The sequence below is a fragment of the Rosa rugosa genome, chromosome 1, assembly GCF_958449725.1.
Source record: "Rosa rugosa chromosome 1, drRosRugo1.1, whole genome shotgun sequence".
In the NCBI taxonomy this organism is placed as follows: Eukaryota; Viridiplantae; Streptophyta; class Magnoliopsida; order Rosales; family Rosaceae; genus Rosa; species Rosa rugosa.
Genome location: NC_084820.1, coordinates 47,983,130 through 48,044,077, shown reverse-complemented (window position 1 = coordinate 48,044,077; position 60,948 = coordinate 47,983,130). Strand labels below are relative to the sequence as shown.

Genomic DNA, 60,948 nt, shown 5'->3' with positions numbered 1-60,948 from the left:
TAAAGTGATAAATTTTCTTAGTTACCACATGAGTCCTCAAAATAGTAATATTAGTCCTCAAAGTGGTAACATAAGTCCTTAAAGTGGTAAATTTTCTTAGTTTACCATATGAGTCCTCAAAATAGTAATATTAGTCCTCAAAGTGGTAACATGAGTCCTTAAAGTGGTAAAAATAGTTGATGTATGAGAAATGTTAACATACTATAGCTTTACCCTATATATCTATATATCTATTCTAAATCTTTCATTTTCTCCCTATTAATTCTTAATCTCTCAGCTAAAGATATTTTGATAAGATTCGATCAAGCTGAAAACAGCTTTATATATATATATATATATATATATATATATATATATATATATATATATATATATATATATATATATTCTAAATCTTTCATTTTCTCCCTATTCTTAATCTCTCAGCTAAAGATATTTTGATAAGATTCGATCAAGCTGAAAACAGGTTTATTCCATTTCGAAATCATATCCGAAAGTTTGATAAGATGCAACCATGACGAAAGTTTGATAAGATGCGACCATGGCAAAAGTTTGATAAGATGGGACCATGCCAAAAATTGCTTTATATCAATTTCGAAATTTCACAAACGAATCACACGAAACACATGGCCTCGAAGTCATATCCGAGAATTTAAAAATATTCCATCAATATAACCTATGCCACATATATAAAATCGTATAAGAAATCTACAACATTGTTTGTGAAGCAATACATGGAATTTGAAAAGTACAACCGGAAAAATATTTTTTATCATAAAAATGATTTCAATTACTATAAGTAAAAATCTGATAAAAAATAAGAACATATATATATATATATATATATATATATATAACATATCCAAATTTTTAAAATATATTTTAAAGCTATAATTTAGCCTTAACGGGTTGGAGACGGTTGATGTTACATCGATGAACAGTAAAGAATTCAGGGCTAAAATTTAGCCCCAGGACTATTCTTAGCCATTTCAGTTGGAGATGGCCTTAGCCCTTAAAAAAAATGGATCAGAAAATGGGGAGGCCCGGCCACGTTGGGGTCAGCTGATTTGCATGCATAACGCTAGTCGTTAGTTGCTGACGTGATCTAGCCATTGGTTTTTTTTTTTTTTTTAAGCAGTAAACCATGAGTCATATTTTCAATATTTGTTTTATTTATGACAAAAGCATTTAAAAATGAACAAAAGAAAGTAAGAAAATGGAAACACTTGTCAGTTTATAAAGATATTTTTTCTGAAGATAACGAGTGCCACGTAGACATCATATCCACTCCAAAATTTGATAATCCAATGAAGACGGAACACGGGTCATTCAAGAATCTATTTTTTGATAAGATTCGATCAAGCCAAAAACAGCTTTATATCCATTTCAAAATTTCACAAACAAATCAGGACGAAACATGTGGCCTCAAAATCATATCCGAAAGTTTGATAAGATGCAATCAAGCCAAAAATTGTTTTATATCCATTTCAAAATTTCACAAACAAATCACGACGAAACACGTGGCCTCGAAGTCATATCCGAGAATTTAAAAATATTTCATCAAGATAACCTATGCTACATATATAAAATCATATAACAAATCTACAACATTCCTTGTAAAAGCAACACATGGAATTTGAAAAGTACAACTGGAAAATATTTTTTATCACAAAAATTATTTCAATTACTATAAGTAAAATTCTGATAAAAAATAAGACCATATATATATATATATATATATATATAAAACATATTCAAAATTTTAAAATATATTTTAGGGCTATAATTTAGCCTTGACGGGTTGGAGACGGTTGATGTCACATCGATCAATAGTAAAGAAATCAGGGCCAAAATTTAGCCCAGAGTTATTTTTAGCCATTTGGGTTAGAGAAGGCCTCAGTAGAGCCTTAAATTTAAATGTTTCAATTTTTCTTTTTCTTTCAGAAGAAATTAAAATTCATTAATTCAAACTCTAGCTCAAATGAGTAGAGCCTTATTAACCTAACTAATAAACTAAAGCAGAAACAAAGACCCTGATAAAAACCAAAATAAAACCACCGAGACCGCCAGCCTTGCCCTAAAGAGCCTCCATGAAACTGCCAATTGCACTTGTCGTCTAAAAGAACTGATAAAATCAAGTTTATTTAGAGTATTTGGAGTTTGCACAACAATTGAAGTTTGGCCTGTCTCTACTCCACTTAAGAGTATTTGGATTGTTTAATGTCGTGTTGTTTCCACTTTACATTGTTGTTGGCCAAATTGAATTTGCTTGGTTAGTTGATCATGAGAACCACCATTGTAATTGTGCATCTTATGATGCTTTCGGGTATGTTTGTGATTGTTTTTTTGGAGACTCAAAAACACTTTCGTCTGTTACATTCTTCACTTCTAACCTACCGTAGTTCTAACCTAATCATCCCCACAAGTACGTGTGCTGATCACAAAGCTATAAGCTCTCAGACTCTTATTGCATCACAAACATATCAATATTGAGATCGATGTATGCTTCATTGACCTCATATATATACTTGTTTCATGGGCAGAACACAACCCTATAGTTAGTGCCACCAGGGCAAGTGCTGGTTTGATCATCGTTAGGGTAACTACGAGCATTCGGGCAGCGACTTTTAAAAAATCTAGAGTAGTTGGTAGGACCACAATTTCCAGAATTACAACAATACATATTAGTTTTGAACACAGTGCAAGGATTGTTACATCCACCCAGAGCCTTCAACTGCGCGGGGCACTGTCCGTTTATATCCGCTGTGCATCTGATATCTTTAGTGCAGCCATTGGAGGTGGGACTAAAGTCCATTGGGACATTGAACCCATCAACCAGAGAGATATCAAAAAAATCCATGTTCATGTGGTTTAGTGAATATTCGGCGAGGGTGTTTGGGGGTTGACCATAGCCTTGACATTGGAGGAGACCGCCACAGTCACCAGTCTGACATCTTCCACGTCCGGCTCCATCAAAGTTGCAATTTGTTCTGGCCCAAATGCGGGCCCCTGTAGTTCCGGCATTTACGTTGATAGACCATACTTGGCCGCTGCCAAGCGGTGTGCCGCCGCCTGGCACAGCGGCAGCCCAAACAGTGAAGGGACAGTTGTTTTGGATATTGAATGTAGCTGCATTAACGGTTGATGCAGCAAAGTAGAGGGTACTCCTCCATAGGATGTACAGACAGTAGGGAGGTGATTGAGAAGGCTCATGGCTTTGGTGGCTTATAAGAAATTTTATTGCTATATTGGTTCTGGTGTGGTTATGTGTGTTCCTTTTGAAGAGGTCCATGAGGTTTTATAGAGCTGGAGGATGGCGGTCATTGCACCAAATGACATCAGGTTCATGGAAATAAGAGGACCATTTCTTCTTCTGTTTTTCCACGTAAGAACAAGCTTGGTGGCAGATCGATATTGGTGATTCAATGGTACGAACAGTGAGCCTTATCGACCTCACAATGGCATGCAGAGGATCAGGTTAAGTAGTAGAGGCCAATAACTTTATCTAGCTAGTTGAAGAAAAGTCCGAAGAGAAAGATATTATGGCCTTTGGCATTATTGATCTATCTACACTATCGCTCACTATACGTTGTTTACAGGTCCAACTTGCTCTTGACCATAACGAAGTCTTATAGAAATGTAATGAAAAAAATAGAATACATTTTGAGGTTTAGAAACAGTTTTAAGTGGTTTTAAAAGTTTTAAATTTGTTTTTTTTATCATTAATAGAAATTCATCAATGAGAGTGATTGATTACAAGTAGGACAATACAACTTAAAGCCACACCAGCATTCTTCTAACCAAATAATTACTCTATCTAGCAAGAAATTGCTGTTAACTTAATGAGCAAACCAAGATCGTTTCACAAAATGCATAAACACAACCAAATGATCAAATACAATATGAACTAGAATATAACAAGAGGAGATGCATCAGTGCATCACCTGCTTCATGCACAACAATCATTCCTTCAAAAGCAGTAGCAGCAACACAGCTATTCAACACAAATAATCCGAGCTCCAAAACTTCAAGCAGCTATTCAACACAAACTCCAAAAAAACGAAGCAAAACCAAGACTCAATCATAGAGTGGACTAATCTCCATTAGTTGACACTCAAGAAGGGGAGAACCGGAGAACTATAACAGGCATTCTGCTGCACACATTATACACGCCTAATGTTTTTTTTTTTTCCTTCCTCGTTTAGATCTTCCTTTTCGGCTTTCCCCTTTAAAATCCGACCCGACCGGGTTGGGTAACCCGGGTATTTTTTTAGTACTGGGGTCGTACGACAGAACACCTGAGAGAGTAGAAGAACACCCAAACGCTGAACACGCTTGGAATCATTCCCAGTTTCAGAGAAGGTAACGCCAACGTTATAGTACTCTCTTCCTGCAATTTGGGTTAACCTTCCTCCCAACCTCAACAACACCCACTTCATTCTTCAAGTTCTTGTCTTTCATTGGCGGTAAGGATTCTGGGTTGCATGTTGATGATGCAAGAATTTCGTTTTCGATGATATCATCCTCTCTCTGCATTTTGAACTGGAAATCTTATTGATTTGATGCTATCTAAACGACTAAACCAATCAAGATTGTATCTTTTTTTTCTTTTTGATCTTTTTTTAGTTATGGGTGTCTGGTTTTGGATATTATTAGAATGTGTAGCAAATTTGGGTGATGATGATTCAGACGTGTTAGGATGTGTAGGTAAATGTCAAGCATCATGGTAAAGCTGGAGCAAACCATGGTGTTCTTTTCCTATTAGATCTGTGAACTTGGGCATTTTGTTTAGCTTTTGATTAGAAGCATCTGGGGAATTTGAGTGGGGTCTTTTGCCATGTCTCATTCCAAGAATGGTGCTAATAAGCCCGGCAACCGAAACCTTCCTTCATGGATGAGTTCAAGAGACAATGAGAGTGAGTCTCCTGAAAAGAAACCAAATGGGGATGGGGCTGGTGAAGGTGAGGAAAGGAAGCCCACGCAAGGGAGAGGGCGGGGAAGCAGCAAGAATTCTGGTGCATCCAGCTCGGGAACAACAAATGTGTCCAAACTTCTGGTACTAGATAGTATCGAATGTGTATTTATCAAGTTGCACTGTTCTGTTTGTCATCTGACTTGTTGGTTTTAGGCTGACATTTTAAGTGTTATTTGCAGGAAGGGGTTGTGTTTGTACTATCTGGTTTTGTTAATCCTGAGCGCAGCATTTTACGGTCACAGGCGTTGGAAATGGGAGCAGAATATCAGCCTGATTGGAGTTCAGATTGCACTCTCTTGGTTTGTGCGTTTTCAAACACCCCTAAGTTTCGACAAGTTGAGGCAGATTGTGGAACTATTGTTTCAAAGGTACTAATTTTTTGTGTCATTTTTTTTCCAAGTATAGTTGATCTGTGTATGATATTAAGTTTAGTTTTTTCTGTTTTGGTTAGATCAGATGGTTCATAATTTAACTACTTAAGGCAGCACATTATATTTGATTAAGGAACTATTTGTTAATATAACCACTTGTTCAATACTTCTGTTCCATAAAGCCAACTTTCATAGAAAGCTAGTTGCAATTTAACTGAAGTAAGACTTCTATTCTACATATGCAATCCATGCAACATAGGAACTCAAGAGTGGGTTTGGAAGTTTGTCATCAACCCCACATTTCTTATTGTTAGTATGTGCAGATATCTGTTTTCGAAGGTGTCAGTAAGTTTACTATTTTCTCATTTCTGTTACATGGGTTGATTAGCTTAAGAAGATGTCGTCTTACAATACCATAGAACAAGCCCCATTGTACTATTTTTCTTTAATCAGGCTCCATTTTTGATGCTTCAGCAATTTTCTTAAGAATGATAATTTAAACATTGTAATTATTTAATGTATCTACTTTGTTCATCAGGAATGGATATCAGAGTGTTACACGCAGAAGAAGCTTGTTGATATAGAAAGTTACCTTATGCATGCTGGGAAACCCTGGCGTAAAAGCAGTGTTTCCCAGGACAACAGGCAAGGTAAGTAATTGTCTCTCTTTGTTGACACTATTGTGGTGAGCAAGACTATATGTGAGTTACATGTGACAGTACTTCCAACAAATTTCACTCTTCTCTTAATTTTTCATTTGTTTTGATTCTTTTTTCTTTGCATACGTTACTATAGGAATTTTAGTTCTCTCAAATCCCATTAAGGATATTTAAGTTGGTCACTATTTGGTCTTAAGATTTTGTTGTTTTTGTTAGTATGCATGTATGTGTAGCTGATCCAGACTTTAATGGCTGCTTGCAGACCAGAGATTATCCCGGCCTAGTAGATCTAAAAAGCAGGATGGAGATTCTCCTTCAAAACCAACTGCCTCTGCAACTTTAAAGGTATGTTTTGACTTGTTTGATGTCCTATAAATATATTAGTATAACTTCAAAATGCTTTTTGATTCTTTAATTATTGCAGCAACATTTTTGACTAAAGTGTGATGCAATTATTTCTACATACCAATGCTTTTCTGTTTCTTGTGTTTACGTTTAGCGTGTCAAAGCTGCTGACTCTGTTAGAGAGTGCTTTTCTCCATCTGAAGTGAAGAAGTGGGCAGTCGATGATTTGAAGAAGACAATATCATGGCTGGAGAGTCAAGAAGAAAAGGTTATTGGTATTCTGCTTTTTATCTGTGTTTCGCATGCCCTGATGTATAGTCTTGTTTGGCCAAAAGTGAGCCTGCTGGAGTTCAAAACTTTCTTTTTTAGCAGCTGGAGTTTTTGTTAAATGATTTCAGTTTTAACTTTAGAATTTATGTTTCATCTCTTCCCATTGATAGTAGATGGTTGAGAGTTTTGAGATTTTATATTTTCTTTTTTTCTTTTTTTTTCTTTTTTGCTTTTCAAGTTCATACAAGAATCATCATATCTTCTGAATACATCTAATCTTTTTTCTGCTCTTTTTACCTGTTATAGCCAGACCCAGATGAGATAAAGCAGATAGCAGCTGAAGGGATTTTAACTTGTTTACAAGATGCTATAGCTTCTCTGGAACAAAAACAGGTATTTCTACTGAAACGCACTTTGGTCTTTTGAAATAGCTTTAAACTTTGTTGTTGCACGCTTGGGTCCCCTCAGCTCTTTAAAATAGAAAGCGAACAGAACCTTAATTTAAACCCTGTAGCAGGGTACACAACATTTAATTTGAGGCTTGGGTCCTCAAATTGCAGTTGGAAACATATATCAATAGTTTTCTTCACCATTTGAAGTCAGCAACATCTTTATTCCATCACATTCTCTTGGCAGTGAATTAATAGATGCAGTAAATGTTTTAGATGATTATGACATGCATAATTATAGAAGAGTGATGAATGATTGATAGATTTCTTTGTACCAAATATGAATTTTACTTTGGTCATCAGTAGCCTACATTTTTCTGAATTTTAATTAGTACGTTATGTTTGTATTTATTTTGTAAATGAGATACTGTGTCTTATAGGCTGGGCTTGCTTCACGTCTATTCATAGGTGCAGTGGAGATTATTAAAATATTTGTATAATCAATAGATGTCACTCTAGGCCACTGGTTTAGTCACTGGATCATTTAAGCTTAGTTAGCACGATACTTGCTGGCACTGGCCTTCTGCATTTCCTGAAACTAATCCTAGTTATTGTAGCCTTGTTAGATCTTTGACTTGTGAGCATCCTAGTTGCAAACTGAGCTCAGTTAGTTGCAAATTTGTTAGTGCAAACTAATCCTTGGCGCTGACTCTGTCATGCAGTTACACCAATATCTTATCTAAGATGGTGGCGAAACAAATCTTTAAAATTAGACAGAAACCCATTGATGCTTTCCAGTTTCCAGTTAAAAGTTTGACAATGACAACTTGAAGTTTTGGGAAATAACTTGACACGTTGCTTCATCCTCAAGTCCAATTATTGAATTTGTTTGTACTTTGCAGGATGTCCAGCAGATAACTGAACAATGGAATTTCATTCCTCATGTAGTTGAGGAGCTTGCAAAGCTCGAAAGCACAGGAAATAACTCTCTGGCCATATCAAAGGAAGATCTTTGCAGACAGGCTATGGACTGTAAACGAATTTATGAGGTAGAACTTCATAATTTGGATGATGATTCTTCAAGGAAGAAAAAACGAAAGACTGGAAAACAAGAGAAGGACAAAGGGGAAACTGAAGCACTATGCAGCGGTGCAGCAGGATATGACAGTGATGAAACACTTGAGATGACAGAAGAGGAAATCGATCTTGCATATAATACTATAGCTTCCAAGATCTCTAATACAGAGTGATCTCTATCTCATGTACATGTCTAGATGATTGACAGTAAAATCTTGTTTGCTTTAGAAATTTTTTTTGGGTTCTTTCCCGTATGCCCAAAAACACTCAGTAAAGGAAAAGACTAATAGGGGTAGTCTTTTTAAGAATGATGCCTAATGTATCCTATGCTGACTTTTGGGGTTTGAATTTTACTATTTCTTAAAAACCTTTTTTTCAAACTACTGAAAAAAACAAAACTAGCCTTCAACATGCCCAAGTTTTTCACCTAACGGCAGATACTTTAACAGGCGGAATCACTGCTGCTTGTTTCTTTCCTAAGTAAAGAAAAGATTATTCTGAGAAACTGAAAATTTAAACCTAAAGGTAAGATATAGGTAGAAAACAACATTACATAAATTAACATAAACTTAATATTGACGGGGTGGATGAGCAATATGAAATTATTTATATAAACATAATTACAAGTTAAAAATTCAGAGCCTCATTCTTAGCTAAACAGGAGTATGATTACAATACTTACTTGGAATGAAAGCACACCACACTATATCTTACAGGAAGGAAAGAGCACACTGCTACTATTATGGCCTTCTTACTTCTTAAGAGAGTTATTCTGCTCAATTTTCTGATGCCTTAAAAACTGAACCTAAAGCTCCTTATATAGGGAGTGGAACTCAAACTTGAATTCAAAACTCCATTATAATCTGCTCTCGTGAGTGCTCCGGATGATCGAGGTCGATTGACAAAAAACAGATTCATTTATGTGAAATGTTTTTCACCTTCGTCTTTTTGAAAAGCAAAAAGCATCTTTTTATAAAAAGCTAAAGTTGCTTTTGGTGCTTTCTACACCTGCTGCTTCACATGTTTTCATCTGTTTCAGAATTCTGGTCAAGGACAAAAGAGTTGTTTTCCATCCTGGCTTTGGTTCCATTTTCCTCTACATCTGTATCTGCATACATTTTGTAGTGGTTGTCATTTTCAAGTTTTTCGATCCACTGTAAACATGCTAACGTGGAGTCAATTTCCTTTCTCTTGAGGGATAGAAAAAGGTCACTGCTAACAACTTCAGGGTGATCATAGGCAGTGATTAAAATTTTCTCTCCTGCTGCCAGGAATGTATTTTCAGTGTCTTCTTCGATGATCTTTTTGATATATTCCAGAGACATAGCCTTCATCCAAGGAATGCTAGAATTTGGTTGGCCATTATATCCTACACATGCAGGCTGAAGATATCTTCCTTGAATAATCCTCACATAATGATATGTAGAAATATATTCAACTTCACCATTTTTCTTCTGAATCCATTCTGGTGGAGTAGATCTGAACTTCAACCTAAGAATGCAGTCATTTTTTCTAACATTCTTGACTGTGTTAACTATAATGGGTGACAGTCCTTTGAGATCATCATTGATTTTAGTCCAGAGGTTATGGACAAAACCATTTTCAACAAGCCAAAGCTTGTGTTCTTGAGGATGTTCACCCTGAACATTAACCACATATCTTCCAACATAAGGTCCAGGGACAATGAAGAGAGTTGGAGGAAGACATGAATCAGAATTATGACTTCCAATAAGATTATGAAAGTCAAACCAATCTGATTCTTTCAGTGCTAAAACATAAACTCTAGCACTTTCAGGGTCTTCAAGATATTGGATTTTCTCATTCTGAACAGCGCTCTGCTGTGTATTTTCATAAAATACTTGAAACTGTGGTCCGACATTTACATGGAGTTCTTCAGCCAGGGCAAACAAAGCTGGGAACATCAGTCCACTGTTTCTTTCCTGAAAAGCATATAAAAGGTTATCTAAAATAGCCTTCCGGTAGTATGCTAATCTCCTGCTAATTCTAAACACAGGTTCTTTGAAGGTTTTTAATTCATAATTAAAAACATTTATAACTCCAAATGGAGTTATTTTGCTTTTTGGCAAAGCAACAGCCTTAAACGGTCTTGATGAGCCTTTACAGTTTGTCGTTTGAAACGGGCTAGCCAATCCTTTACCCTGGGATTGATCAGTTGTGGCTAATCCTTTTGGTACTAGCAAAAATCTTTTGAGGATTTTTTCTTTAGATTCCTCAACATTTTCAGGTTCTTTTCCCGTTCTTCTGTTTTTGGGATTGCGACCTTCATTGCCTTTTCTTCGGCTGAACATTGCCATTTCTCTTGTTAGGGTGTTTAAAAGATAGTTCTTGTTTCCTGCAATTAATTCAACATTATAATCATATTGGTTAAGAAATAATTGCCAATTCGCTAATCTTCCTCTATCAGCAGCTTTATCAAGTTTAAAATTTTTAAAATTCTTTACTCTAGCACAATCGGTGCATACAGTAAAGGGTTTTCCTAGAAAAGCTGGAGAATTTAAAATTGTTTTCTTGACTGCCAAGATTTCTTTTTCTCCTGTAGGATAATTTTGTTCTGCAGGGCTGAACTTGCCACTACAAAATTTACAGATCTTTTCAATGTTAGTTCCAGGCGTTTTTGCTAGAACAACACCAGACCAGTAATTATCACTAGCATCAGTTTGGAGTATGATTTCATCATTCTCTTCTGGTTGTTGTAGAGGAGGGAGATTCTTGCAGAGGGATTTTATCTACTTTACAATTTTTTCATCATCTTTTGTGAAGTTCCATTTTCTTTTGGAACTCATTTTAGGGGATAACATTGCTGTTAATCTTGAGATTTTGGGAATGAAATCCCTTCTATAGTTGATGACTCCTAAGAATCTTTCTAGACTCTTAGCATTAGGAATTTTATCTGGAAATTTCCAGATTTTCTCAAGGATGTGGGGTTGAAGCTTTAGCTTTATCACTCCATTCTTGATATTTATACCAAGAAAATCTACTTCATCTAGGATAAAAAAGACTTTCTTTTTTCCTAAGATGATTCCATGCTGAATTATTAACTTAACAACCTCGTAAAAGTGTTTCATGTGTTCTTCTCTGTTTTTGGAGAAGACGAGGATGTCATCAATATAAACGACACAGAATTCAGCAACATGCTTGAAGATGTCATCCATCTTTCTCTGGAAGATTGAAGGGGCTTGTTTTAGGTCAAGGGGCATTACTAACCATTCATAATGACCTTGTGGTGTTCCAAAGGCAGTGAGAGGAACACTATCTGGATGCATCTTAACTTGCCAAAAACCAAACTTTGCATCTAATTTTGAAAAGACTTTAGCTCCCTTGAGCTGATTGATCAAGACTCTTGCTTGAGCTATTCCATAACCGTCTTTAACGGTCTTTTTATTGACATCTCTATAGTCAATCACCATTCTAGCTTTTCCTAGCTTTAACATTTTCTGCATGGTTTCTCACGTAGAAGGCTGAAGCATGATTAGGGCTAGTAGATGGTCAAATTAATCTCTTGTTCAGGAGATCTTCTATGTATTGAGGAATAGCTTTAACATGACATATAGCATTCATATCATGTAGTTTTAATTCACAGACAACTGGGTCTTTTTCCTAAAATTTCTGAGGGTCGACATCTATATTTTGTTCAAGCATTTTCTTGATTTTATCAAGAATAGGGATTTTCTGAGATTCAAGCTTATTTTGAAAGTGCTTGAGATTATGCTCATGGATGAAACTAGCTTCTTCATCTTCGCTAGTTTCTTCGTCTTCTTCAGAAGAAGAATCTTCTATAAGCAATTCTTTTTGTTGCTTAATCTGAAGCACATGTTATCTGGGATTATAGGACTTATGATCACCACTATTTCGTTGCGATCTCTGATAATGAGTAGTAATTAAAGTTTGGACCTACTACACTTTTTGCTTGGGTAAGTCGATCGGCCCAAAACATTCTATCTCCTTTTCTGAAGCCCATAGCTTCTTCATCTTGAAGCCCATAAGCTTATCGGGTTTGTTGTTGCAACCCGGTGCACTATTCAATGGTGTAGGGGTTATCCTACAAGTTAGGATGAACGTGGTTGAAGTTTGGCGGTCCCTTCCTGTTGCAGTTGTAGGTTTGGAAACTTATTTGTGTGTTCGCACTTGTTAGTCTTCCGATGTGCAGTGAGTGTGTTTACTTATTGAATTGTTTTTTCAGTTTAATTTGTAAACTTGGTATAATGTAATATGTGACTCTAAAGATTGAGTTTGTATTGACATTGTGGGTTCAGTGCATCATCTTATACATGTTTTAAAAGAAAAAAAAAATTCCCTAGTGTATGTGTTGATGTCTGAACCATCATGCCCGGAGTATTTGTATTTATTTATTTTGTTATTAATTGTGCATGAAAATTAGGGTGTGACAAATCCGGCCACCACTGAGTCTTTCCCCAAAGTATCAATTAAGACCCTTCAATCCGGTTGTCGCCTTGTCTTTCCCAAAGTGAAAGTTGTTTCACTAAGACTGTGAGTGAGTAAAACCCTACAGCTGTATATAGAAACTTTTGGGCCTTGACTTGGGTGGTTATGGTGGCTTTTGTTGTGGATGATGTTTTGGTGTAACAGCAATTTTGGTGCTTTGGTTGAGGCACATAGGTCGCGGAAAATTAAAAGGTTGCTGTTATTTAGATTTTCGGTATAATCCTGGGGGTGGTCTAGTTTGCCAGGCTCGTCTCAAATATAATAAAGTCCTATGACAACGGCCAATCATGATGCTAGTGGTGTTGATGGAGAAGAAGGTCTGCAGACAAGTCCCATCTTTAGTGCGAGGTGCATGCTACATACATGAGTGCTTACTCTAAGAGGAAACATTAACTTTAGGCTCAAGTAACTTACGAAACCAGCGATTTCTTCCTTGGATAGAAATATCGTGATAGGTCCCGAGTGCTAAGAATAAGCCCAAAGAAGAGAAGGAATGAGCTAAAAACTCTGAGATTTATTTTGCATAAAACAATGTTAGTTTGATTGTAGACTTGAGTGTAATTTCTACAGTAGAACCTCATAATTTAATAATCTCGATTAAATAATATTTTTGGCCGGTCCCGACTTGGGACAATGTGCTAAATTTAGGGGTCATCATGGGCCTTGTTAGGGGCAGCCTTACCCTAAATTTTAGGGCTTAGGGCTGGCCAAGGCTTAAATATAGGGCTGGGTTCGGTACGGTACCGGACCTTCAAGTCCAAAACCACCTACCGTACCAGAACTTATTGGTACACAAAATGAAGTACCACTACCGGCCACAAAAGTCGGTATACCGACTTCTCGGTACCGGTTGGTATCGGTTGGTTGGGCCTCCAACCGAGTTTAAGATTGGGCCAGCTTTCAGTTATAGCCCAAATGAAAATTTTAAATCCCTAACCTGTCAACAACTGAAAAACTTAAAGCAAAGGAAAAGCAATCAAATAACTTTTATGAATTTAAAGGCCCAGACCATACACAAATGTAAAACAATAAAAAAACTTATAACTCTCAATCTCTCATTCTCTCACATCAACTTCAGTTCATCACTTACAGTTCATCTCATCATCAGTTCATCACTTCATAATTCATATCATCACTTACAGTTCATCTCATCATCACTTCATATCATCACTTACGGTTCACACAAATGAATGAATCATACAATAACAAAGCGGACAATAGTTTAAAACAAAGTATTCAAAGACTCAAATTTCATCTCATTGTCACTTCATATTAGCTTGTTGTGCTCCTTGCCTCACTTAAAGACTCAAAGTTTCTGCAAATCAATTTTAGTTGAAAAGAATAAGAATGCTGGCAGTTCTGCAAATTCAATCAATGAAGAAGAAACTGACCTGTAGGTCCAAACCGACCAACTGCAATGCTCCTACGTTGCTCCAGTTCTAACTTCTAAGCCTTGATTGTAAGATTTCTTGAATTGTTGAGAACTCGAGATTGGAACACCTGAAAAAGTAAAATTGTAAATGAGTCTTGGGTTGCCATCTTCAAACAAAGTAAAAAGGAAAAAGATAATATGTTTATATCACTTTTTTGAGAAAGATACGTATAATATCACTTCTACTAATGCAATGAACTATGCATCATCATATTGCCATAATAAAAATACCAGAGGAATGGACTAATGGAAAAGAACAGAAATTCAGAATGTCTGAACCAAGTTGTGTAGATCCTCACCAGCCCAGATGGGATATATCAATATATTTACTCCCAAACCAACATCATCGAAACAGACAAAAGAAGATTGAGTATTTAACAATTCCAGGGGAATGGACTAATGGAAAAGAACAGAAATTCAAAATGTCTGAACCAAGTTGTGTAGATCCTCACCAGCCCAAATGGGATATATCAATATATTTACTCCCAAACCAACACCAGCACCTAATGCAATGAGCAAGAATCGTGACACAGCCGTATGAACAAATTCCCTCGTCCTATACAAAAGAAAAACCATTAAAAGTTTAAAACCCATAACAAATTGGTAAATCTCAAGATAATATATAACAAATTGGGTAGATCGAAGTCTCGGACCTCAACTCAACAATCCAAAACAATTGAAGCTCCGAGCTCGTACTCACCAGCAGTCTGCAACAATTGATCGACTAATGTGAATCGAATCGCTTTGACGTGAAATGAAATCGAATGGGTCGAGCGATTCGATTCTTCGAACTGAGGCTCAGAAGTCAGAACCTCGCTCGAGTTCGAGAGAGAGAGAGACTGAGGGAGTGGTCGAGAGATGGACTGAGTCACTGAGGGATTAGGACTGAGGGTTTGCCAGTTTGGAGTTTGGACCAAGAGTTTGAGAGGCAGAGGCTCAGGTCAATTTTCGATCGGGTTCGAGAGAGAGAGAGTGAGAGACTAGGTGAGTCGTCCAGACTGGAGAGAGGCAGAGACTGAGAGAGGGATTGAGGTATTTGGGATTAGGGTTTGGAAAGTTTAATCTAACGGTTGTTAGTTAATATGGAATAAAACAGAAAAAAATCAACGGCTATGATTGATTATATAATAAATATTTAAAATAATTAAATATTATATTAAATATATGGTACGGTACGGTATACCGTATTTTGTTAATATTCAATACCGATACCGTACCAATTACAGTATCTCGGTACGGTTGTACCGTACCACAATGTCGGTAACCGAATCCCTTGGTTCGGGACGGACTCGGTTGGCTGGTTTGGATCGGTTGGATTTGCCAGCCCTATTTAAATATGCTAACCCTTACTTGCCCATTAGGGCCGGGCTGACCTTCTGAATAGGGACGAATATGGCCGAAAATGGCCTTACTTTGTTTAACAAAAGGGAAAAAAATGCGAACCATACCCAACGTTTGTTTCATTAGTAACTTCGGTACCTCAACTTTAAAAAACATCACATTGGTACCTGATGTTTACTCCCCGACTCAACATAAGTACCTGGAGCCTTTAACTCCTTTACGACGTCATATAGATGGTATACATTGAAGGGTAATTTCATCATTTCATGGTTAATTCATTATTTTTTTCTTTAAGCATTTTTTCCTCTCTCTCTCTCTCTCCCTCCCCGGTTCTTTCTTATCTTCTTCTTCCCTCTTTCCAGATCTTCATTTCCTCCTCCTCCCTGCAGATTGGGGTGAATTAAGTTTTACCCAGTCTTGAGTCGATTGAAATTTACACAGAATGGGGTGGATTGTTAATAGGTATGAAGGTAGAAGTGGATCTTAGATCGAGTAGTGTAGGTGAGGAACCCCGGGTAGTGTTCATGTGCTGCGACGAGTTGGTGCTGGCATCGCCATCGGAGCTCTCCTCCTGCTCTCTTTCCCTCTCCACTGTCTTCGCAAACTCCAACAACGTACCGCATACGATTCCATCTCACTCTCCCTCTCTTCCTTCTCTCCACCGTCCTCTGCATCGTCTACCAGTTCTGGACCTGAACAATTGGCCATCATTCACCATCGTAGCTACATTCATCAACGACACTCAGCCCTCTTCCGAATCATAACAAGAAGCACTAGTGACTCAAGTTATCTCCACCATTGAAAACGCCCCTACATCTTCAGTCCACCATTGAATTTTTTATTTTTTATTTTTATAGCTTCCATGTACTTGTTGAGGAGGTTAGGGTGGTTGTGGCAGGAGGAGGCTATTGGGGAGAGAGGGGAGTAGAGCAGGAGATCGGAGGAGGGTCTGAAGGTGAAGGAGGAGGATGCAGCGCGTGAGGTGGTTGATGGTGGCACGTATGGAGTGGAGGAGGTGATCAGGGACTGGGTTTTTGGGCGGGATGGCTTGATTGGGGAATTGGATGGTGGAGGAGAGGTGATATAGAGAGAAAATGTTGGTGGTGACCATGGCCATTAAGAGAAACAAGTTGAGACCCATTGTGAAACCCATTAATTTTGAACTTTCCTTCTTCTTCAACCTCTAAAAATAGGACTTTTGAGTGCTTTGAGATTTGGGGTTTGTGATTTTGAGCTTCTTGAATCATGTGCGTGGGTTTTGCCCTTGAGTCTTTGGCTTCTCTAGAAATGTCTTCTTCAACCAATCAAAGGGCTGAACGAACCAAAGAGCCCCGGTGCCTGCGACGACGCCCCACATGGTGGTAGCCTTGAGGTCAGTGGATGGAGGCCTGAGAAGCTTCGAGAGACGGTTTCAGATGCAATTCCACCTGCCATTCTCGGATCTCAAATGACATGGTGATGCTGGTTTTGATCCCTGGGATTTGGGATGTTCGGGAAGGATGGAGAGAGTTGCAGAGAGAGAGAGGAAAAAATGCTTGAGAAAAAAAAAAAAAATTTAAACACAAATGGGCAATAATACCCTTTAATATATACCACGTCGTAGAGCTCCTAACGTCGTTAGTGACGGGAGGTACTAAAGTTTGGTCGGGGTCAAAACCTCATGTATTAATGTGATGTTTTTAAAAATTGAGGTACCGAAGTTTCAATGAAACGAACGTCGGGTACGGTTTGCATTTTTTTCCCTTAACAAAAAGAAATACATTTTTTTTTCTCGAAATTTGGCTCAATGTTTATATAGGTAAGTAGTTTGTATGGTTTTAGGCCTCGTTTGGTTTGCGGAATGGAAAGATTAGGAAGAGAAACTTTATCCTTTTATGTGTTTGGCACACCCTAGGAAAAGAACAGCTTTCTTGCATGAAGGGAAAATAGGGGGGAAATGGATCATCCCACACCGAATGAGATTCATTTTCTCTCAAACTTTCCATGCATTAATCGCACATTAATTGCTTACTCTAAAGATGATTTTAATGCTCGTTATCACCAAATTATCCACGAAACATTTTAATCTTGAATTATTTATGTTTTGATAATAAGGATATAATCGAAAAATTAATGTTACATATTTTCTTATTCATGCACAAACCAAACATCGGAAAGGAAAGTAAAATACATTTTCCTATTACTTTCCCAGTGTTTCCAAAAATTGGTAGGAAAATTAGTGCGAAATTTACTTTCTCATGTTTATGGGAAAGACCAAGGAACTAATTTCCTTTCCGGCAACTAAACGAGGCCTTAGAGTATATGCTTATTAGACACTATGTGAAATTACTTAAATACCATCGTGTTTTAATACACTATCCCTTATTAGATACTTGCCCGTGAGTTCGACCAGCTATCTCTCACTTACAAAGAAAAGACTATGCCACTAAACTATACCGTTTGTTGTATCGAGAAAAAAAAAAAAACAAAAAAAAAGAGAGAAAACCAATTTATCTTTTTTTTTTTTGTGGGTCTGGAAAAAAAAAGAAAAAAAAAAGGCTCAAGTAATAAGAGGAAAAAGAAAAAGAAAAAGGAAAATCCAAAACTTGCAAGGTCATATTATATTCTCTCTCTCGCTCTTTTGCTTCTGCCTCACAGTAGGGTTGCAGCAGATAAACGCCACCACTTTCTTTCTCTCTCTCTCTCAACACGCAGCAGCTCTTTGACGCCCCACTCACAAGACTCAGTCGGAGAACTAAGCAAGCCCTCTTCGACTTGGACCCCCTTTCTCCTCTGCAATAATGGGTGCCTCACTCCCTCCCAAAGAGGCCAACCTCTTCAAGCTCATCGTCGTAAGCTCCGATTTCCCTCCCCCTTTCTTTTTTTTACTTGTACTCAATGTGATCCAACCTCGATCACAATCTCTCACTCACGGAGAACAAACTCAGAAAAAAAAAACAAAAAAAAAAAACAGCTGAATGAGTAAAACCCTAGATTTATTGTTCGGCTCTTTGCTTTCTTCTGTCCTCGAAGGAGGTGTAGTAATTGGGGCTGTTTGTGATTGGTTGTGGGGTTTTTAAGCAAAACGAATGGTCAAGCTTAGTTGAAGTTTGTGGTTTTCGTGGTCAATGAATTGTATAAGATTGTTGTGGTGGGTTTAGGGACTGTAAAGCTTTAAATTTTGGTACTTGATTGGTTATTATTAGCATTAAGTATTTCGAGTAAACTCAGAGGTTAAAGTTTGGTACTTGGGATATAATCATACAGACCTCCTTATCTTTGGTATTCGAGGGTGTATTTTAGCTCTATTGGGACATATTTAGAATTGCCTAATGCACCGTGCAAGGTTCGGTCATGATCTTGTAGATTATGGTATAGAGTTGCAGGGGGAGAGTGTTGATCATGTATTCGTGCACCTGTGAAGTTGTTGCGTCTTTGTGGGAAAAGCTATTTACTTATATAGGGAGGCTGGAGTGATGCGGGAGAACTCAGTAGGAAGGATTGATTTGCTAAGCCACAAAGCTTCTGCTTTTGGCAAGGGAAAAACAGGCCAAGGTTAATATGGGGTGGTAGCTGTTCTTTGGGTGGTGTGGATGGAAAGAATAAAAGAATCTTTGAAGTGAAGAGGTGGGATTACTTTGGGAGAGAGTTAGGTTCCGGGCGTCTCTTTAGCTTCTGTTTGTGGGGAGTTTAGGAACTATACCTTGTAATTTGTTCAATTTGAAAGCAGCCATAGTCTAGGGCTTTATCTAGGCTGTTTGCCTCGCTTTATTTTATGTGGATTTCTTGTCCACCTTGTGGTATTATGCTTTTCTTGAGTTTTCAATAAAAGATGTTTTTTTTTTTCGAAAAAAAGAAAGAAAAAAAGAATGCCTACCCATGTGGATTAGCAAATACTTCACTCAAACCCTACTGAGATACACTACCATGACTGCATTACGCACATTTACCCTCTGGGTTTGTTTGTTCTTTTTGATAAAATCAGTTGAATTTGTAAAATGGAAAACATATGTTTGCCGTGTTAAAGGAAATATATTGGGTGGTACATTGCTGGAATTAGGTATCAAAGTCATAAGCGCAGATTAATTTTTATGAGCTATTGACTTATCTACATGCATATGATTTTGCTACCTTGTCTTGTTGATTTAGTGTAATTATGAAACATCTTTTGAATGTGTACAATTGGCAATCTAATCAAAATTATTTATAGCACAAAATAATTACCTGAAATCTTGCTGGTACTAATTGAAATTGCTTTTGCTTTCTATGTCACTTCAGAAATCATATGAAACTAAACAATATAAGAAGGGTCTGAAGGCAGCAGACGCCATATTGAAGAAGTTCCCAGACCATGGAGGTATGCTTTTTCAAATGCAATAACTGTTTATGAATATTTTTGTTTGTTATGGTGTGTTTTGTGCATCATTCCACTTATTAAGTGTAGTCTGATCTTTGAAGCTGAATATACATGAGTGTGTTTTAATTTGCCATGTTTCAGTTCTGGCTTGCTCATACTCATGGTTGTTTCTTGAGTGGTTACTTGATTATGTTAATTTGTTAATTTTCATTGTTATCGTTTTTATTTTTCATAAATTTTTTTATATGGTAGACTGCTTTTTCACATTAAGATATTGTTATGTTAATAAATATAATTTTTATATTTGTGTCCACACAAATGGAAAGACTTAATTTTTTTTGACTTGTGCTGCCTTTTCCAGAAACTTTATCAATGAAGGGGTTAACATTGAATTGCATGGACCGTAAATCTGAAGCATATGAACTTGTCCGGATAGGACTAAAGGTTAGAATGATATTTCTAACTTTTTTGATAGTGTTGGTTCCAAAATGATTGCTCGATCACTTTGTTAGCTAATCCTGGGTTACTTTTTTGTCTTCACGCAGAATGATCTCAAAAGTCATGTTTGCTGGCATGTGTATGGTCTGCTTTATCGATCTGACAGAGAGTACAGGGAGGCAATTAAATGCTATAGAAATGCGCTAAAGATAGATCCAGACAATATTGAAATACTACGTGACCTGTCCCTCTTACAGGTATGCTTTAGATGCCACTAGCTTATAACAAAAGTAAAAGTCTGTTGAATGGTATTATTACTTTGTGTTCAACCTGATGATAGTCTTGTTTGACCAAAGGAAAACAAGACACTGGTAATGTACTTGTTCTTGACATGGAATGTTCAGACTAGCAATTGCCACATGTACCTTGATGTATGCTTTGTAAATGTCCTAAAGATACTGATAAAAAAAAAGAAATCCAAATGTTGGATTTTCTTTGCTGCAAGATTTCCGACTTGTGATTTTTTTTTTTAATTACTCATTCGATGTCAATGCTCTTCTGTAAATATTGATAAGACATCATTGTTTGTTGTTAACTTTTATGTGCGTTTTTTTTCTTTCCTTTTTTCTTCCTTAACTGCGATTTTCTAGAAAAAAAAAGATAAGATTCAAAGGATTTTACCAGCATGCCTGAACCATTTCATGGTTGTTTGGAATTTGAATTCATTGTAGATGTCATTGGTCATAGTTAGTTCTGCCACATTGACGTCATTGGTCACAAAACATTTCATCTGTTTGGCTACTATTGGAGGGATGTTCACAGTTGATATCTCACGACCATCTCATTTGCCTAGTGTAGTATATATATAATTGATAACTATCTTGGGGTGCTGACTGCTGAGGTTTCACCTATATGCTATATAGCAGGAGATCATGATGGTTTGCTGAATAAAAGTACAACGCAGTGTGATTGTTTTGAAAGTTGCAAACCAAGGATAGGCGTGCTGTCATTTTAGACTGTAGGAGTCTTATAACACATCTGTGGTCCATGAAACTATGTTACTCTATCTCTATTAAAATGTCATAATTTGAAACGTTGAAATTTTTTCTTAACTACTTCTAGTATATATGTGAGTTAACTAGGTTAGCATTTTAACTCGGGGTCTCTCAAACCTGTAAGAAAGAAAAGTGACGTACAAAAGTATTTTCATTGCCAACATCAGATGACGTGAGTTGTTCATCAATATGGTGTTGATGAAATCTCTTTCACCCCCAAGCCCCCCCCCTCCCCCACAAAAAAAAAAACCACCATCCCCAGTTTTCCACCTCAATAAAATAGTTTACTTCACAGATTTACTAGAGCTGTAAACGGTTATACATGTTTCAAGTGTGTCAGGATCTTTCGCTGCTTTATGTGTATTTTGCACTGGTTTCGCATGCTGATTTTGCTACTGATATGATGTTTGTGCTACTTTTTTTTAACCGGCCTATGGGGCTTTTGAAAAATTTAGCTTTTCATATGTATGTGTAATCCTCTTAGCTTTCAATTAGCTGCTGATGCATTTTACCAATCATGGTACAGGCTCAAATGCGGGATTTGACAGGATTTGTTGAGACAAGACAGCAACTCCTGACCTTGAAACCAAATCATCGCATGAATTGGATTGGCTTTGCAGTCTCCCATCATTTAAACTCAAAGTATGATTTAGATTTGCTAAAATTCTAATGACTGCTAGTACTTTTTATTTTCATTCTAATGCCTGTCTTGGGGTGAAGGTTTGAGGCCCACCATTTAGAATGTCTTATTAATACATTTACATCAGTTTTAGAATTCAAGCTTGTAAACTATGATGTTACTAGGTTGATGTGTTGAAGTTGTAATGATATTGAGTCCCACTAGTTGGAATGTCTTCTTACTGCATTTGACATTACTTTCAGACTTAAAAGTCTGTAAATTTTGATGCTATCATGCTGATGTGTTAAAGTCACACTAATAGTATTTGTTAGTTTGATCATAGATAGTTATTTTAATCATTTAGTATAGGACACTAACTAGTTATTTGTTATATAATAGTGCCGTAAAAGCTGTTGAAATTCTGGAAGCATATGAAGGAACACTAGAAGATGATCATCCTCCGGATAATGAACGTTGTGAGCATGGGGAAATGCTTTTATATAAGGTAGTTTCATTGATGGTTTTAATCTAAAGTCCTCCACTTTTCTCTAGTTGCAGTATACTCTGGAATGTCAAGTTCATGTGGGATTTGTCCGGGATCCATAGGGGGGGGGTGGGGTCTGTACATTTAATTGTTTAGATCAAACAACCTTGCCCTCTCCATTCCTGTACAAATAGAGATGAGACTTTTCTTTAATACAAGTTATCAGAAACCCTTCCACTTATTTGACACTAGTGCAGAGTTCCTGCAATAGGTTTTACTGTTCCAAACAAGCAAAATAGTACACTTGCAAGAATTTATATGCAACATTCTTATTTCCTTTGGACTCCATAAAGAAAGAGTTACACTGATTAAATCAATTTTGGTTATGACATAAAATTAATTCTACTGAGGTGTTTAATTGTTTATATAAGCTGCATATATTGGTCATAGACATATAGGTGATGAGCACATTTAGAAGTTTGTTTATGTCATGTTAAGACAGTTAACTGCGCTTGAGAGAGAGTTGGGGACTGTGGTTGTGCTAGATCGAGTTTCAGTCATGACTGAGCTAGCTAGTATTTTGCCTTGCAAAATACTTGAAATATGATATGTGGACTTCCTTTTCATTGGTATCATTGGAATTATTATCTTTAAAGTAAAGCTTTCTGAAGGACCATAGTATAAAGAAATCTTGGAAACTTTTTTGTCATCATCATAAATTGTGCTACTGCCTGAAGGACCATAGTATAAAGAAATCTTGGAAACTTTTTTGTCATCATCATAAATTGTGCTACTGCCTGAAGTAGGAAGAATTAAAAAATTTGGCAAGTTTCTTCTTCATAAACATAGCATCCTTATTTGTTAAATAATTCTATAAACCGTGACTCTGTTATCTTGTTGTGGTCAATCTTTTTAATTTTTGCTGGAAGCACAGTGACATTTTATGATGTTCTTCAGTATAATTTTTTTTTTTCCTGGTGGTTGTGTGTCAATGTCTCCAGGTTTCATTGCTAGAGGAAAGCAGCTTAATGGAAAGAGCTCTCCAGGAATTGCATAAGAAAGAGCCGAAAATAGTAAGTGTGCATTTCACTTGTTGCTGTTTAACATGTGATGCTTAATGTTATGCTTTGAGTATGATGCGTTTCTGGTTCTTATCATCTGGTTTTGATGTTTTTAAGGTCGATAAATTGGACTATAAAGAACAAGAGGTTTCTCTTTTGGTGAAGCTTGGTCGGCTAGAAGAAGGTGCTGAACTGTATAGGGTATTGCTTTCCATGAATCCTGACAATTACAGGTATGGCCAGTTTTCGGTATCCATGTTTGCATTTGATAAAGGTTTAGAGAGATGCCAAATTCAGCCCCATATATTATTAGTATTACCCCGCCTGACCTGGGGTCCTGGGATATTCCCGGTTTGTTCCCCGATTATTATTATTATTATTTTTTGCGTAAAATTAGAAGTTAAAATTTTATTGGCAGAATGTGATGTGCTTAATTTGAGAGATTCTGGAGAAAAGTAGTTGAATTGTTTACCTACACATAATATAAAATAAAAGAAAAGAAATGACTTGCATTCTAGCTGTTGATTTCTCTGTATGTTGCTCTTATTTGCGACTGCATGTTCACATGCCACTGCTGTGCTTAAGGGTGGTGTTAAGGAAGTTACTTTTTTTAATGTTCAGATATTATCAAGGATTGCAAAAATGCCTCGGGCTGTATGCAGAAAATTCCCAGTATTCACCTGATGAAATAGAAAGGTTAGATGACTTGTACAAATCACTTGGGCAGAAATACAACTGGTCTTCAGCTGTTAAGGTAACAAGTTCCCTCACTTTATATATGTACATGTTTATTTCTTTCTTTCTTTTTGCCTTGCAAGAATTTTAAATTATCTACTGTTGTAGCTCAAGACTCTGCCTAGTATATATTAGTGTCAGTTGAGCATCTTATTCTGTTGCTCAAACAGTCGCTCTTTCTTTTGCATACTTCTTGTCCGCTTTTTTGTATTATGCTTTTTGTTTAATTAATAAAAAGCTATTTCTTTTCAAAATAAAATAAATAAAATAAAATAATATAATATTATCTACCATCTGTACATTCCCATATGATTGGTCTCTGGTTTTTATAGACATGTTCCCTCTTAGAGGCATAGCATTGCTTTTTTATCCCTTTTCGTTCTTACCAGATCATGGGTGAGATTTATGGTTAGAAAAAAGATGGCCTCAGGGCAGCTCATTGTCCTGTCTTAAGGGCATCTCTCACTTTCTCTTCTGTATAAAGACACAAAAGCAAAGTGATGCTACATGGAAATAACACTTCAATCAGAAAATTAGCATCACAACTTTGAAAGAGTTTAATACATGTGAAAGGTCCTACACTAAAATTTTCTGTCAGACAATACTTTTGGTATAGCAAAAACTTGTTGCTTATGGTGTTAATCTAAATTGCATGATGATTTCTCATAATATAACTCGGAAAAGCTTACTTGGGGTTCCCCCATTTTTCATCAGAGGATCCCACTTGATTTTCTACAAGGTGAAAAGTTCCGCGAAGCAGCAGATAATTATATCAGGCCTCTCCTGACTAAGGTATGTATCCAGTACTTTTCATAGAGTTCTTATTCGCCTGCCTATTTTCTATAAGGATCCCACTTGATTTTCTACAAAATAGATACAGTTATTCACCTTCCTAGTTATCTATTTTGACAAAGCTCTTTGATGTTCCAGGGAGTTCCTTCATTATTCTCTGATCTTTCTCCTCTGTATGATCACCCTGGAAAAGTTAGTTTTACATCCTTATTAATCTTTTGATATAATTTCTTATTGTTTGTTATTGTGAAATTGAATGGTATTTTGGTGGGATCATCAACTCTTTGGTTTGAATGTTTAACTTTAGCTAGTCTTATCCAGGCAGACATTCTTGAACAACTTATCCTTGAGTTGGAGCATTCAGTTCGGGTGACTGGTGCATACCCTGGGAGGTAACATATGATCATAGTAATTTTGTTTGATATTTCAGTACCTGCCTACACTTTGCTCTATGCCAATGATGCCTTGTTATACAAAACAGAGAATAAAAATACCTTTCTTAAAAGTCATATAATTTTAGAAAAAAGAAAATCACAAATGTTTCTTTTTCAGTTTATGTTACGGATTGGTTTTGGCACTCCACATTGGCCACATTTTGACACGCGCAGTCAACTTTTAAGTACTTAATAGTGGAGTGCAAGTGCGAAAGTGGAGTTCCAAAATGGCTCTTTTTATTTTCTTAACTCTAACAAATAGTTAACTGATAATATGGTGATTTTCCATGGATTTGATTTTTGAAAAATATTGTTGAACAGGTATGTTTAGAGTGTGTTGACTTTTTGTGATGGTGGCTTTATGACTGGTTGTAAATGTTTCTGTAGAATAGGTGTTAATCTTTAATTTACTTGCATTTGATGATTTGAAGTATTTATACTGATGTGCTGTTGCTTTTATTGAATGCAGGGTAGAGAAGGAGCCCCCTTCAACACTTTTGTGGGCCTTGTTTCTGTTGGCTCAGGTTGACTGTTTTTCCTTTAAATAATGCTTTTGTTCCATTCTAGTTTCTTGTAAGCCTTCTGTTTGTGTCTCTGAATTCGGATATGCTTATAGATTCTGTGTTGATGCAGCATTATGATAGACGAGGCCAATATGACGTGGCTTTATCTAAAATTGATGAGGCCATAGAGCACACTCCAACTGTGATTGATTTATATTCTGCCAAGGTTGGTTATCTGCTTAAGCTTTTGCTGTTTATGTTATCTTCCAATTCTACCGGTATTTGCTTTAAATCATATGTCTTCCGTGGTATTTGACAATGGGGTTTGAGTTTTGGCCTTGAGATTGGATTTGTTGATTGAAGTCATTAATGTATCTACCGAAAAGTATGAAATAACAATTGTTTCTTTTGTTCAAGTTTTCAAATAAATTATGGTATAACCGGTGAACGAATAACATTGAGATTTTAAGAATCTAGTACTAAAAAAATGCTCTCTGGGTTGTAATGCAATGCCAATTGTCTGATGCAAATTTGGAATGTCAATTTGCCATTTTCTGGTACAGTTTGTGGTTTCTTAGAATGCATATGAACCTTTTCTTTTATATTGTGGAACCACAAGTTTCAAGACCACAAGCAAAATCTCAAGTAAAATTTTCAGATTTGTTTCCGAGGGTTGATACAGTTCTGTTGTTTTTTCTTTTATATATTAATATTTGTACTAATGATAGTTCACTGTGTTTCGACTGTCTACATTATCACATATGGGTAATAGTGTTGTTCCCAGCATAATCTTATCTTTACTGTGCAGAGAGCAACAATGTATTGATACATACATATGATTTTGTACATATATTGTTGGTGAACTTTTTGGTGTCCAAAAAATATTCTCATATGTCTTTTGTTCAGAGTCGGTTTTTGAAGCATGCTGGTGATTTGGCTGCCGCTGCTGCATTGGCAGATGAAGCTAGATGTATGGATCTTGCAGATCGCTATATAAACAGTGAATGTGTTAAGCGCATGCTGCAGGCTGATCAGGTTGGCTTCACATCTCCTTTTCTTTTTCCGAAGTATTACTTTTTTTTATTTATTATTACTTATTTTTATTATTATTAATCTTTTTAAATAGCAAACTTAGGTTTTGTAGTACAGGGAAGAAATTGCAGAGTTTTGTTTGTGATTTAGGTATTTTTCTTGGAGAGGAATAATCCGATATTTGTATAGCATAGGGAGATGAGGATGGAGTTGTTGTAGGAAAAAAGAGTGTTTATTGGTCCTCTTTTTGGGCTTCTGTTTCAGCAGCTTGTAGGAGTGTAAGTCTGTCTTCCATCTTGTAGACTTGGAAGGCAGTGATGGGATAGTTTTCCAAGATGCATGCTTTGTATTGTTTCGAGTTCTTGTAAATTTTTCTTATTTGTGGACTTTTGTCCACTGCATGTACTTGTTCTAGTTATATCTTAATAACGTTATTCTCTTCTGAAAAATGAATGAAAATAAAATGTACAAAATGGATGGACAAGGAGTTGGTCTAACCAAGCCGCTTAAAGCAAAGGCATGCTTTGAGAAAAAAAGTAGATAAACGGCCACATAATATGTAATTTTACTATTAAATTTGGGTGCTGATTGCTGTTGCTTTTTTCTCTATAGAATCTCAGGAGCTGAATTGTTTGACATGCTTTTTTTAATTTTATTTCCTACTTTTTGAAGGTTCCTTTGGCAGAGAGAACTGCTGTATTGTTCACGAAAGATGGTGATCAGCACAACAACCTTCATGATATGCAGTGCATGTGGTTTGTATTGTCTGTTACCATTTTTTGCTTTCATGACTTGGCTTTTTGGTGAAGGGTGCTCATGTTTGTTCTTTGTCGTTCATAAGGTATGAGCTTGCCTCTGGTGAGAGTTATTTCCGGCAGGGTGATCTTGGACGAGCTCTGAAAAAATTTTTAGGTGTGGAGAAACACTATGCTGATATTACAGAAGACCAGTTTGACTTTCATTCTTATTGCCTAAGGAAAATGACTCTGCGTTCCTATGTGGAAATGCTTAAATTCCAAGATCGGTTGCATTCACATGCATATTTTCACAAAGCAGCAGCTGGTGCAATCAGGTGAAGCATATTCATTAGGAACCGTGAAATGGCTTTAAGATTAGTCACAAATTATTATTTTCCACTTTTGTTCGTCTCTGCCTTCCTTGATGTCGTGTTGCATCCTTTGCAATCTGGGATAATCAGGTTAGATGTAGTATGATGGTTACTTGTCTTAAGTTGTTGACTTTGAAAGTGGTTGTCCTGTTCAGAATGCTTTTCATTTTATCACTTAAGTTGCTTCAAAACAAAAATGAATGCTCTCATTGTTCAGTTAGTATTATTTTTTGGACTTTTGTTTGTCTTTCCATTTCTTGTTCTCGTATTGTTGCATTTGTCTGGGATTTTTAGATTAGATAAAAGATGATGGTTATGTGTCTTAAATTGTTATAATGGTATGTGCCCCAGAGTTTTTAGAGTTGATCCTTTACTTGCACTTGAATATGTGCAGTTGTTTATTCTTGTTGCATGTTCAAACTTACGGATTTAGTTAACATGCAGATGCTATTTGAAGTTGTATGATTCTCCTTTGAAATCAACATCTGAAGAAGATGATGATATGTCAAAGTTGCTGCCTTCTCAGAAGAAGAAAATGAGGCAAAAACAGAGAAAGGCAGAAGCACGAGCTAAGAAAGTATAGTATTTTGTAGCTTGTGATGTGAGTTTATGTTTTATTTGTATTTTCTTATTTACTAATATATACCATTATATCAGGAGGCAGAAGGTAAAAATGAAGAATCTAATGTTAGTGGTGTGTCCAAGTCTGGGAAACGACCTGTAAAGCCTGTAGATCCAGATCCTCATGGGGAGAAATTGTTGCAGGTCTGGTTTAATGTTTATACATGTATCTTTTTTGTTGCATCTAGTAAATGATATGAATCCCACTTACACTGTTACACATTTACTCAGGTCAACGATCCCATGTCAGAAGCTACAAAGTACTTGAAGCTGCTTCAGAAGAATTCTCCCGAGTCCTTGGAGACACACTTGCTTTCTTTTGAAGTAAATATGAGAAAGCAGAAGATTCTGCTAGCCTTTCAGGTAATGTTATGTTCAAATGTTGACTGAGATGCCTCTGATTAAATTTTCTCACATTAAAATTCGATCAACCAAGATTTTAAAACAAATGGACACAGTTATTAATTGGAGTTTGTATTCTGTACTTTTCCATTTATTACGAAAACAGTTGTCAGGATACAGCAACACAATCTCACATGTCTGTTGAGCAATTTACAAGATTCTCTAGGCTTGGTTTATTAAGCTCAACACACTTTTGATTTATGACATTATTTATTAATTTATTTCTCGTCTCTTTTTTTGACTCTAGGCTCTGAAGCAGCTACTGCGATTGGATGCCGAACACCCTGATTCGCATCGCTCTTTGGTAAGTTATACCTGTTTGGTCTTTGGTCTATGTGTGCTTGCTTGTTTATATGTGGGGTTGTATGCTCTGATACTTATCTAGCGGCCTTTATTGGTGACCTCAATATGGGCAGATTAAATTTTTCCATAAAGTCGACATGATGCCTGCTCCGGAGACTGATACCGAGAAACTGATTTGGAGCGTATTGGGAGCAGAGCGCCCCCTTATCAGGTATGTCCACTTTGCTCCCTCTCCCTCTCTGTGCCCACGTTGCCCACAAATTGAAGCCAATCATTTGTTTCTATTGGTTTATAGTCGATTGCAGGGAAACTCATTGGTGGAGGCAAACATGAATTTCTTGGAAAAACATCAAGGTGACTTTAAGCTTATCATTGAAAATGGAAGATGAATGATCACCTTATTGTTTTTGCCATTTATTTATTCATGTCTTTGTTCTTTATGCAGATTCCTTGATGCATAGAGCTGCAGTTGCAGAGGTTCTGTATGCTTTGGAACCTAACAGGAAAGATGAGGCTATTGCATTAATTGAAGATTCAACCAACAATATGGTTCCCAAGTAATGCCCTGTGCCATTTCGTTTATCTTGTTTATGAAAGTTACAATTTTGGGGATCTCTAGGATTGAGTATTCATTGAATTTTTCCATGTTATTTCACAGTACTAATGGAGCCCTTGGACGGGTCAGAGAGTGGAAACTCAAGGATTGCATTACTGTTGACAGACTTCTTAAGACATTCCTTGTTGATGCTGCTGCTGCTTTGAGTAAGTACCAAAACTAGATTGTACTTCTGTTTCTTTTATACAATATAATTTAAGACTAGAACCTGTATATCTAGTTGCTTGGTGAGCATGTTTTAGCCTATTCGTGTTCTATATTTAAAGTTGTGTTTCTGTTTACAAAATCTGAAAGTTTTGCGCATCAGATGTTGTCAATATTACATTTGTTATGTCAGAGATAGGATTCCTGTATTTACATGATTCTATAATCATTGTCTCCATATTCACATCTCTCTTCTTAACGACATTGTTGGGGTTTTGCATTATATCATATATGTATCTTAGAACCTTACAATGTAAAAGGTCACAAGTCGGGCAGTTCTTCTGATTCAAGATATGGACTCCTCTAATAACTCTTTCGATGTAGGATGGAAAGAGCGATGCGCTGAGTATTTCCCTTACTCAACTTACTTTGAAGGCAGTCGCAGTTCTGCTGTACCTGATTCAGCTTACAACCAAAATGGTAGTGCGAACCATGCAGACCATGGACATAATGCAGGCTCCATTGCAGTAAATGGAAATTTGGAGGCATTTAAAGACCTCACAATCCAATGATGAAGTTGAATAGAAACATTAACTAGAGGAAAATGCAAGTTCACCATGTGTGATTGGCAAATCACGAAACCAATCTGCAAGTCAGAAACATATGCCATAGAGCAGAGTAGGTTGCACCTCGTTCAGAGAAAGCTGGGGTTTTGTGCGAAGTTAATAGTATGCTTGCAAGAAGTTGACGTTTCCCAATTTTTAATCTGAAAATGTGTATAATCTACTTTTACTGTGCTTCTAGAATTTATTTTTTATTTTAGTTTTTAAATTTGGTCACATTTTTGTGTTGATCTTTAGATGAGGCTGCATCTTGGGATGTGTGCCCCCAAATTTGAGTTTATATTTGAGGGAGGAGCTACAGAATTTCGTTTTGAGTACTGTTTTTAGATCCGGTCAGAATAGATACCAGGAGTTGTTGTACCCTTTCTCATTTCATTGACTTCAATCATGTATAAACACCAAATTATTTGAAAATTTTTGCTCTATGAATCGATAGTTTCCATCAAATAATTCTGCAATTTGTGGTAATGTTAATCATGGCAATGAGATTGTGAAGTACGGCAATCATTTTTGTTTCAACATCTCGGTTCAGTTTCGAGCTGCAGTGTCACAGTTTATAAAGTAGGGTCCAAGTAATTTTTTGTCATTCACCAGTGTATAACAAAAAGATGAATTTATTGGAAAAGCTATTCTTTGAATGAGAAAAATATCAGCTGTTGTTTACAACCACTTGGATCATTACTAAGCGCAAGGCAATCTGATGAAACTAAAATGGAAATGGAGTTGGGTTCAAATTTAAGGATGCTTCAGTTCACAACATTCGATGAAGAGGTGTGTGTGTGTGTGTATTTTTCTGCCGTAGCAATGCTCTATAAATGTCCAACAGGGGAGAGGGAACTCACCTTTATATTTAAACTGTAGACGATATTTACAGATAAACCGAAGCACTTCACCCTATTACTGAACCTGAGATAGTCTCAGCAGTCTCAACAATATAGAATTCTGTCATTTTCTGTCCTTTCATATACTTAGCAATCAGCTGTGCCCAGCTCCTCACCCTATTGCTGGCTGGAGTCTCTGGCTGGCGTGGTACCGCTGCTCTCTCCAACCTCCGACTTACAGAGGGGGCATGAGGCATTGATTTTCAACCATTTGTCAACACACTCCACATGAAAGACATGTGAACATGTTAATTCTCTTACCTCATCATTATCTGAATAATTTGCCAGGCAAATACTACAAACCTGCACATGGAAGGAGAAAGCACATTAATTGAATGATAATAGCACAAGAACTTTTGGTCTTGTGATCACTCCTACCTTGTGCAATCAAGATGATTTGATTGATGTATAATAGCACTGGGTAGTTGATTCAGAAAGAATAATAATACTAAGAGAAGATTCTGTGATATGCTAAACTAGTTTCCCCTAGAGAGCTCAAGATTGAAGGTAATTAATTTAAATTTCTAGTCTAGCTAGTCAAATGATCATAGACAAATTCACCCATATACAGTAATACGATAATATTATATCTATTTTTGTTATGGTCTGAAAGAAATAAAATACAATCTTTTATTTATAGCAATGAAGCGTGATTGATCTCATGGCTACAGTCTCCTGAAACCACTTAAATGAATCTCGATAGTAATTCAGCACCTGTTGTGATAGAGAGGGATGTTCTTAATGTAAACCCAGTAGTTATATCCAACAGGCAATCAACTTTTATCAGTAAGGTATGCAGAAGGAGCATGAATTTTCAACTGTGCTAGAATTTCCTGAATTGATAAAGAAAGTTGATCGGGGATCCAATATTCCAAATTGGGTCAAGCTTTGATTAATTTCAAGGACCATGAACTCAGATGGCACTATTAGGAAGAAAAAGAAAAAGGAAAAAAAAAAAAAAACACAGAAGGCCCCGAACATACTCACCGCATCTTCTTCTGATATTGCACGCTCCTTCTCTGTCCCTGCAGCCAAGAGTCCTCCTTCACCAGAGGTGTTGCTCTCCTGATCATCATTCATACCATTTCTCTTCAGCTTGAATTTGTAGGTTGGCAGAGCATTAATTGACTCTGTGGTGGCTCCTCTAGTCTGAGCATGGTCCTCTCGGAATCCCAGGACAGAGATGATGCACGGCAGGCAGCAACAAATTGTTGCACACAGTATGAATGGCATGGCATATCCGATACAGCTAAAGGTAAGGAACACTATGCATAACCTACAAGAAACCCAGGAATCTTTAGATGACTCAATAACCTAGCGAATGTTAAAGACTCTGTCATTAAGAGGTACCTATACAATTTAGGAGCATCAGAGGGAGAAGAGTGACCTCCAAAAATCCACACATTTCCCACAACAAACCAGACTGCGAAGAAGCAATCTAATGCCATCTTGAAATGATCCACCAACCCATTAAGTCTGCAACACAGTAACTTCTTTAGTTAATGACACGATCTATATATGATGTCTGATTTGTATGGATCATTATGAAAACAGAAAAAGCGAAAGAATAAAAGATGCTTACAAATATCTTGAAAATAGTAGTTACAACATTTGATGTAGCAAATAGGACTTCAATCTACGTGTTCATCATGTTGCAATTTATTGTGTTATTTAGATATGTACATGAAAACAAATTCAACACTAAACAAATCTTCTGACTTAATTCTCAAAAGTAATTTCTAATAAGTGAGCTCACACCATACAACTTATCAAGATGCGTGTTTCTATCTTAGCATGGATAGCAACCAGAGTATAAAAGACAGCCAAGTAGCCAAAAAATAAAAACTTTTGTAAAGAACAATAAAACCTAGATGAGGTGACCACTCTATGGAATAGAGTAAGGTTTTAGAAATCTGCTGTACTTAAAATTTCAGTCATGTTCACCCGGTCACCAGGTGACCATGGATTTGTGGTCACGCACGCTTGGATTTAATTCCAGGTGAACACTACTCCTTAAAAACATATTCTCTGTGTGTGTGTGTGTGTGTGTGCACGCTGTGAGTTTTTTAACAGTATCATATACTTTTATTGATAAATTGTTCATCATAGAATTGTAATCCAGCAAAGGCGTACAAATAATAGCAAAACATTACAAAGTGTGTGTGCTCTGAGTTTTTTAACAGTATCATATACTTTTATTGGTAAATTGTTCATCATAGAATTGTAATCCAGCAAAGGCGTACAAATAATAGCAAAACATTACAAAGGAAAACAAAGCATGACTTGGTACAGAATCCTTAGAAGAGCTTTGACACAACACACACACACACACACACACACACACATAATAGGTATTTGTAAATATATGAAAGCATGTAGTTATCAGAGCAAACACAGGTATGTATATATATGAAAATACATATGTAGTTATCCAGCATGCTCACCAGGAAACCTGGCGGACGACAGTATCAACAAGTACAATGAAGGGCATCCTAGTTAATAAAATATGAAATGAAACGTAAAAGGAAAAACAAAAACCTTGCACTTGAGGGTTCTGCAACTTGAGGGTTTCTCATGACTGTTTCTGTAGTGTGATTTCTTTCTTCGTCTGAAGCTGGAGTAATTGAAATAGCTGTATAAGAAGTTGGTTCAGGAGGATTGCGTTCAGAAGACCCTTGATGAGATTGAGTGGATTCTAGCTCAGCACCCCTGTTGCGGTTACGGAATCTCCAGTAAAGAATAGGTAGTGTTGCAACACAGCCAGATGCATAACCCACAATCCATGCAAACAAAGGGGCTTGCGGATTTTCATTTGTCGACAATGACAAAACAACAATAGATGCTATTATCTGACTCATAGTGACAAGAAGTTCAACAGAAAGCCACAGCCCTGAATTCAATGGGCTTCTTCTGTGGCGACTATACCCATCACCCCGCCTCATAAATGATGAACTCCTAGCACTTAATCTGTTTGACGAAGTTGAAGCAGCCTGATAAGTGGGGGCATGTGTAATACGTGACAGTCTATCTTCATGCTGAGGTAAGTCCACTCTAGGAGGTTGATCATCATTAGATGAACTTGATGAGGTATCATCATTCCTCGTTACGTCAATTACGTGCACATGACTGTTGGGGCTTTCCATCTGCTCTAGTAGCAAAGGATATTGGTCACTTCGAGAGTCGCTATGTGGTTCTGGAGAGGGAACATCCATCTAAGTCCGCCAACCAACTTAGAGGGCGAGAATGCATAGATTGGTAAAAATGAGCTTTCTGTATTTGTGCACTCTATCTACAAATCCCCTTCTCTTTCTTAACAGATGAAAAATTCATCTGATATCCTCATTGGCTTGCATGCAGCTTGTAACATGTGGAAAATTTGAAACTACATGCTTTGAAGAATTTGTTTTTATTTCATATGTAAGCTGCGACACAATCAGAACCGTTATTAGTCCCTCTTTTATGTAATTTCTATAAAACCTTAAATGAGCAATACTACATTTTAACATGTTAATGTGAATAAGTAAAAGCTGGCAAGCAGGATTGCGATCAATGTAGTTGGTATAAGCAATGCCATCCTATCAAAAAGATCTTCTTTATCACATTGTTAAACAGTGGGGTAGCTACATGGTTTGTGAGAATAGCAGATGCACATACATTACACAATCACTCTCCAAGAACGGGGAGACAGCGAGGCGGTTACATGATTCGTGCGAACAGAAAACTATCTCTTCATAGCAAATATGCATGGAGACAAATAATAAACAAAAACCAAATTCTAACAATAGATAAAATTAGACAAGTGGAATGTAAAAGTGTAATATAATCATCTGATATCACAAAAACCTCAAAAGAATAGTTCTTAAGAGAAAACAAGCTTGCAGAATCTGAACTACCTAAGTGGGTTTAGGGTAATTACAAATTGATCGGATATGCATTGCCTTTTCACTAACTGTTAGTTCTGAAACCAGTAGTAAAACACAAGCCAATGCACAAAAGCCTCAAAACAAGAAGACCCACTTACTGTAAAAGCAAACTAGTCCAATTCTACACAAAATCCCATGTCTCAAAAACTTCATATCCACACAATCCACTGATTAAAACTTTCCCAAGTACTGCCCATCCTCCCAGAACGATCAAATTCAAGAAATGATATTAACTCCATGACAAAACTCAAAACCCACAAATAATTATCTAGATTAACCAACAGATAACAACAATATTATACAGAAATCAAAACCCTAAACCCAAAATAATGATAAAAAAAAAAAAAATGAAGGAGATAGAAAATTTTACCAGATTCAGCTAGAATATGAGATGGACTGATTATTCGGCTTTGAGATTAAAGCTCCTATCTTTGCATCCTTTATATCAGGCTTTCCGTAGACAACAAAAAACAAAACGTCAGCAAACCCATCACAGAGAGAGGCAGAGTAAACGTTGTGATCTCAGACCAAGAAAAAACGTAGTAATGAGACATTAACTGTGGCAGTGACAGAGAGTTTATGCGCCGTTGGATTGTGGGGGATGGAAATCAAGAGGTTGGTTGCCTTTGATGAACGGTTGGTATTCACTTGGTTTGGTTGGACCAAAACTAGTGTAACCGAGTGTGCTTTCGACTCGCGAGTCAAAAAAACCAAGATCGAGCTCAAGTCAACTCGTGTGTATATATATATATATATATATATATATTTTGTCAACTTATTGCATTGTTAAAGAAATTACACATAATGACTCATTCTGGTGAGACTGTTAAAAGAGTCACTATCTAAATAATTCAACATTTTTAAAGATCATTAATCACAGCAGAAAACTATCCATAAACATCCTCGAAAATCAAGGGAAAATTGGCGACATATCTCATTCCTGAGCCGAAGCTGGCTCCATTTCTAATAGGAGAGAACCCTCACTTACCTCAGTAGCCTTCACCTCAGTGACCTTCAATGAAGCCCCATCAGAAGCCACCAAAGTAGATGTCTCACCCTCCACTGGCCCAGCATCCACCATCATATTGCCTTCGTCCACCAATTTTCGGGCCACTCTCTTACTCTTCACACCAGAACCTTTCTTGTTTTTTGACCCTTTAGGTCTACCCCGTTTATTCTTCACTGGAGAAATCTTCACCACCCCATTGTGATTGGGTAAGTCAAAGCCTTCTTTAACATCCAAACAAGCTAAAGAAGACGAATCAATCTTCAGCTTAGCTTTCTTTATGGGTCAAGCTGGAACCAACCCAACATGACGCTTGACACCGCTCATCTGCTCCACCTCCATCACTGTGGTCATAACCATTTTTTCCACAGTCCTCGTCGTCGAAGCAGTCACGTTCCAGCTTGGCACAACCTTCAACAACTCTGCAGATCGGTTCACAATCTCGGCCAAGCTAGGATTTTGTCCCCCTGCTGACGTTAGCCCTACATGTTGAACACCAGAACCCATCCTCTCCACTGGGTTTGACACCAGAAGAAAACGTGTAAGGCCTAAACCACCATCAGGGCCGGTCCTGAGATTCCAACGGCCTAAGGCAAATAATTAAAATGTGGCCTCCTAAATAAAATTTGCGCCACATAACAGTACAAAATCATGTGTTTTGAATAAATGTAAATATATTTTGTCAAAAAGCCAGAGAGAATAAAAGTAAATGTAAAATTAATACACAAAAAAAAGAAGAAGACTGAAATGGGGAAGCAAGGTTCGAACTGGGCCAATGAACGGACTTAATTAATTGAAAATAAACAAAAAGAAGTGAAATTTCTAAAATACCAAAAAAAGAAGAAGCCTGAAATGGGTATGCAATGTCCGAACTGGGCCCAAGGAATTGACTTAATAAATGAAAGAAACAAACAAAAAGAAGTGAACAGGCTTACGGTTCGAACCTTGGTGGTGAGGACGCAAAATAACATCACTTCCGCTGGAGCAACACTTCATCTTACGTCGAAAATATATATATATATATATATATGCAGAATTAAATCCTCTAAGGCCCTCGGGAGCCGGTGGCCTGAGACGGCTGCCTCAGGCGGCAGCCCTCAGGGCCGGCCCTGACCACGATCCCACCCAGATCCGGCTGCCGGCTCCAGAAGTCCCACTATCACTGCACCGCTAAGTTTCTTGGTGAGAAACTAATCGCACCCATGTCCACCATGGTCAAACAGACCATAACCCCAACACCAGCCTTTCACCTTTTCATAATGAAGATCCACCTCCACCATCGTTGTCGTTGTGAAGCTGAATGTACGCCATGTCTGCAATTATAGTACCCCAGAATTTCTTTATTAATTTTCGTGTGATTTATGGAAATTATTAAGTTGTTGGTTTGTATGATTAGTTGTTTTGTAGGTGAAGTGAAAGTGTTTTGGATGAATAATTACTCGAAACGACTTATTTTCGAGAGGTCAAGAGTTGACTTTTTATTCGTTAAATTTTTCCAAAAAATTCATTCATTAAAGTCATAGAGTGTGTCGATACGAGTTTATGTACATGCTTATTCGTTGAGTTTCTCCAAAAATTCTTTCATAAAAGTCGTAAAGCACGTTGACACGAGTTCGTGGACATGCGGCACACAAAAATTGGAGAACGTATGAAGAAGTTATGGTCAGCGGAAGTTTTTACTATTTTGGAAAATTTCCTATAAATAGAAAAATTCTGAAAAAAAAAAAAAAAAAAAATCCAATTTCCATACAAGTTTCCAGAATTTTCCAGAACCAAACTCTCTAGAGAATCCAGGTGACCCGACTTGTATTAACTCGACCTGACCCGGCCAACATTTCTTTTTCTGGCGACCTCCGGCAGCTAAACCGACCCAGACCGGCTCACCTCTTCACCCTCTTCCTCCCCCAGCAGCTCACTTCCTCCGTGGAGCACCGTACTCGGAGGATTGAGGCGAGGAAACCACGGCGGCGCTGCCCCGATTGGTTCTCTATTTTCTGGCAGTGGTTTGGCTTGAAACGATTGGTTCTCTATTTTCCGGCGGTGGTTTGGCTTGAAACCACCCGGATTTTGAAGCTTTCCTCTTGCTGGTTCGATCCATGGTAACCTTGAAGGTCGATTTGAAGTGTGGAGCTCCAATTTCTGATTTGAAATTTTGATCTATCAGCGGCGATCTAGGCCGAATTGGCCTTGGTGTATGTTATGAAAGTTGGTTTTCTGACCATATCAACATTCTGGACGGTTGGATTGACCTGGTTTTGAGGTCGGAGTGGTGGCGCATCTGGCCGTGGTTGGAGCTTTTCTTGCTCTGTTATCATCTACTTATCGATGCGAGCATTTTGATATATAGGTTGTAGTATATTTCGATCGTTCGTGACATGCTAGGTGTAACATAGTTTTGGTTCATTATGTTTTCAATCCATGAGGATCCGCCCGTTGGATCGACTTGTTGTTTTGACAAATTGATCCTTGAAGTGTTCCGAAGACCTTGGGTGGTCTCGGATGAAGCTTCGTCTCAATTTACGTAGTCTTCGGCTTATCATTCGCGTGTTTTGAACTTTAAACATTTTTGTGTTTCGTTGTACTGAGTTGTGACCTTGTTGCTTAGGTGCGTGACAAGATCATTTTGAGTGGAGTTTTAGGGATATTGTGCTTAGTCTCGTTCGGTGTAAGAAGACACAGCGGGATCTTAAAGTGAGTAATCTCACGAGGTTCATTTATGAACGGAATTTTCTTATTGTCGGATTTATTTATTTAAATCGTGAACTATAGTTGGTATTAGTGACACATCCCTGAGTGGATGACCACATATATGTGTGTGTGTGTGTGTGTATTTACGTGAAATATATATATATATATATATATATATATATATATATTTATATATAAGTGGATTTATTGCGTGATGGAAACAATATTAGTGATTATGTTCATTTTATTGTTTTGAGGCTTGACTTTTCAAGGAAAGCAATATATTGTGAAATGGGTGATTTATATTGTTTTGAAAAAAGTACTATGAGTTATGTGAAATATTTTTGAGTCTTGTGTGACTTATTTAAATGTTTTGACTTGAAGATCGGGGGTATGAGGATTAGGGTCACAGTGGTGTGACATCTTTTATTGATATTTATATAACATTTTTGAGTCTTGAGTTGACTTCTTTAAATGTTTTGGTTTGAAGGTTGGGGCCTGAGGATTTGAGATTTGTGTAACATTTTTGAGTCTAGAGTTGACTTCTTTAAATATTTTGGTCTGAAGGCTGAGAGCCTGAGGATTTGAGATTTGTGTAAAAAATTTTAGTCTTGACAAAAAAAGAAAGAAAGCTGCTCCTTCATTTCATAACAAGTTTCGGTCGCTGCGACTTTGATCAGTCTAAAAAGAGGGGGGGTTGGTTTGCCCGGGTGACTGATCCAGCCATGCAGTCTCGCTACTTCGTTAGTTGCCTCTCCTACTTGCTCTCGCGGCCAGTGTACTACTATCGGCCCTAGCTACCGGGCAACATCTACCTTACCTACACAATCCAAATATTTCTATTTTTTCCTTTGAATTGCGTTGACTTTTATAACTGTTTTGGTCTGAGGGCCGGGGAGGCTTGAAGACCAGGGGTCACGGGGAGTGATCTCGGGCAAGTTAATCGAGATACCGAACCTTTGGCCGAGTGATTGGTTAAGATTCAGTTAGAACTCTAGTATGCCTGCCATTATATCTCATAGGGGTAGCTGGAAGTTACTTGCGACTCATGAGTACGTGTTCTAAAAGAGAGTCTCAGGGGTATTATTTCTTTTATTATCCAAAGGGGACCTGGTTTTCATATTTGAATTGTTAGGTTAACAATTAATATGATTTTGTCATTGTGTTGACTTGTATTGTCGGGGAGGACTTGGTTTTCATATTTGAATTGCTGAGTGAACAATTAATATGATTTTGTGACAGAGTGACTTATGTTATTTGAATTGTTAGATTAACAATTAATATGATTTTGTCATTGTGTTGACTTGTATTGTCTGGGGGGGGGGGGACCTGGTTTTCATATTTGAATTGCTAAGTGGACAATTAATATGATTTTGTGACAGAGTGATTTATGTGCTTCCTTTTGAGAAGAGGATTTTGAGTTTTGAAAGGAATCAAGGTGCGAGTTGTTTTCCTTTATTGAGTTTTGAAAGGAATCAAGGTGTGAGTTGTTTTCATTTTGTTGAGGTTTTGAAAGGAATTAAGGTGTGAGTTGTTTCCCTTTGTTGAGTTTTTGAAAGGAATTGTTAATGTCTAAAAGTTCAGCGGTAGCTGAACCTTTGTTAACGCTGATCCGGTGGGCGGAGCAATACTTGTGACGTTCTCAAAGCTTCCGCTACCTGTCAAGTAAAATACAGAGGGCGTCAGAGGGAGACCGCACTGGGCGGTCTTCGACTCTCCGATGCCTAAGTTAGTCAATGTATTTATGTTGACAAAGTAACAGTAGGTAAGTATTAAATGCGTAATTAATGAGGAGAGAGGAGAGAACCTTTTATAGGTGAGGAGGAGGTTGATCCTCTCTTTGTTTTCGATGTGGGACTGATGTGCTTCAGTCCCCAGCTCTGGGAGCTTCTGATGCCATCTTGGCGCGGCGCGTGGCGGCGTGTCGGCGGTGATCTGGGGGTGATCCGAGTCTCAGGCTGTTGCCCGCCTGGCTGTGTATCTGCATGTTATTCCTTTAGCGGGAATTAGTACCTCTGGCGGTACAATGAGCGTAGCCCATTATAGCTAATTATGCTTGTAAATGTACATGTATGTACAAGTCCCCCAAGTCCCCAGTTAAGGAGGGCAATCTTGGTTGGGGAGTTGTTCAGCGGTTTGAAGCGTTATCTTCCGCTAGACTTTGCAACAGCATAATTAGCGTCAGTGCGTTGTCAACCATGGATTTACTGAGCAAACGCTTTATACCCTTTCGGGTGGGCCCCTGCTGGGCCCTCTAGGGAGTCCCCCACTCCCCGGCGAAGATAGATCTCCGGACGGTCAGTAAATTGTTTGTTGAGGGGGAGCTGCACGGAGCAGAGGGTGTTGGGTAGCGAGCCCAATCTTTAGTACCCAAATGACGGGGGTCAACGTGCCTGATCAGGGCCGTCGTAGACTGTTGACAAGTCCCCGTGTCCCGTAGGGACGGTCTGACGGTAACGCCGCGTGGCGGTCGTTGTCAGAGTGAGGCGTGGCCTCGGGATTCGCCGCTGGCGGATATCCCCCCGCTGACTGTAGCAGGAAACAGCGTCCAGTAGACGTGTCTGGCGGTATTTTGTTGAGCAATACTGTGCTGAACCAAGTACGCAGCTGGCAAGCCGGAAAAGGGGGTTCCGCTAGATGTGTGTAGCGGAAGCCGCCCCGCTTGTAAGATGACAAGGAAGAGGTTCCGCTGGCGGAGACTTCGACTCTTGGAAGATGACAAGGGAGAAGTTCTGCTGGCGGGGTTTCGCTCAGCGGAGACTTCGCCGTTTGAAAGATGACAAGGGAGAAGTTCTGCTGGCGGGGTTTCGCTCAGCGGAGACTTCGCCGTTTGGAAGATGACAAGGGAGAAGTTCTGCTGGCGGGGTTTCGCTCAGCGGAGACTTTGCCGCTTGAAAGATGACAAGGGAGAAGTTCTGCTGGCGGGGTTTCGCTCAGCGGAGACTTCGCCGCTTGAAAGATGACAAGGGAGAAGTTCCGCTGGCGGGGTTTCGCTCAGTGGAGACTTCGCTGCTTGGAAGATGACAAGGGAGAAGTTCCGCTGGCGGGGTTTCGCTCAGCGGAGACTTCTTCGACTCTTGGTGAATTCTTCCCAAGTGGTTACTTCCATTAGACGCTTCGTCTGATGCTGGGCGACACGTGTCCAACCCCTAGAGGGTTAGCGTCTGTAGGTTTGTCTCCTAAGCCTGGCCGTCTTCTCGCCATTAATGCTAGTAATTATGGATTTTGTAACCGAGGCGACGCCTCGGTTAATCCGGAGAGTAAGTGGAGACGTGGGACACGTGTACGGCTGGTGCGCGATGTCGTTTTTGAGTGGACGGCTTAGAATGCGCTGATGTTGACATAAAATGGGGGGAAACTAAGCGAGATTTGACACTTTGCTAAAAGCTTCAAACTCACACCCGTCGTCTTCACTCTCTGTTTGTCCGAGACTGAAGAAAGAGGCTACCGGAGTCTGGAGATATTGTTCCCGGAGAAACGACGATCTCACCTACCTAAGATTATTGCGCACCATCATACCGTAGGTTTCACCACTGAGGTTGGTACTTAGATTCCCTTTTCCCTGTTTCATTGGATCTGCTACTTTCTGGGTTTTGTTGTTTCTGGTTTTTGGGATGCTTTCTGCTCTTCTTTAGTATGCTTTGAGGGTATGAAGTGCGATTGGGGGGTGGGTTATGGTGTTTGGCAGAGGGTTGGTGTTTAGGATTTTGCTAGATGGTCGAATCTGGGTTGCGTGTGTTTGTTTTTGTTTTGGCTTTTTCTGGGTAAACTGTTCTTGGTGTTTTTGGCTAAAACTGATATAGGCATAGGCTAGATCTTGTTTGTGCTAACTTATTTGGGTTTTAGGGTTTGGGATGGCTAACGTCGTAGAGATTTCGAGCAGTGAGGATTCCGGGTCTGAAGTGTCGTTCGGCGTGGCGAATAGAATATTTATTGACTCGTTGCGTCCGTCTGCCCATGCAGGAACCTCACTGCCAGAACCGCTAGAGGTTGAGCCGCTACAGACCATACCCTAAGAAGTAGTTATGGGTCGTGCCGCACGTCCGGAAAGTTCTAGGGCCGGAGAGGCCGCCGCTGCCAAAAATAGGTGTGATGAGCGGTTGGCAAGTAATAGTGCCGCCAGTGGCTCCGCTGGTGGGGGAGAGATGGCGGGGGAGGATGCCGAGTCAGCGTGGGTCCTCCAGGACGGCACCCTTGTTGACGAGGCAGGAGGGCGGATGAATGCTGCCGCCGTTAATCGGGTGAGGCGGATGTTCCGGTTGCTGGGTTCGGTGAAGCTGCGTCCGCCGAAGGTGGATGAGAAGGCGTCGATTCTCCCAGCAGGGTTTGCCGCCATTCATGAGGCGATATTCCGCCAAGGAGTGACACTCCCGCTGGTGCCAAATCTTCAGATATTGGTGTGCGAGTTTGGCCTTGCCTTTGGGCAAATTTGCCCCAATATGTGGCGGTTAATGCTGGCGCTGAACTCACTATGGTGGTTGTCCGGTTGTGAGGGACCTACTGTGGCGGAGGTGCTTCATTTCTACGAACTGGTGTATGTGAAGCGCCAAGGTTGCAGAGGCAGGTGAATTTAAGCCGCCGCCAGGGAGCGCCCAAGCTGATCGAGAACCTAAGGGATTCCATGTCCTACTGGCGGGGGACCTTCTGCGTTGCCACGGAGGGGTGGGAGTACCAAGCTGGGTCCAACGAGGGGGAGCCGACGTTTAGGATTAAGTCGGAGTTTCAACACATCCGAGGTTGTCTACCGGACTCCGCTGAACATAGTTGGCGGTATCTCCAACGCGTAGACCTATAACTTTACTAACGATTATTATGTTTGTGCAGCGGGATTGCGGTATAACCTGACGCGTGAAGAAGAGTGTCGCGTGGCACGTATAAGAGGCTGGTGGTGGAATCGCAATTTGCTGGACTTCCGTCTTCTTACCGGTTGGGAGTTGCTGGTCGATCAACGACTAACTCGCGCCGTTGGTAAGAAATATCTGCCACATTGTTCCTTCGATCAGAGTATCTCAGGCTAACTGGTTGTAAATAATAATTTTTTTTTTTTTAGAAACTCCGCCAGGTAACAAAGCGAGCCGCAACGCTTTCGACAAGGCCATGAACCGCGCCGAGATCGAAAACTTCCTGGAGTCCATGTACGCCGAGGGGCTGGCGGCCCAGCAGACTATTGTGAACCCCGAGACGCTGGCGCTGAGCCCGTCCGAGGTTCCGGTGGTGCTACCCATGCCGCACCACTCCCATCTTGGTGATGACGGCCTGCCAATCGTTCAGGCGGGGGCCTAAGTGGCTGGCGGGAAGAAGGGATCCGCTACCGCCGCGCCGCAGAAGGAGCGGGTGCCTGCCAACAGGCGCGGCTCTCAAAAGGAGAGAGTGGTGCAGCCGGCGGAGACTGTCGCCACTGCCAGGGAGGATCAGCTGGCGAAGGGATCGAAGCCCACTGCCGGGAACACAGGGGTGCTCCAGAGAAAGCGCCGGTAGATTGACTCCCCCGTCGAGGAGGAGGAGGACGATGTGGAGACCATCGGGGCACGCCAGCAGAAGAAGGCTCGGCAAGCTCCGTCCAAGGCTCCCGTGGTGGAGAGAGAGATGCCCGCGAGTGACCTGGACTCGTTTTCCGCCTATGCCGAATTCATGACTGATAGTGAACGGGAGTTTCTCTACCATCTCTGCTAGCGGCTGGGCTTTGGCGGCCTAGCGGGGATTTCGCGGCCAACGGCTATTAATCAGTCGCCCTACAGCTCGGCCTTTGGTCAATTGTCAGCTGGGCTGCACGAGATGTTCCTGGCGGCGTCGAAGCAGCCCCGGGTTGAGTGGGAGCTCAGGGAGGAGGTCCAAAGTCTTCAGAGGGAGCTGGCAGAGGCGAGGGACAGGCTGGCGGAGGTGGAACGGCACCTGACAAAGGCGGACTGTGACGCGGCGGACGCTCGTGGCAAGCTGACGGTGGCAATCAAACGGGACCTGGAGAGGAATGAACGTGTCTCCAAGTTGGAGCAGGACGTGGCCTTGCTGAAGGAGCGGGTAGCCGCTAAGGATAAGAAGATCGACATCCTGCAGCGGGAGTCCGCCGCCAGACTAGCCGAGGTGAAGAGGCTGGAGGGTGAGGTCGCCCGCCTGAAAGCTGAAAGGGGCAACGCTGCGGCCGCCGCTGTTGAGGCGTTCAAACAGTCGGCGGAGTATAAGAAGGCCATGACCGAGGCGGCGAAGGCTGGGGCCCTAGCAAATGTGGAGATGTTGAAGCAGAAGGGCGCTATTGACTTTACGAAGGCGTCCCAGCCCACTGTGCCGGCAGCCAAGAATGCCCTGCCTGCGAAGGATGTGGTCCCTGCTCCAGCGGGAGGTGCTCGCTCGGGAAGTGGAGAGAGCAGCGCACGCCCGGCGGATGGCTCCCAGCGGACTCCTCCTCCTACCCAGTCAGAGGTGTCCTGTGCCGGTTTCCTGGCGGCTCATACTCGGGCAGACGGTACCATAGAGACCCCTAGTCCAACCGCCCAAGGGTCTGACCAAACAAGCCGCGCGCATCCGCCGCCGCACGCTGAAGGTGAAGAAGCAGAGGGCAACGCCTGAGATGTTGGAACCGCTCCCGTATTTTGTAGCCGCTGGGGCGTAACAAATTTTTGTAATGAATATTTTTATAAGGAATGAAATTTTGAATTTGGTGTTTGTCATGATATGTCTGTACCGCTAGGGTTTTGACTTAGGATTTTCTTTTGCCAATCAATGAAACATTAAAGGGATTAAGATTGGTCCAAGTGCACCGCGTAGCGGACGTGGTCCGGTGACGATTGCTGGCGTTGCCAGTTGCCCTTGGTGCTAGACTTGGGAACAATGGTTTGAATAATTCCTCGTTTCATTGATAGCTGATTGATCAGCGTGTACAAAAGTGGGATAGTACCCGTTGGGTAGCTTCCCTTAGCTAAATATTGAACAAAAAATTTAGCTAAGTCAAGATGCTCCTGGGTAGCGGCATGACTATTTGTAGTAATACCGAAGGTGTTCGGTATTCCAAGGGTGGGTCATTGTGACACCATCCTTGCCCATTAAGTAGAAGGTGCCTGGGCTAACGACTTCCACAATTTTGTATGGACCTTCCCAAGTTGGGCGGAGTTTTGTTGGCGGTTGAATTACTTCCTTCATTACCCAGTCCCCCAATTGGAGGTTCCGGGCCTTGACTTTGGCGTTGTAGAAACGCTATACCCGCTGCTTGTTTTGCAAGTTGTGCAAATGGGCCTTGTGTCGTTTTTCCTCCAGGAGGTCCTTGTCTAGGTTGACGCCGTAGCTGTTGGTCTCTGGGCAGTAGCCTTCGATCCTAGCGTTAGGCTGAGTTACTTCAACAGGTAGGACATCCTCTGTTCCGAACATCATACAAAAAGGGGTTTCGCCGGTAGCGGAAGTTGGGGTTGTCCGGATGGCCCATAGAACTTCTGGAAGCTTCTCCGCCCACAAACCCTTGGCGTCGTCGAGTTTCATTTTTAGCATCTTCTTGATTATCTTGTTTGCTGCTTCGACCTGGCCGTTGGTTTGGGGATGGGCGACAGACGTAAAACTCAATTTGGTGCCAAGGTTGGCGGTAAAAGAGATGAGTTCTTTGTTGTTGAACTGCGTGCCGTTGTCTGTAATGATTGTATGTGGGACACCATAGCGGCAGTAGATGTTCTTCCAGAGGAAGTGAATTACCTTGGCGGTGGTTATTGTCGTCAATGGCTCCGCCTCTATCCACTTGCTGTTGTAGTCGATAGCAACAATGATGTATTTGAACTGGCCCTTGGCGGTTTGGAATTTTCCCATCAAGTCGAGGCCCCACGTAGAGTGAACCCATGGGCCGATGATGATTGACAACGGCTCTGCCGGTGCATGTGGGAGATCAGCGTACTGTTGGCATTTGTGGCAAGATCTCGATATCCGCCGGGCGTCATCACCGAGTGTGGGCCAGAAGTAGCCTTGTCGCATTGTGCGATTGGCTAGGGATCTTGCGCCTGAGTGGTTTCCACATTCTCCGCCGTGGATTTCCGCTAGGACGACCTTTCCCTCCTCTGGGGTTAGACAGCGGAGGTTGGGATGGGTGAATCCTTGGCGGTAAAGCTTGCCATTCTGGATGTTGTAGCGGGTTTCTCTACGCTTGAGCTGTCGCGCCTAGACTTTGTCTTCCGGCAATGTCCCGTTGCGCTTGTATGCGATAATCTTGTCCATCCAGCTGTGATTGACTTCAATGTTGAAGATCTCCGCCAGGGTCTTTGTGATACTTGGTCTGTCAAGGCACTCCACTCTTGTGTCCGCTGGACTTTGATGTGGTTGGGCGGTTGCCAGTCTCGCCAGTGAATCAGCCTTGGCGTTCTTTTCCCTGGGGATTTGTGTGATGGTGTGAAATTTGAATTTTTTGAGCAGCGTCTTGACGTACCCCAAATATGCTGCTAACTGCTGGTCCTTGGCCTAGAAGCTGTCGTTGACCTGGTTAACGACTAATTGAGAGTCGCTGAATATGTTGACGCTGTCAGCACCTGAGTCGATGGCAAGGAGTAGGCCGGCGATTAGTGCTTCATACTCCGCCATATTGTTTGAAGCTTTGAAGTTGAATTTCAACGCGTACTCCGCGTTCAGTCCCCTGGGTCCTGTTAAGATGACTCCGGCGCCGCTGGCCTTGGAGCTAGCGGAGCCGTCCACATGCAGGTTCCAATCTGAGTGTGGGGGAGCTGGTCCTTCAGCGATTACCATTTCTGTTCCGGGTTCTGTCTCTGTACTGGATTCTGGCTGACGCTCGGTGAGTTCAGCGATGAAGTCCGCCACCGCCTGGCCTTTCATGGCAGTTCTTGGCTTGTAATCTATGTCGAACTCGCTGAGCTCAATGGCCCACTTGCTGAGGCGTCCCGAATGTTCAGGGTTCTGCATTACCTGCCTCAGCGGTTGATTGGTTAATACATGGATTGTGTGGGCCTGAAAGTACTGGCGGAGGCGCCTGGCGGCAACGATGAGCGCGAGGGCTAGCTGCTCCAAGGGAGGATACCTTGTTTCTGCTCCGTTCATGCCTCTGCCGGCGTAGAACACTAGGAGTTCATCTTGGCCTTCCCACCGGACAATGGCGCAGCTCACCGCTGACACCGATACCGCTAGGTATATAAACAGTGTCTCTCCTTGCACAGGGATAGAGAGGAGTGGGACTGCCGCTAAGTATTCCTTCAGGCCCTGGAACGCCGCCTGACACTCTGGGTTCCAGTTGATGACTTTCTTGTGAGTCGTTTTGAGGAGCTTGAAAAATGGGGCACACTTATCAGTGAGTCTGGAGATGAACCGAGAAAGGGCGGTTAACTTGCCCTGGAGGCACTGGACGTGCACCTTATACTCAGGATCTGCCAGGTCGAGGATAGCTTGTACCTTGTCCGGGTTAGCCTCGATGCCTCGCTCGCTGACGATATAACCCAGAAACTTGCTGGCGGTGACGCCAAAGAAGCATTTTTCTGGGTTGAGGCGCATACCATAGGCCAGGAGAATGGTTACTATGATCCTGAGATTTGCCACATGTCCGCTGGCCTTTAAGCTCTTGACCAACATGTCGTCTACGTAGACCTCGATTATTTTTCGGAGATGTTCCGCGAACATGGCGTTCATCAGTCGTTGATAAGTTGCCCCGGCGTTCTTCAGACCGAAAGGCATCACATTGTAGCAGTAGAGGCCCTTGTCGGTGGTAAAGGTGGTGCACTCCTGGTCGCCGGGATGCATCTTGATCTGATTATAGCCAGAGAAAGCGTCCATCATGCTAAGGAGCTCGTGTCCGGCGGTTGAGTCAACCAGTTGATCAATGCGAGGTAGTGGGAAGCTATCCTTCGGGCATGCCTTGTTGAGATTTTTGAAGTCGATACACATTCTCCACCTTCCGCTGGGCTTCTTGACCATGACCAAGTTAGAAATCCATTGGGGGTAGATGACTTGGCGGATGAATCCAATGCCCTGGAGCTTGGCAACCTCCTCCCCAATTGCCCGGTATTTTTCCTCATCAAAGGCCCTCCGCTTCTGTTTGATGGGATAAAAGGATGGTTTGATGGTCAACTTGTGTGTGATGATATCAGGAGAGATACCTGGCATGTCCGCGTATGACCATGCAAAGACGGCAGCATTGTCACGTAGAAATTGAGTGAGTTCCGCCGCTACCTCTGGGTCTAGCTGGGCGCCTATGCGGACCGTCCGGTCAGGGTGCTCGTCCGAGATGCAGACAACTTTCAACGACGTCTCCAGGTTGACCGGCTCCTTCTTGACATACTTCTTCTCCTCATATCTAGGATCCTCAAAGATGTTTGGTGGCGGTGCCTGATTACCCACCGTCAGAATTTCATGGCGGCGTGTTGACCGCGCTATAGTCGTTGAATAGCATTCTCGTGCCAACTGCTGGCTTCCCCTCACACAGCCCGTGCTGTTGGGCGTAGGGAACTTCATGAGAAGCATGTATCCGGCGATGATGCTCTTGAGCTTGTTGAGTGTCGGCCGTCCAATGATGGCGTTATACGAATTGAAGCAATCGACAATTATGAATTCCGTGTGCACCTCCGCCATACATGGACTAGTGCCAATAACCAGCCGCATGTAGTCTGACCCCAGCGGTTGCGTGACGTCCCCGGAAAAGCTGAGTAGTGGCTCGTGATCCTGAAGTAGTTTCTTGTTCCTCTTGAGATGGTCGTAGCAACCGTTGAAGATGACGTTGACAGCGGACCCGCTATCCACCAAGATTCTCCCCACTGAAAATCTGCCAAGAATGGCGTCGACCAAGAATGGGTCGTCATGGGGTAAATGTACTCCGCGCTCCTCCTCCTCTAAGAAGGTAATAGGTTCCCAACCTGACCTTGGGAGTTTGGCGGATCTTTCGTAGCGGATGTTGCAGACTTCTTTTGGGTGATTAGCGCGTGCATAGCGCTTCCGTGCCCTGTGGGACATGCTAGTGATTGGGGCACCGCCGTCGATGGTGTTGATGCGGCCCAAAGTCTCAACATTGGCGATCACAGGTGGCAGTTGGCGCACCTTGAACTGCTCCATCTTGCCATCACGGTACAAGGTCTCAATGGCCGTTTTGAGAGCATTGCAGCTGTTGGTATTGTGACCGCTGTCCTCGTGGTACTTGCACCACTTGCCGGTGTTTCTTGGTTTTCCCGTTTTTGGGTATCTTGGTGGGGGTGGTGGTGGGATCTGATTCTTGCACTGATTGTATATTTCCTCATATGAGGCCGTGAGGACTGTAAATACTGCATACCGCTGAGAGGACTCCACCTGCTTGTTGCGGTTATCCCCATGGGTTGGGCGGTTGCCCTTGTTGTAGTGCTGGTCCCTCTGCCGCTTGTTCTGGTGGTGGCCCTGCTGCCACTCCCTCTTTTTGTCAGTTGGCGGTGCTGAAGGGGTCTTGTTAGCGGTTTCCTGATGACTGGAGGATGGCTGTGTTGACTTTGTTGGAGTTGCTGGTGGCGGTGGGGTTTCTCCATATGTGATGAATTCCGCCTGGGCGTGAATGACCACCTCACTCATGACATGATCATATGCCGCATTTGGATGATTGTAGTTGAGGTGATAGAGGAATGGCCCCTTGAGGAGTCCCTGCTTGAAGGCCGCCGATGCCATTTTTTTGTCTAGGTCGCGGCACTGAGATGCTGCCGCTCGCCATCTTATGACGAATGCCTTCAGTGATTCGTCCTCCCCCTGCTTGACGCTGAACAGCTGACTTGTGTTGTGATGTCCGGCGGACAATAAGATGAACCGAGAGAGGAAGGCGTGTGATAGTGCATGGAATGAGCTGATGGACCCCGGCGGACATTCGAAGAACCAGTTCATTGCCTCACCATCCAGCGTTTCGCTGAACAAGTGGCACAGAGTGGCGTCGTCAAATCCCTTGTTGTTGGTGACCTTCTTGAAGGTGTCCATATGGACGAAGGGGTCAGACATGCCGCTATAATGTGACATCTTTGGGGTTTTTGCATACGCTGGTCTGATAGCTTGTAGAATCGCAGCGGTGAAGGGCCCAGGTCTGGAAGCGAAAAGTGGATTTTTTGTTGGCGCTGGGGTGCCCGACTCCGCCCGGATCAATCTCTACTCCAGTTGTTGCATCCTTTCCAATATCTGGGCAGTTGCATCGCCGGCGGAACCAGCCTGGATAATCCGCTGGACCTGCGCGGATTGCCTTCAGTCCTCGCCCTAACTTCCGAGTTCCGAGCGGTTGGTGTGCGGTAGTGATTCCGCCTCCTGCTCCAACATTAGTTGGGGGATGGGCGGTGGTCCCATCCCCAATAGCTCAGGTGGGTCCAGCGGTACTTGCATATGTATGACTGGCCCCGGTACCAATGTGCCGCTGCCGGGTCGACTACGCCTGGTGCTGCGTGATTGCTCGCTCTGTGCTGGATTGGCGGTGGCCTCCAGCGTCCTCTTCAGTTCCTCAAAGCTTGACATCAGCGTAGCCACCTGTCTTTGGGCCTCAGCCTTTTCTCTGCGCTCCTCCTCCCGCTCTTTGTTTGCCTTGTGAAGGTCCGCCAGTGCCAGCTCATACATAGTGGTGAGATCTTGGCCCGGCGGGCGGCTGCTGCTTGGGTTTGCCTCACCGCCGGGGTTGTTGGCTGGGGTTGTGAATAGTGCGCGGTTAACGCCTACCGCTGGGTCAGGGGGTTGGGGAATGGCGGAATGATCTGCCTGCTCCTCAGCGTTTCCCCCGCTACTGCTAGTCATGGTGATTGTGGTGGGATGACCTTTTGTTCAAGGCTTCCCACAGACGGCGCCAATGTTAATGTCTAAAAGTTCAGCGGTAGCTGAACCTTTGTTAACGCTGATCCGGTGGGCGGATCAATACTTGTGACGTTCTCAAAGCTTCCGCTACCTGTCAAGTAAAATACAGAGGGCGTCAGAGGGAGACCGCGCTGGGCGGTCTTCGACTCTCCGATGCCTAAGTTAGTCAATGTATTTATGTTGACAAAGTAACAGTAGGTAAGTATTAAATGCGTAATTAATGAGGAGAGAGGAGAGAACCTTTTATAGGTGAGGAGGAGGTTGATCCTCTCTTTGTTTTCTATGTGGGACTGATGTTCTTCAGTCCCCAGCTCTGGGAGCTTCTGATGCCTTTTTGGCGCGGCGCGTGGCGGCGCGTCGGCGGTGATCCGAGTCTCAGGCTGTTGCCCGCCTGGCTGTGTATCTGCATGTTATTCCTTTAGCGGGAATTAGTACCTCTGGCGGTACAATGAGCGTAGCCCATTATAGCTAATTATGCTTGTAAATGTACAGGAATCAAGGTGTGAGTTGTTTTTCTTGAGTTGGAAGAATGATTTCTTGTGATAAGTGTTGCTGCTTTAACTTATTCTTGAGTTGTGATTTTTTAATTCGTGTTAGAATTGTTGTTGTTTTGAGTTTACTCACACGAGCTTCATAAGCTTACTGGGTTTGTTCTGGCAACCCGGTGCACTATTCAATAGTGTAGGGTTTATCCTGCAAGTTAGGGTGAACGTGGTTGGAGCTATGAGGTATCTTGCTTTTGCAGTTGTAGGTTTAGAAACTTGTTAGTCTTCCGCTGTGTAGTGAGTGTGGTGAGACTTATTGAATTGTTGTTTCAGTTTCATTTGTAAACTTGGTATAATGTAATATGTGACTCTAAAGAATGAGTCTTTATTGACATTGTCGGTTCAGAGCATCTTTGCGTACTTGTTTTAAAAAGAAAAAAGAAAAAATTCACGCCCGAAGTTTTTGTGATTGTTAATTTGTTTATTAATTGTGCTTGAAAACTGGGGCGTTACAACAATCATCGGTGGATATCCAACTGAACCCTGAAACGTTGCTCAGGGAGGTTACGTAGCGACGCAAACTGCTCAGCTCGGAGAAACCTGCTTCCTATCGAGGTTCCGATAAGCACCAGCGACTTCACTAGCGACTTCTCTATCCTAAGACCTGGCCGAAGTTGTCGCACCACCACCCAGGCTTCTAACGAGTTTAGCGAAACCAACTCTGGAACCCCAATACCATCATACTCAACTAGAATTAACATCATACCCTTGAAGTAACACTCTCTGTCCTTCATTCTTTAACCCGAAACTGGAATCGAACTCCGTCAAGTTTTGTGATCGACAGTCAATCACGTAACCCCCAAACTGCCGCCATGGCTCGGGGCATCCCAATCTTATCCTTCTCCTTCGGAACAATCAGCTTTCTCAGCAGATAGAAGAAGGAGTCGACCACCGCCACTGCTCCTACTTACCCAAACTCTGCCACGACCTCATCAGTTAACGCAAGTGTCGCAGCCAATCGAGATGCCATAGCCTCAATCATCACACCACAGATTTCCTTAAAGTAGAAATCTCGCCCTAGAACCCCAGATAGAAGAAACACTAGGTTTTCGCGCTCTCCCCTAGGTTACAGAGAAACCCTAGGTTCAGTTTTCATATATACTTGTTTTAGTTGGAAGTTATTATATTCTGTCAAAAACAATAATTATTTTTTGTGAGATTAAAATATCCTCGATATATCTTTGAAATTTTCGTTTTTTAAAAACACCGATTGTTAGTTTTCAGATGTTTTGTTTTTAGAATATTTTTAGTTGATTATACAATTTTTATCCAAAATTTTAGTATAATTTCCATTCGATATTCGATACTTTCTCGATATTTTGCATCAAAATTTATTTTTTTGAACTGTCAATATTTTCATGACTTTTGATATTTTGGTGATTGGTTAGTTGGGCCAAAATAAAATAATGAGCTAGTTAAATGTGTTACGTCCCGATTTTCAAGCATAAGTAATAAACAAATTAAACAAATACCAAAATATACAAGGCGTGATGGTTCAGACGTCAACACTAAATACCTGTAAAATTTTTCTTCTTAAAACAAGTACAAGATAATATCTAGAACCCACAATGTCAATACAGACTCGCTCTTTATAGTCATATATTACATTACACATAGTTTACGAATTAAGTTGCGTTAACAAAGTAATAAGTAAATGCTCCCACATAGCTTACTACAAAACGGAAGTCTAAAGAAAGTCAAGCAATAAAATTAGCTTCCGAACACCTATGGTTATAATAGCACGAACCCTACTTTAGCCACGATTACCCTGACCTGCAGGATCAATCCCTACACCATTGAATAGTGCACTGGATTGCAACAACAAACTCGGTAAGCTTTTGACAGCTTGTATGAGTAAACTCCAACAACAAAATAGAAGACCAGAATAATATAATCAAACAATTCAAACAATAAAGTAACCCCTGCATATAGTGTTAGTTCAAGTGATTACGTGAAGACAAAACAATACAGAAAATTAGTAATCCTTGCATACAACTTAGTTAAGGAGATTACATGTACAAAAACAAAAAGATAATCCCTGCTTATGATTTAGTTCAGGAGATTATATGGTGTTAATGTCTAAGATTTAGCGGTGACTAAACCTTGGTTAACGCTAGTCTGATGGGCGGACCGCTACTTGTGATGTAATCAATACTTCCGCTACCTGTCAAGTAAAATACAAAGGGCGTCAAAGGGAGATCGCGCTGGGCGGTCTTCTCTTCTCCGATGCCAAAGTTAGTCAATGTATTTATGTTGACAGAATAACAGTAGGTAAGTAGTAAATGCGTAATTAATGAGGAGAGAGGAGTGAACCTTTTATAGGTGGGGAAGAGGCTGACCACTTCCTTGTTTTCGATGTGGGACTGATATGCTACAGTTCCCAGCTTCTGGAGCTTCTGATGCTATCTTGGCGTGGCGCGTGGAGGCGCGTCATCCGTGATATGGGGGTGAGCCGGGGCTCATGCGGTAGCCTACTTGGCTGTGCTTCTGTAGGTCACACCGTTGGTGGTAGTTGGTATCGCTAGCGATAGCATGAGCGTGGCTCATTCTAGCTAATTATGCTTGGCAAATGCTCATGTAAGTACAAGTCCCCCAAGTCCCCAGTCAAGGAGGGCAATCTTGGTTGGGGAGTTGCCTAGCGGTTTGAAGCGTTACTTCCGCTAGACTTGCAAAAGCATAATTAGCGTCAGTGCGTAGTCAACCATGGGCTTACTGAGTAAACGCTTTATACCCTTTCGGGTGGGCCCCTGCTAGGCCCCCCAGGGAGTCCCCCATTCCCCGGCTAAGATAGACCTCCGTTTGGCCGGTGTATTGTTTGTTGAGGGGAGCTGCGCGGAGCAGAGGGTGTTGGGTAGCAAGCCTAATCTTTGGTACCCAAGTGTTGGGGGTCAATGTGCCTGATCAGGGCCGTCGAAGTCTGTTGATGCGTCCCCTTACTTGTCTCAGAGGAACATATCTTGACTGCAACGCCGCGTGGCGGTCGTTGCTAGAGTGAGGCGTTTTACCTCGGGAATTGCCTCGGGTGGAGTTTCTTCCGTTGATAACATTTCGTAATAAGTACCGTGGGAAACTTCTGAGATGGCAAAGTGCCGCGAATGATATTATTCTTAGCGGACATTGTCTCGCTTGCAAGATGAAAGGGAGAAGTTCCGCTAGCGGAGTTGCGCGTATCGGAGACTATCTCACTTGCAAGGTGAAAAGGGAGAAGTTCTGCTAGCGGTGTTGCGCTCAGCGGAGACTCTCGCTTGCAAGATGAAAAGGAGAAGTTCCGCTAGCGGAGTTGCGCTTAGCGGAAACTATCTCACTTGCAAGGTGAAAAGGAGAAGTTCCGCTAGCGGTGTTGCGCTCAGCGGAGACTCTCGCTTGCAAGATGAAAAGGGAGAAGTTCCGCTAGCGGTGTTGCGCTTAGCAGAGACTATCTCGACGATTGGTATGTTTGCCTTTTGACGGTTACTTCGGATAGACGCTTTGTCTGATGTCGCCTGACACATGGCCGTCATGCATTGGGTTAGCGTGTGGGATAACGTCTCATCAGCACGCCCGTATCTTCGCCATTAATGCGAGTAATTATGAATTTTGTAACCGAGGCGTCGTCTCGGTTAATCCGAAGAGTAAGTGCGATCGTGGGGCACGTGTATGGCTGTCGTGCGATGTCGTTTTTCAACGGACGGCTTAGATTTGGTTGATGTTGACATAAAAGAGAGGAAAACCGAGTGGTTCAACACTTTGCGTTCTGAGTTAATATCGTCGTCTTCACACTTTGCTCTGAGATCCCATAAGAAGTAACTGTACTTTGTGCGAGGTGACTGATCTTTGGGGTACGGAATCCTTTTAAAGTGAAGGCGAGCAACATCAAGCATACCAGCGTTTCCCTACTTCAGGTTGGTAGTTTGAAACTTGTCCCTGTTCTATTGGTTTTTCTTGCTTTTGTCAGTTCTGTTTTTGGTATGTGGAGTGATTTCTTCCGTTTTCCGGTGCATCTGAGGGTCTAGAAGGATTTTTTGGGGATGGGTTTAGGTGGGGCAGAGAGTTAAGGTTTATTGTTTTGCTAGATGGTCGAATCTGGGTTTTGAGTATATATGCGCTGTGTTCGTGTTTTGGCACTTTCTGGGTTTTCTGGGTATGGGTGTTCTTGATGTTCTTGGCTAAAATTTGACACAGGGATAGTTTAGATCTTGTTGGAACTGACTGGTTTGGGTTTTAGGGTTTGTGATGGCTAGCGTCGTAGAGATTTCGAGCAGTGAGGATTCCGGGTCTGACGTGTCGCTCAGCGGTTCTGATAGGGCTTTTATTGATTCGTTGAGTCCTTCTGCCCCTGAAGGAACCCCGCTGTCGGAACCGCTGAACATCGAGCCGTTACAGACCATACCCTGGGACGTAGCGATGGGTCGTTTTGGGCGTCCAGAGAGTTCTAGGGCGAGGGAAGACGCGGTCGCTCGTCATGGGCGCGAGGAAAGGCTAGCGAGCAATAGCGCCGCTAGTGGTTCCGCTGATGGGGGAGAGGCTGGTGGAGAGGAGATAGAGTCGGCCTGGGTCCTTCCCGATGGTGTATCAGTTGATGAGGCGGGGGGGGGGGGGGGCGATGACCGCAGCTGCCTTGAATCGGCTGAAGCGAGTGTTCCGCCTTCCTGGCTGAAGCGAGTGTTCCGCCGACGGGAGACGAAAGAGCGTTGATTTTGCCAGCGGGGCAGGCCACCGTACACGAGGCCATCTTCCGCTAGGGAGTGACGTTTTCGCTGCTGCCAAACCTTCAAATTTTGGTCTGCGAGTTCGACCTTGCCTTTGGGCAAATTTTCCCTAATATGTGGCTGTTATTGATGGCGATGAACTCGCACTAGCGTCTGTCTGGTTGTGAAGGGCTAACCGTAGCGGAGGTACTTCAATTCTATGAGCTGGTCTATGTGAGGCGCCAAGGGTGCAGCGGACAAGTGAATCTTTCCCACCGCCAGGGGGCGCCTAAGTTGATTGAAAGTTTGAAGGATTCGATGTCTCCCTGGCGGTCGAGCTTCTGTGTTGCAACCACGGGGTGGGAGTATGACGCCGAGGTAAATAGAGGGGCGCCGACATTTAGGATTAAGTCAGAGCTTCAACCGATCCGAGATTGTTGCCAGTCCCCGCTAACCAAGTTTTGCTGTTTTGCCCTGTTTTGCCTTTGTTTTCCTTTAATCACTGCTTCGTTTTCTGTGTAGAGGGCTTGCGCTTTAATTTGACGCGTGAGGAACAATGCCGTGTGGCGAGGATAAAAGGGTGTTGGCAGAACCGGAACCTCCTCGACCTTCGCCTGCTCACCGGTTGGGAGTTATTGGTCGACCTTCAGTTAACGCGCGCCCTTGGTATGTATCTTCCGTCAACTTGTGATTTACTTCAAGTTCTCATGCTGACTAGCATTGTGTTTGTTTAGATATACCGCCGGGTAACAAAGCGAGCCGCGACGCATTTGACAAGGCCATGGATCGCGCTGAAATGCAGAAATTCTTGGAGGGTATGTATGCCGCCGGGCTGGTAGCTCAACAATCCGTCGTTGACCCTCAGACACTGGCGGTGAGCCAGTCGGAAACTCCGACGGTGATGCCAATGCCTCACCACTCACATCTCATTCCCGCTGGCCAGACCGTGGCATCGGTCGAGGGTGGTGACGTGCAAGGAGCTGCCGGAGGGAGCAAGGCCCCTGCCGCTCCTGTGCAGCAGAGGGAGAGAGCGCCCGCCAATCGACGTGGGCCCTAGAAGGAGAGGGTGGTGCCCACGAAGGAACTAGTTTCTATTTCGGGGCTGAAGCCGCAGGCAAAATCGAGGCCTGTCGCCGCTGGTGCTACACGGGCGGTTCTTCAGAGGAAGCGGCGGCAGAATGACCCCGACGTGGAAGATGAGGCCGTTGATGCGAAGACCATCAGGGCCCGCCAACAGAAGAAAGCCAAACAAGCCTCGCAGTCGGTGACTGTGGCTGTCGCTGGGGAGGTGCCGCAGGGCGGTCTAGACTCATTCTCTGCCTATGCGGAGTTTCTGATTGATCCCGAGCTGGAATTCCTGTTTCATCTTTGTGAGCGGCTAGGGTTTGGCGGGTTGGATGGGACCGTCCGCTCGACCGCTGTTCAACAATCGCCGTTCAGCTTGGCATTCGGGCACATGTCCGTTGGGCTGCATGAACTGTTCCTGGCGGTGTCGAGCCAGCCTCGGATTGAGCGGCAACTGAGGGAGGAGGTTAAAGGCCTCTAGGGGGAGTTGAAGGAGGCCCAAGACAAGATGGCGGATATCCAGCGGCGTTTGACCAAGGCGGAGTGTGATGCTTTGGATGCCCGCGACAAGCTAAGTGTTGCCATTGAGCGGGACATTGAGCGGAACGATCGCGTATCCCAGCTGGAGCAAGACATTGCCCTTCTGAAGGACCAGCTAGCGGCGAAGGCTAAGAAAGTTGAGATCCTCCAGCGGGATTCTGCCACCAAATCCGCAGAGCTGCAAAAGTTTGAGGCTGAAGTCACCCGGCTGGGGAATGAGAAAAGCCACGCAGAGGCCGCCGCCGTGGAATCGTTCAAGCAGTCGTCAGCGTATAAGCAAGCGCTGACGGAGGTGGCGACGGCCGGTGCCACCGCCAACCTGGACCTGCTGAACAAGAAAGGCGCCATCGACTGGGTCAAAGCGTCTCAGTCTACTAGTACCTCGAGCCAGCCTCTCGTGCCAGTGGGTGGGTCTGCCGTTGATCGGACTGGAGGTGCGCGCTCTGGCAGTGGTGAGAGTGACCATGGTCCGGCGGATGATGCCCAGCGGAGCCCCATGCCTACTTAGTCCGAAGTGTCCCATGTAGAGTTCATGGCGGCCAACACCCGGGAAGATAGCACCATGGTGACGCCGAGTCCTACCACTTGTGGGTCCGATCAGACTAGCTGCCTGGCTGGGCAACACCCGCCGAAGGATGGTGAGGATGATGCCGCTGCTCCCAACAATCCCTTAAGATCATCGTGGGGCTGGGTCATCTGCGCTATTTTTGTAATGCCGCTAAGGCTCTTTTTTTTTTTTTTTTTTTGTAACGTGACAATATTTTTGGACGGGGAGTTCCGACCCTAGATATATGAGATGCTGTTTCTCTGAAATTTTCTAAGTGTGGGATTGTTTCTGATGATTGCGTTGTTTGAATGTTGACATATCGCTAGAGTTTTGACCTAGGCTTTTGTTAATCAATTAAACATTAAAGGAATTAAAATTGTTCCAAGTGCACGATGTAGCGGACGTGGTCCGCCGAATATTGATGGCGTTGCCAGTTAACTTCTGTGCTGGACTTGGTGACAATGGTTTGAATAATTCCTCGTTTCATTGATAGCTGACAGATCAGCGTTTACAAAAAGCGGGGTTTAACCCGTTGGGTAGCTTCCCTTAGCTAAATACTGAACAAAAATTTAGCTAAGTCAAGATGCTCTTGGGTAGCGGCATGACTATTTGTAATAATACTGAAGGTGTTCGGTATTCCAAGGGTGGGTCGTTGTGACGCCATCCTTGTCAATTAAGTAGAAGGTGCCGGGGCTAGCGACTTCCACTATTTTGTATGGTCCTTCCCAAGTTGGGCGGAGTGTCGTCGGTGGTGGAATAACTTCCTTAATTACCCAGTCCCCCAGTTGAAGGGTCCGGGCTTTGACTCTAGCGTTGTAGAAACGCGATACCCGTTGCTTGTTTTGCAAGTTGTGCAAATGGGCCTTGTGGCGTTTCTCCTCGAGGAGGTCTTTGTCGAGGCTAACGCCCTCGCCGTTGATCTCGGAGCAGTAGCCCTCAACCCTAGCGGTAGGTTGGGTGACCTCAATGGGTAGGACGACCTCAGTGCCGAACATCATACAGAATGGTGTTTCACCAGTGGCGGAAGCCACAGAACTTCCGGGAGTTTCTCCGCCCATAAACCCTTGGCGTCGTCGAGTTTCTTTTTTAGCAGTTTCTTGATTATCTTATTTGCTGCTTCGACTTGGCCGTTGGTTTGGGGTGAGCGACAGATACAAAACTCATCCTGGTGCCCAGGTTAGCGGTGAAAGATATGAGTTCCTTGTTGTTGAACTGTGTGCCATTGTCTGTGATGATGGTATGGGGGACGCTGTAGCGGTAGTAGATATTCTTCCAGAGGAAGTGAGTGACCTTGGCGGTAGCTTCGATCCACTTGCTGTTGTAGTCTATGGCGACAATGATGTACTTAAACTGACCCTTGGCGGTTAGGAATTTGCCGAGCAAGTCTAGGCTCCACATGGAGTGAATCCATGGGCCAATGATGATTGACAGGGGTTTTGTTGGTGCATGGGGGAGGTCAGCGTACTGTTGACACTTGTGGCAAGACCTGGAAACCTTCCTGGCATCGTCGCCGAGCGTGGGCTAGAAGTAGCCTTGTCGCATTGTGCGATTGGTCAGAGATCTGGCGCCGGAGTGGTTACCGCATTCTCCAGCGTGTATCATTGCAAGAACGACTTTTCCCTCCTCTGGGGTCAGACATCGGAGGTTGGGGTGGGTGAACCCTTGGTGGTAGAGCTTGCTGTTTTGGATGTTATAGCGGGTTGCCCTCCGCTT

At 41.9% G+C, this 60,948-nt stretch overlaps 5 protein-coding genes and 1 long non-coding RNA gene across 8 annotated transcripts; 2 read left to right on the top strand and 4 right to left on the bottom strand.

Annotated features, from left to right (window-relative positions):
• Window positions 1-2,435: 2,435 nt before the first annotated feature.
• On the bottom strand, window positions 2,436-3,307 carry LOC133739587 (protein P21-like). The gene has a single exon (XM_062167375.1). It carries the CDS (start codon window positions 3,290-3,292, stop codon window positions 2,534-2,536), a length of 759 nt encoding a protein of 252 aa, XP_062023359.1. The 5' UTR covers window positions 3,293-3,307; the 3' UTR covers window positions 2,436-2,533.
• Window positions 3,308-3,839: 532 nt separating this feature from the next.
• LOC133725173 (DNA-repair protein XRCC1) lies at window positions 3,840-8,416 on the top strand. Of its 3 annotated transcripts, none has more exons than XM_062152306.1 (8): window positions 3,840-4,466; window positions 4,793-5,056; window positions 5,155-5,343; window positions 5,885-5,996; window positions 6,268-6,350; window positions 6,505-6,618; window positions 6,927-7,013; window positions 7,912-8,416. In XM_062152306.1, the coding sequence occupies exons 2-8, from the start codon at window positions 4,838-4,840 to the stop codon at window positions 8,257-8,259; spliced, it is 1,152 nt and encodes a 383-aa protein (XP_062008290.1). In that variant the 5' UTR covers window positions 3,840-4,466; window positions 4,793-4,837; the 3' UTR covers window positions 8,260-8,416. The 3 variants fall into 3 exon arrangements, with proteins under 3 accessions (XP_062008290.1, XP_062008289.1, XP_062008288.1); XM_062152305.1 differs by having other exon boundaries at window positions 3,841-4,362; window positions 4,708-5,056; XM_062152304.1 differs by having other exon boundaries at window positions 3,841-4,466; window positions 4,708-5,056.
• A 5,101-nt stretch (window positions 8,417-13,517) lies between these two features.
• On the bottom strand, window positions 13,518-14,860 carry LOC133742557 (uncharacterized). Its single transcript, XR_009862621.1, has 4 exons — window positions 14,636-14,860; window positions 14,435-14,538; window positions 13,942-14,050; window positions 13,518-13,865 (listed from the first exon to the last, which is right to left on the bottom strand). It is a non-coding gene; the product is annotated as an uncharacterized LOC133742557 (long non-coding RNA).
• A 765-nt stretch (window positions 14,861-15,625) lies between these two features.
• On the bottom strand, window positions 15,626-16,985 carry LOC133729411 (ubiquinol-cytochrome c reductase complex 6.7 kDa protein). The gene is made up of 2 exons (XM_062156932.1): window positions 16,981-16,985; window positions 15,626-16,711 (listed from the first exon to the last, which is right to left on the bottom strand). The coding sequence occupies exons 1-2, from the start codon at window positions 16,983-16,985 to the stop codon at window positions 16,567-16,569; spliced, it is 150 nt and encodes a 49-aa protein (XP_062012916.1). The 3' UTR covers window positions 15,626-16,566.
• A 946-nt stretch (window positions 16,986-17,931) lies between these two features.
• Window positions 17,932-31,079, top strand: LOC133725171 (N-terminal acetyltransferase A complex auxiliary subunit NAA15). Its single transcript, XM_062152302.1, has 26 exons — window positions 17,932-18,154; window positions 19,581-19,659; window positions 20,021-20,103; window positions 20,205-20,354; window positions 21,679-21,794; window positions 22,171-22,276; window positions 23,257-23,328; window positions 23,434-23,549; window positions 23,938-24,070; window positions 24,766-24,843; window positions 24,982-25,035; window positions 25,165-25,235; window positions 25,747-25,801; window positions 25,911-26,006; window positions 26,687-26,815; window positions 27,485-27,567; window positions 27,654-27,884; window positions 28,365-28,497; window positions 28,578-28,685; window positions 28,773-28,904; window positions 29,191-29,247; window positions 29,360-29,457; window positions 29,542-29,600; window positions 29,692-29,803; window positions 29,905-30,008; window positions 30,391-31,079. Exons 1-26 carry the CDS (start codon window positions 18,104-18,106, stop codon window positions 30,576-30,578), a joined length of 2,694 nt encoding a protein of 897 aa, XP_062008286.1. The 5' UTR covers window positions 17,932-18,103; the 3' UTR covers window positions 30,579-31,079.
• Window positions 31,080-31,445: 366 nt separating this feature from the next.
• On the bottom strand, window positions 31,446-36,029 carry LOC133725172 (E3 ubiquitin-protein ligase At1g63170). The gene is made up of 5 exons (XM_062152303.1): window positions 35,804-36,029; window positions 34,049-34,932; window positions 32,861-32,986; window positions 32,498-32,786; window positions 31,446-31,813 (listed from the first exon to the last, which is right to left on the bottom strand). The coding sequence occupies exons 2-5, from the start codon at window positions 34,720-34,722 to the stop codon at window positions 31,628-31,630; spliced, it is 1,275 nt and encodes a 424-aa protein (XP_062008287.1). The 5' UTR covers window positions 34,723-34,932; window positions 35,804-36,029; the 3' UTR covers window positions 31,446-31,627.
• Window positions 36,030-60,948: the final 24,919 nt, after the last annotated feature.

Coding starts and splice junctions, on each gene's coding strand:
- LOC133739587 (XM_062167375.1), bottom strand. CDS start 3,292: ATGGACCTCTTCAAAAGGAACACACATAACCACACCAGAACCAATATA.
- LOC133725173 (XM_062152306.1), top strand. CDS start 4,838: ATGTCTCATTCCAAGAATGGTGCTAATAAGCCCGGCAACCGAAACCTT. Junction 6,351..6,504: donor CTGCCTCTGCAACTTTAAAG/GTATGTTTTGAC, acceptor GTTTACGTTTAG/CGTGTCAAAGCTGCTGACTC. Junction 6,619..6,926: donor TGGAGAGTCAAGAAGAAAAG/GTTATTGGTATT, acceptor TACCTGTTATAG/CCAGACCCAGATGAGATAAA.
- LOC133725171 (XM_062152302.1), top strand. CDS start 18,104: ATGGGTGCCTCACTCCCTCCCAAAGAGGCCAACCTCTTCAAGCTCATC. Junction 21,795..22,170: donor TCCCATCATTTAAACTCAAA/GTATGATTTAGA, acceptor GTTATATAATAG/TGCCGTAAAAGCTGTTGAAA. Junction 27,885..28,364: donor GCAGCAGCTGGTGCAATCAG/GTGAAGCATATT, acceptor GTTAACATGCAG/ATGCTATTTGAAGTTGTATG.
- LOC133725172 (XM_062152303.1), bottom strand. CDS start 34,722: ATGGATGTTCCCTCTCCAGAACCACATAGCGACTCTCGAAGTGACCAA. Junction 32,987..34,048: donor GCAGAACCCTCAAGTGCAAG/GTTTTTGTTTTT, acceptor ACTGTGTTGCAG/ACTTAATGGGTTGGTGGATC. Junction 32,787..32,860: donor GATGCTCCTAAATTGTATAG/GTACCTCTTAAT, acceptor GGTTTCTTGTAG/GTTATGCATAGTGTTCCTTA.